Raw genomic sequence first — 71,810 nt, forward strand, 5'->3', positions numbered from 1 at the left:
AATGAAGCTTCTTAAACATTTTTATTTACTTTACATACAACAAGAGTTTAGTTATATATTATAGACTTAGAGAAAGAGACCTTCTAAAAATGTTAAAATGTATTACTGGCATGCGAAACCTTAAATTAGAGTGAATGAATGAAGACTCGGCACACCAGTTCTGAAAGGTTGCCGACCCCTGATCTATACCAACCTGACGCTATATGGGGATTTCCTTACCACAGGGAAATCTACAGCTGCCCTATTAAGGCTGCTTTCTGATGCATTGCCTGAGCAGTGCAAAGCAGCTGGCGGTGGGGAGCCAAGGATCTCACCCACTGGACAACACTGGCCCTAGTGCTTATCCCTGGTTTACCCCACTATTGGTGTCCTCCCATGCAGAGAATTCTCTATTTATTCAGATACCTACTATTTCCTTCCTAAAACTTATCCAGTGTTCAACCCACGGGCTTAACTCCTCATCCTGTGGTTATTAACTTCCCTTTACAGTTTCTTGTGAGAGACTTTATCAAAAGCCTTTTAAAAATGCCTGTGTATTAGAGCTGGTTGGGAAACTTTCATCGAAATGAAACAGCAGGGAAGAAAAGTGACACCCACACCCACACCTCCTTTTGCAACCAGCTCTCTGAGTTCAGTAGACTCTCACTCACTGATTCTTCTGCATAGGCACAGAGCTGAGCAAGGGAGCCAGGCAAGCAAAGTTTAGTCTCTCCACAAAACTTCCAGAATGTGTGTGTTGACCTCTGTGATGTTGGGCTGAGACATTTTATGGCAGTGCACTGTACACACTGCACTGAGTTCCACCCCAGGTGATGTGACAAAGAGCCAGAACTTAGGTGTTGTCTACAGTGGGCTCCCCCTGTCCCCACCCCCCAAGTTTCCTACCATTGCAGTGGTGTAGTTCTACCAGTCATAATAATGGTGAGATCTCTGGTGTAGACTGGGCACCAATGACAGCCAGCCTTTTAATTGTGTAGTCTAGATGAGCTCTGAGCAGGGTTAAAGGACACAATGCTTAAAATGCTAGCAGCCACCAGGAGCCTGACTATGCTAATGCTCCAATGAAGCTGAACAAGAATAGCTTCCCCCTTCCCCCACTGAAAAAAAAAGAGTCTCTTCTAGAATTTGCTATGGTGGTGCCAGACACTCCAGAAATACCTTAGATAAACTAGAAAGAGGAAGAAAGAACTCCTGCAACACCATCAGGAGTGTTATTGTGACAGGTAACCCCCCCTCGCCCCAAAGTGCCACCTGATGTACTGGGGTACCACTGAGCCTGCTGGTTCCACCGGTCTGGGTTCCCTTACACTGCCCTATTGAGCCAGGCTCTCAAGCCTCCTCCAGCACACACACAGGTAGGGCCACACCCAGCTGCAGAAAGACACAGTCACTGAGATCAGCTCTGTGTAGGAAGACTCACCTTGGGAATTGCCCAGCACTCAGGTGCCACCCCCTCTGGAGTGTAAACCCAACATTATATTGTCTTGTGCTGCACAGGAAACTGCACAGCGTAAGCTCATGAAATTCGCCCCCTCCCTCAATATGGAGGAAGATCTACACAGCTTCTTGCCCCCCCACTCCCAGTTATGGATTCCACAAACTGAGTTTCAGAATAAACAAAAACAAGTTTATTAACTACAAAGGATAAATTGTAAATGACAAGGGATAGCAAACAGATCAAAGCAGATTACTGAGCAAATAAAGCAAACACGCAAACTAAGCTTAATACACTAAAGAAACTAGCTACAAGTAGTAATTTCTCACCCTAAATGTTGTTTTAAGCAAGTTGCAGAGTTTCTTGAAGACAAACTGCTCTTGCTTGCAGCTTAGAACTCTAGGTATTCCTTTCACAGGCTAGACACCTTCTAGCCTGGGTCCAGTCCTTTCTTCCCCAGGTCAGTTTTAGGTGTTTTCAGCAGTCATGTTGGATGGGGGTTCAGTGAAGAACTGACCCTGATTAACTCACCTGCCTCAAATAGGATTTACATATGGCTGGAATCCTTTGTTTCCCAGTTTGATCCCCACCCCGTTTGTGGAAAAATACTAGCAGTCCAACATGGAGTCCAGTACCAGGTGACATGATCATATGACACTGCAGTGTCAAAGCAGCCATAAATCTTCAGGAAGACTTCCCAGAAAGGTGGGAGATTAGCATCTTCAAAGTCCTATTGTTCTCCCTATTGGCCCATTGACTAACCAGCCAGACTGATTGCATTTTGTCTGGTGGGCGTTCCCCAGGTGAAAACACTTTAATTGATACATAATCCATATTCCTAATTTTAGATACAAAAATGATACATGCATACAAGTAGGATAATCATAGTCAGTACATCATAACCTTTCCAATGATACCTCATATCTTAGTTATGCCACATTCAGGGCCAGCTCCAGGCACCAGCTTCTCAAGCAGGTGCTTGGGGCGGCCGTTCCGGACAGAGGCAGCAGTTCCAGGTATTCGGCGGCAATTCGGCGGAGGGTCTGTCACTCCGCCTGGGAGTGAAGGACCTCCCGCCGAATTGCCGCCGCAGATCGCGATCGTGGCTTTTTTTAGATCGCGATCACGGCTTTTTTTTTTTTTTTTTGGTTTTGGCTGCTTGGGGCGGCCAAAAACCTGGAGCCAGCCCTGGCCATATTCATATTATAACAATATTTTTATGAAGAATATGGGGCAGAGTGTCACAGTTGCACCTGGGCTAAGTCCACAAGTGACCTAATTTTTCCTACCTGATTTCACTTGGATTGTAAGCTCTCCAGGGCAGGGACAATATCTCCCTTTATGTGCAGTAGAGGGCCCAGTGAGGCCCAGTCCTGACAGGGGTGCTTTGGGTGCTTACTATAATAGAAGTAATAATAATTATGATCATTCAACTCCAACGCACTTGACTCCAGGAAAACAATTAAGTAGTTAAAACTAACTACAGAAGAGATTAAAAGATCTAAATGTTTAGTTTGGCTAAATGACAACCGGAGCAAGAAAGCAATGAGCATGGGATTGAGAGGGACACAGTTAGATTAGATACTAGAGCTGGCTGAAAAAAATTCTAGCAACATTTTTGGTAGGAATTTCCCCCCAAAAACGAACCCATATATGCTTCCCAAAATGTTTTGTGAAGATGGTTCAATGCTGAGGAGTTTCCAGCAGAACCCTGCCTGGCTTCCCACCAGTTCACCTGCCCGGCTCTTTGGCAGACTGCTGGACTGCCTCGGGAACTTCAGGGCTTCCAGGGTCTGCAGCTCCGCAGCAGTCCCCCAGGCAGACTACCCCAGTTCAGGGGCTCCATTCCCTTACCCTGAGAATTCCTACATTTGCGGGGTTTGTTCCATATTGGAATGAACCATGACAATCCTCCAGAAAAGAAAAATTACCTTTCTCCACCCAGCTCTATTAAATAGAATTGTTTGAAGGGTATAAAGACCAAATGGGGTGAGGACTTTCTGAGACTGGGGAAAAGGAACATAACCAGGACCAATGGGAGGAAACAAAGGAAGTGAACATTTCCTACCAGTGAGCTCTGTTAGGCTGTGGATAGTTGGGCAGGGGAAGTAGTGAAAGCCCCATCACTTGGGTCATTTGAAACTAGACAGGACAAAGCACTTGACAAAGACTGCAGGGAAATCTGCATTAGCAAGGGCATGAACACAAAGGACCTAGTAGGTCTTCTCCATCTCAGATGTCTTTCAGATTCTGACACCTGCCCCCTCAGGCTAATTACAAAGCTTGATTAATTATGCTAACAAGCTATGGTTGGCTGGCACACACTACCCCCAATTAGCTGATCCCTCATACACCTCTTCATTCCAGGGAAGCTTCCCACACAGCTTTACCTCACATCATAATGCTAAGGATGAGGGAAGAGAGACACTAATTGGCTCAGAGTGGGAATCCCATCCAGTTTGTTCCAGCCAGAAAGGTGGTGGTAGTGATGTGGGGAACAAGGGATTCTTGCGATTTATTGGGGGATGCAGAGGACACCCTAGGGCAGAGAAGAGGAATGCCTCCACCCACTCACCTATTAGAGACGCTGGTGTGTGCCATGCTTGGAGTTGGACACTGGCATGAGTTAAAAATGAAGAATACAACAAGAAGACAGGAATCAGCAGAGATGTGATACAAACAAATAATGGGCCAGATCCTCAGCTAGTGTAAACTGACAGAGCTCTCCACTGATCGAAGCTGTGCCAGCAAGGGATCTGGCTCAGGGTCTCCTCTCTCCTAATCCCTTTCCCCAACTGCGGGGCTGGGGGACTCACTCCATCCTCTCTGGGAGGGGAGGCAGAACAACTTCTTCTGAGTTAGCCCTTACTCTGGGAACACCCTCCCTCTTTTCATGCATCAGCCACCATTCCTGTTTATCAAATCCCTTCTTCTAGAGTCAAGTCAGTTTTATACTGTAAATCCGTAAGGCAGACGCCAGATCTTCAGGTGTTTATACAAACACTGCACGCTGTTGGTGCCCAGTAGATAACACTATTTAAAACAACTCCCTGTTTTTGTGAAAGGGCAGTAGCAGATCCATGGCAGGAACTAAGAACAAATTTTCTTTCCCCTCTTTATATCTACATATTTGTCTGTTGTTGGAACGTTGGTCCTTCTCCAGTTTTCCATTTCAATAAGTAGCTCCAGTGTTTTGGTGTCTGTGTTCAGAGGGAATATTAAAGAGTGTTTGTTTGGAATATTTTAACATAGGCCCTTGTGGCAAAGTTGCCACCCCCACCATGCACCCTCCTGGGTGGCTATGATATTGCAGCAACTTTTTCCTCAGTTTCTTTCCTCCTCCCCCCAACTATCTTTTGGCCTACTCTGGCCATAGGAGAGTCCTAGCCCATTCAGCCCAACCACTTTGCAGAAATGGGCCTACCCCTTCCAGGGCCAGGGCCAGGGCCACCTTTACCAAAGTCCAAATGAAACATAAATAAAACTGGGATCAGCTGGCAGCCACCTCATTGCAGGCATTCCTCTGTTGCTCTAGACCATCCTCCCATCTAACCACAGGCGTCTGTGCCTTGATCAACCCCAGCACACTCCCCCTCTCGCTCAGAGATTCAGATAAGCTACAGCTCCTCACAGCCCCCACTTCCACCTCACCCCTGAAGGAACCAAGCCATGCTGGTCTGGTACTCACCCCCTTTCAGGTTACTCCTCTCCTCTCCTCTCCTCTCCTCTTTCCACTGACCTCACCCAGCACTTAATGGCCCCAAACCCTGCTCTTCCCCTCTTCCCCCACCGGGGCTTTATTTCATATCAGTCCGGCCCACCCTCCAGGTGTGAACAGGCAGGTTAATTGGCCTCTCAGGCCCATAGTATCTCTTTCCTGGTATGTGTGGGGTGAACACCCTATCCCAGCACCCCCTAAAACTTCCCCTGCTTATAGCCTTATGGACCCCATGTACCAGGAGTACATGTGTTAGTAAGAAAAAAGGATTGGAGAAATCTATTAATTTAAACAAGAAAGCTTCTTCACAGTTGAGCAAGCAGCCAGCACTGCTTGGCAAATACGCATATTGAGTGTCACGTACTGTACATGTTTCTAGTTTGTTCCTGAGCTGTGTAATGGCAGATAGCACAGTGTGACGCTTGAGTAATCTGAAGGAGGTGAAGTGGGGTAAAGAGACATTGTAGAGCTCTGGAATTCAACTTGTTCTTAGCAATTCCCTCCTATTTGATGCCATCTGGTCAATTTCAAAAGGAAAATAATTTGTTCTTAAGATGTACTTCTGTGACATGACACCCACCCTCTCTCAATCTCTTTTCCTCCCCACCCCCAAGCATCAACCAACCGATTTAGCAGCACTCAGAGAGCAGGGAACTCAGAGGCAGGAAAATCATCCCAAATATCCTTGCAAATGTATGGCAGAATTTTGACAAGGGGGCTCCTGGTTTTCCCTTCCAGTGTCTTGCTGACATTAAACTGTGGCCTTTGAACATTTTTGAGCAGAGGGGGGATTTGAATTGACCACATACATGGCCAAATTTAAGGATTTGAAGCTCAGTGCCAGTTCCCTACTCCACTGCAGTCCTGGTGGATGGCCTAAAGTTTGTACCAAAATGAATTTAAAGACAGAAGAAGCCAATGGGGTTGGACAATGTGTAAATTAGGGTAATGTTGGGTCAGCATGATTCTGAGCATTAAAAACATGTTTTGAAGGAAAGAGGTGTTTCTGTGATATCACTGAGGCACATTTTATAAGGTAGCTGAGCAGAAGGAATTATGTACATAATTGATACCCAGCCAATATTGCTGGCCAAAAAAAAAAAAAACAAAGCACATAATCCAGATGCATTCCAGAGGATTGTGTCATCTCTTCCTATACATCGGTTTACTCTCTTGTGTACTTCATTGTTCTCTCCCCAACCAGCCAGAGAGAGACTGTAGAACTCTGATCTTCACTGGGAGCCACAGGCAGTTTTGCTACTGAATTGAATGGGAGCAGGCTCAGATCCATTGTTTCTGACCAATATACCTTTGTACTTCCCAGGCTGCAGAAATATAGCAACTCTCCTACACGCCAGTTACATTTGGCCTGCCAGTGCTTCAGGGCAGGGACCATGCGTAACATTTTCTAAAGCCCCTAAGCATATGTCTACACTACAATGTAAGCCCAGGGTTAAAACTCAAGCTCAAGCCTAACTCTCCTTCCATCTACACACAAATTGAACTAACCCAGGATCCACGGTGGTGGACAGGGGCGGCTCTATGTATTTTGTCGCCCCAAGCACGGCAGTGAGGCATCCTTCGGCGGCATGCCTGCGGGAGGTCCGCCGGTCCCGCGCCATTGGCGTACCCACCGCCGAATTGCAGCCGAAACGGCGGGACCGGCGGACTTCCCGCAGGCATGCTGCCGAAGGCTGCCTCACTGCCGCCCTCACAGTGACTGGCAGGCCACCCTCCGCGGCTTGCCGCCCCAGGCATGCGCTTAGTGCGCTGGTGCCTGGAGCCGCCCCTGGTGGTGGAGGGTCCAAGCATGAGCCAAGCTGGGACTCAGGGTTCAAGCCCTCTCGCTTTGTAGTGTAAATGCAGCCGCACTGTCTTTGTGCTCTGGGAGTCTGCCAAAAGTCCCCCAGACTGACTTTTTTTCTACTCTGGACTGGCAAGTTTGGTGAGCAGTCAAGTTTTCCCACACTGCACCACAAATAAAGGGCTACAGCAGCCACATTTTGCGAGGGTGCTTGGAAACATGGGGCTATGGGTGGTCAGACTCAGGCCTGCATAATGCAGTGTAGATGCTGCAGCTCCAAGCTGGGCCCCAGGGTTCAACAATTCCTAACCTAGGGTTACAAATGAATGTAGATGCTCACGCCCTTGGTTAACAAACCTAGGGTCTGCTAACTCGAGTTCTGCTAATCCTGGTCTTGCATTCTAATGTAGCCCTACCCCCAGAGTCTGTTCCTATGTCTTGGATGGAGAAGTACTTGGGGCAACTGGCTCCTCCCACCCCTACACTTTATTTTTAATGCACTAGTTCAATCACAGCTGGCATAAGTATGTCTCCCGGGATGCCAGAGTAGGGGAGGGGGCCACGTGGCCATAGCCCCATCACTTTTAAAAGTGGGAGGGCTATGCTTCGGAGGAAGGCAAGGGTGAGGCCTCGGAGAAAGAAGAGGCGCAAGGGCAGGGGCTCGGGGAGAAGGGATGGCACAAGGAGGGGATGTCCACAGTTAGGGCGCTGGTGCCCCCCCCCACACACACACTTTTAGGAAGCTTCTGCTGCTCCTGCTCCTCACCCTGGGAATCTTACTTCCAGCTCAAAGTGTAGATGTACCCTTAGGTGCCTACGTCCCATTGAAAGTCAATAGCACATACATTTCTAAATCTCTGAGGTGCTTGTACAAATGTTACCCCACTTTTCACAAGTCTATACAGCACTTGGGGTGCTGAACGATTAATCATAATTTGTGTGGCATCCTGGAAAATGTCATCATTAATCCTTTTTCAAACATAGATGAAACCTGACACTGCACCCTAGTGAGGTTCACTGTCTCTTTTAAATACATGTAATTAACTTTTCACTTATATCAGTCATGCATTATATATTATGTATATACCCAGGGATAGAGACAGGTGAATTTCAGATGGTTCAGAGGGTTGGTTCAGATAGATACAAAACCAAGATCATTTCTCTGAAACACCCTCTTGGGTCTGGAGAGTTGGTGCTGAAATCTTCTTGAGAGAAATCCCCTTTCCTCTCCTGTGATTTTCACTATTGCCTGCTTCTTTCCTAACTCACTAAAACAGGGACCTACAAGGACTGTTTTTAAGAAACTTTAAATCCCTTTTCTTAAGTGTACACTGAAATGAAATTGGGATGGATCAATGTAACTCTCTGATCATCTGGACAGGCGCACACCCCCACACACTATAGAGTTGGCCAGAAGTCAGATGATGAAAATACAAGTGGATTTCATTGGAGTGTCAGAATTTCAGGTAAGGAGCTGCCTCTTAGTGTGTGTCTCTTACTATGTATGGCTGCTAGGGTGCTGAGACCACAGCCTACCATGCTGACCAACATTGTTGCATTGTTTTTTTGTACTCCACTATCTGCCTGGCTGTATCCATCTGTTGGCTCTTGTCTTATACTGATAGAGTGTGAGCTGTTTTGGGACAGGACCATCTTTTTCTTCTGTGTTTGTACAGCTTCTAGGACAATGAGGTCCTGGTCCCTGATGAGGGCTCCTCGATACTAGGAAAATACAAATAATAAATAATAGTAATAAGATCCAGTGCCTCGCATGATGGGGCCTGATCTTGGTTATGGCTTCTAGGTACCTACTGTACTGCAAATAATAACTAATAATAATGGAGACTATTCCCAGGAAGCACCATTCAAGCTAAATAACTCCATAAATAAAATGAAATAATTCTCGCATTCAAATTACCCTGTTGACCTTTAGACAGGCTCCCTGTTACAGGTGTGACGGTTCAGAGCCAGACCCTCCTGTGCCCTGAGTTATAGTTTTTATCAGAGCAATAACTGTGGCAAAGATTCCTGATAGCGCACAAGGCATTGTCACCAAGTCCTCCTTTTATTGGGGCACCAGAGCAGAGTAACGGGAAACTCCTCTTTTCAGGGAATGATTACGGGCTTGTGGGTGCAGTCACAGATTATAGTGAGATGTAGTGACCATAAAGGAATCAGAAGCAAGGGAGGTCTGAGATGTTCTTATCTGTGGACCTAGCTACATGACAGAATTCCCCTCCCTGCCCAGGGAGAGAACAGAAGGGAATTCATCTCGGTTTGGAGTCAGGATCAGAGGGATACAGAGTATAAGGGTCAGAGTACAGTTTGAAGGGTTATTCTCATCACAGGGTTTCTTGTATTTACAACCCTTGCCAGTGATTAGCTCCATGGCAGGGAAGCAGATGTAGGTATGATGGGGTGGGGCTGCACTGTTATGCTTGCCCAGAGGCCTCCCACAGTCTCCTGCCCTGCTGGTGTCAGGGAGGTGCAGTTTATCAGTTGCCTTGATGAATAGTATTTGATTCAGTCCTGGGGCTGGGCCTGCCTAAGGTTCCTTCTCCACCCTGCTGCAGGGTGACTACCCCATTGACATCAGAAGTTTTTACTTCATCTCCTGGCACCAGGACTTTATTTTTATAACAGCACCAGGAGTAGTGGAACTGGAATAGGCGTGTCCCACTCCTCGCCCTCCCCATCCTGGTTACTTTTAAAGCTGCCCTTAGAGAATGAGTGCAGACCTGCTGCTTGCCCGAGATTACAGGAGCTGCCTGGCATTACTCTCCACTGGGTGCGGTAGGAATTTCCTTCCTTCAGCCACTGTTCCTGAGGTCTCAGCTTCAATACAGGATACCGATAAGGTAATTCAGAGCTGCGCGGCCAAGGCTACAGCTATGGGGCTGAGGTTTGCTAACAGCCTCCAAGGGGAGGCAGGGAACTCAGACCTTTCTCAAAGGTGACCAAGTTGAACAGCCTGGTAGTGTGACTAGAGCCTTGCCTAGGGGTTCTGTTCCTGACCCAGCCACTGACCTGCTGTGTACTTTTGGACAAGTTACTTTGCCTTTCTGGGTATGTCTACACAGCCTTTTGGAGCCCATGGCAGCTAGCCTCCGGCTCAGGTCGCCAGACTCAGGATAGCGGGGCTCCTGCTAGCCCTCTAACTGTAGCTGTATAGACAGCACGTTGAAGTTATGGCTCAGGCTGGAACATGGGCTCTGAAGCCCACCCCCATGCTAGGCTCCCTTTGTGACTCAGTTTCCCCACCTGTTACCTTGGGGGTAATGATGCTTTCTTTCCTTGCAAAGTGCTTTGAGATTGACAGATGTAAAGTCCTTATAAGTATTGTATACTACAGTATTAAAATGAGTATGGTGGGGAGGGGGCATAATCCCAAGAGAAAAGATTTAGAGGGGGCATGTCTCATCCCCTTCAGCTCAGAGGTGTCCCTGAATCTCCAGCCTAAGATGTGGGGGACAGAGGCATACATCCTGCAAACTTTCACACACACACACTCTGGAAAGGGTGCCTTCCCATTTTAAAAGCAATGTCAGGTCTCAGGGATGGCTGTGGACAGCTGTACGTATCAATGCTATTTCACAAGTAATCACTGATTATAAAAAATATGTGTGAAAGAGAAATTAGCAGGTGACTTCTGACCCCCATCTCAAAGATTTTAGAACTCTTCCCATCCCATCTGGTCAGAGCTTGGCCAATGCTGGGTGCTGCACTGGTGAATCTCAAATTTTTCTTTAACTACCAGCGTGTGCTGTTCAGCGTATCTCACTGTCTGCGTGTCTCGTACCTGTGTCTGTGTCCCACGCTTGCTCTTTGTGATCTCCAGCTGTCTGTACATTGTGCCCCTGTCTGTGTGTCTGCTAGAGGGGGTCAAAGAGTGAAATAATCTGAGGTGTGAATGTTTATGTGAATACAAGTGTTGGATTTGCTTCCCTAAGATTCATGTTATTCCTTACTCACAAGTGTTTGGACAACTGCCAGGCATTTATACAAATGATCAGACATCCCCAAAGTTTAATGAATGATGATTCATCTGAAAATCTCCAGTGGACAGCATTTCTCACTCAGCGCTTTGACGTTGCCAGTGTAGACTAGCCCTAAGTCATCCGATCACTGTTAACTTTTCTGAAAAGTGAAACAAAAGAGGTATTTAACACTTTGGCCATGACTGCATTTTATGTTATTGTCTCTCCCTCCTCACTGAGTAATGGATCTATCCTGTCCTTGCTCTTCCTCTTGCTTTTAGTGTATTTGTAAAATGTTTTCTTGTTACCCTTTAGGCATGAAAAATAGGAATTCGTTTGTGCCCCTTGGTTACTGGCCTACCTCAAAACCATTTAGGTTGGACAGGAGAACAGTAAAAGGAGCTATGATGGAGGTATACAAAATAATTAAGGGAATGAAGAAAGCTAATCTAGGGCTTCAGGTCACCCATTCCCATCAAACAAGGACAAGAGGGTGCTTTGAATAAGACAACAAAGTGAAAACTAACAAAAAACAAGTCCATTTTCATGCTATGTATAAGTAACCTTAGCAACTCCTTGCTGCAGGCTATGGAGGCAAATACGGTAGCTTAGTGAATTTCAAGAAAGGATTAAGTGTGTCTATGAATAACAATAATGCCTGCAGTTCCATTACCTAGAATCAAAGTTGCAAGGCTTATCAATCTTTATGCTTCCGGGCATTCAGCGAGAGTCCAGAAGAAAACTCTCCCTATTAGAGTAGAGTATTGCATAATCAGAGACATTCTGAGGTGGGGCTAGGGAATGATTCACGTTCCTCTAAGGTCTGTTTGGCACCTGCTACTGTCAGAGACATTATGCCAGACTAGATGGACCATTGGTTAGTTGTGATGCAATAATTCTTACAAATAGCCTGACTTATAGATAGAAATAGGTATTGGATCCTATCCTCCTTCTTTCCCCAGCTGCTGTAAAACTTAACAAGGTTTATGCTACATTGGTGTCTCAACTTCTTCTGCAGATCTTTGGAAGACTATTCATAGAGACATAGAGTTTAAGGCCAGAACAGACCACTATATCATCTAGTTTCACCTCCTGTATATCGTCGGACACCAGCACTACCCAGCACTGCACGCCAAACCCAACTCCCTACTGACGGCTGTTCTGTGAGTCACCATGGCTTCCACACCTCCTCCAGGCTGCAACGAGAACATTGACTCTGACTATTATTTACTCTGTGACACTGAACAAGCCTGGGGCATCGTCCTGGAAACACTGGCTACAGCTGGTGTCATTGTCACAATCATCTTCATGCTCTTGCTACTCATCTTCATTGGTAAGGTCCAAGACTCCACCAAGCGAAGCATGATCCCTATCTATTTCCTCTTCCTCTTAGGCACCCTAGGGATCTTCGGCCTCACCTTTGCTTTCATCATTAAACTTAATGTCCGGACCGGCCCCACCCGCTTCTTCCTCTTTGGTGTCCTCTTCGCCCTCTGCTTTTCCTGCCTCCTGACCCATGCCTTCAACCTTGTCAAACTGGTGAGGGGGAAGGCCCCCTTTTGGTACCCGGTGTTGCTGGTTATTGCCATTAGCCTCACTGTGGTGCAGATTATTATAGCCATAGTGTATGTAGTCGTCATAGTGGCCAGACAAAAGATTCACTTTACTACGATGAGTCCAGAACAACGCAATATGGACTTTGTCATGCTTCTGATCTACGTGCTCCTCTTGCTGGCACTCACCTTCCTGGTCTCCATGTTTACCTTCTGTGGGACATACAAAGGCTGGAAGAGGCATGGAGCACACATCTATGTCACTGGCCTGTTCTCCATAGCCATCTGGGTGGTGTGGATCACCATGCTCATGCGAGGCAACCCAGAATTAAAGAAACAGCCCCTCTGGGATGATCCTGTCATCAGCATTGCTCTGGTGTCCAATGGATGGGTCTTCCTGATGATGTACATGGTGCCTGAATTCTGCTTTCTCACAAACCCACGCAACCCTGAGGACTACCCTCCAGAAAACTATTCTTGCCAGCCTAAACTCGTGAAGAAGAACTTTGGAGTGGAGAACCAAGCCTATATCAAGGAGGAAACCACAACAGGTATAATGAAGTGTGTTGTTACATAGCGTCCTCACTTGCAGTGCCATAGAATGCAGGAGAGAGAGAGAGAGAGAGAGCACCAACCATGAGTTGGAAGGGATAGGGTGGTTTTAAGAAGGGATTTGAAGACAATAAATGACTTAGAGGTAGGAAGGGGGAGAGTTCCAGATGGATGGGGAAACACAGGTGACAGAGAACTTCTCAACCTGGAGAGAGGGAAAGGTTATGGACAAGGAGGAGGCTAAGAATTGGGGAGAGGAGTGAGCAAGCAGGAGATGAGATGAATATCAGGACACAGAGGTGATCTGGGGGGGGACCCTGCTGAAAGTTTGAAAACCAGGAAGGTAAACAATCTGGGCAGTTTTGTTTGTTTGTTTGTTTGTTTACTAGTATCAGCACTGGGGACTTGCAGAGCTATCCAGATCACTCTGGTAAACTGTTTCCCCCAGTTCTGATCTAGTTTCCAAGACCCACTTAGAAAATACAATTATGTGGGGATGGGGGGAATCTTTTCTGTGGGAATCTCTTTTCCAATGGCATAGGGCCAAATCACATGTCAGTTCATGCTTCCCAGGGCCAAGGGTAAGGGAAATGATCACTTGCAAAGTGTGGGTCTGCTGGTCAGAGCACATTCATGCCCGGGATGGCAGATTCCCTTGGCAGTCTCCCAAGAATTTATTAAGGAAAGGACATGCCCCCCCACTGAACACTGCAGTGGGGTCATGCAGTGTGTGTGTGTGAGGAGCTCTGGGGTGAAGGGCTCTGTCGAAGTCTGCATATGGGAGGATCTTTTTGTGTAGGATCTGGGATGTGAGGAGGACAACAGCTATGGAAGAAGAGAGAGAAATTTCAATGCCCTACCACGTCCTTTTACTTAAGATATTTCCCATCAGTCTCTGGTTGATAAGAAAATGGGAAACGGTAAAATGATCTGTGGAATTCACACTCTTCCTGCCTGCTGGTTACATAGAGGACAGTCAGGGGCAGTTCTCCATACAGCATTGGGCCCCCTCTGGCATGGTGTTGCCATGGTAGCACTGTGACACTTACTGACTGCCTTCTTCCCTTTTCCTTCTTTTTTTTAGGCCCAGGAAACAATGGGGACCCATGCTACGTTCCACATTATGCTCACTTTCAGATGGAGGTAAAGACATCCCTTCCTTCATCTATTTAACTAGGGAGATGGGATGAAGCTGCCTTCTGTACACGGGATAGGCAGAGCTGGGTGGGCCCTGAGGCTGAGGAATCTTTGGTGGAATTGGGGTTGATGCCTTCATTTGGAGGGAGGCTGGCCCTGTCTGAGTGAGGCTGTGGTGTATCCCTATTCCTTGTTCATTGGCTATTGGGAGTGGTAGTGTAATCAATCCTGGGCAGGCGAGGGACTGTCCCTAAATTGTGTAACACGTAATTTTGGTGACTGTCAGGACCCACTACTCACCCCCTTGCAACACTGAAACAAACATGCAAAATTAAGGACCCACCCATCCCTAATGCAATGTGTAACTTATGGACAGCTCCCTACCTGCCTCAGTAAAAACTCACTATCCCACCAGGGATGATAGAATCTGTCAGAGCTGGGTAGGGTGACCAGATAGCAAATGTGAAAAATCGGGATGGGGGGTAATAGGAGCCCATATAACTCCCCCCCCACCCCCCCAAATATCAGGACTGTCCCTACAAAATTGGGACATCTGGTCACCCTAGAGCTGGGCTAGGCCTAATCGTTCATGTCTTATCCATACTCCCTGCCCTGCACACACCCTGCCCAGCATAGGATTGTTCTCCACAGTCTATTCTAGAGTGCTTTGTCCAGTCCTTTTCCAAAGGGATCAACAAGCAATGTGGCTTCCGCCATTTCCCTTGGGAGACTGCTCCACAGCCTAACAGCTTGTGCTCTCAGGAAGTGTTTCCTGCTATTCAGTGTACCAGCTCCCCTTTTACTCATTCTCATCCCATTTACTCTTCTCCAGTTTTGAAGTTTGATCACATGATTGTTTCCTTTTCAGAGCCTAAAACCTCAGCAGGAGTTCTCCATCCCCCGGCCTAAAACCCGGGTCAGTCCGTATGAGAATTACACCGGCGGGCAAGACACCAAGTAACAGCTCAGTGATGAGCCAAGAGACAATGCACAGGCAGTCGGGGCTCAGAGAAAGGCCAACGCTTCTATCCTGCTAAACAGAGACAGAACCAGACTGATAGGACTGCGGCTGATGAAAGGGATGGGCCCTTTTTCTTCCCCATCTCCCTTTGGCTTTACACATGCAGCACTTTAATTCCCTTCCATTCATCCAGCAGAGCACTTTGAACATAAATCCCCCTGTCTACCCCTGTTCACTCAGTTCCCTGCCCTCACTCATGTGACTGAGCTCAGCTGTTCTCCTCCAGAGGCAGTGGGTTTCTGATGGCACCAGAGCTTCCTGCGGTAAGGCCCAGGAACCAGGAACCTTGTCAGCAGAGACTTGACCCCAGGCCACTCAGTCCTGATCACCTTAGCATCCTTGTGCACACTGCCAGCTGGTAAACTGAAACAAGCAGGAATGTTCAGGAATCACCTTCCAACTGCCTCCCCACCCAGATACCAAAGTCTCATGTATTGCTGAAAGTACCTGACCCGTACAGCACTGATCCACCCAAGTACTGCAGCCTCTCCTATCTCTAGTTCCATAGCATTGACTCACAGCTAGAGCTGGCTGGCAAAGAGAGATAATTTCTTTCTTTCTTTCTTTCTTTTATCCCAACTTTATGCCCCTATAGAGCTGGTTGGAAAATGGCAGGGGGGGGGGGGGGATTAATTAAAAGTTTTGGGGACATTAGTTTCCATTGAAATTTTGAAACCTTCTATATTTCCTGACCAGCTCTCCTAACAGCTCCCTCCCTAGACATGCTGCTCACTGATTCCCAAACTCCGCCCCCAAGACAACCTTCCCAGCACTGACCACCAGCACCACCACAGAGCTCCTTCCCAGCACTGATTCCTAGTCCCTAGGACTCCCATCTTCCTAACACTGATTTCAGTCCCCCAAACCTCTTTTCTGACATTTCTAACTTCTGGTTCCTTCCAGCCCCTGAGTCTCATGCTTCCTGGCCACCCAAGATCTCCCAAGACAGGAGGGGAGGTAGACTCCCTCTTTCCCAGAAGTGTGTGTGAGCTGCGTCCTGGTGATAAGTCTGCAGAGTTGACTCTTCCTGGAGTCTGCGATGCATTTTGTAAATAATCTTGTTTGCATTTATATATAAATACACAGACATCTCCAAGTGAACGAGCTAGGTACGTTAGTGCTGATGATTCTATATTTATTTAATACTTTGTATGTGGAATATTTAATAAAAGCCTGGCTCACAGGAACTGTCATTCTTCATCAGTGAAATGAACCTTCTAGTGCAGTGGAGGAACAGGGCCAGTATTTGTCATTTGTGACACTCCATGGGTTGTAGTGAGTGAGTTGGCACAAGCCCCCCAGAGGGAGCAGGGCGGGGACAAGCACCGAACCCCTTAGGAGTTGTCATTGTGGATCAGGGTTAACTTTGTAAGGTGATGCACTGTTGGAGAAGAAGATTTAGTAGCTCTGGCTTCTCTGTGCTACTGTTCCAGACAGAAAAGGCAATTCAGATTGCGCGTTGCCCAAGAAATGAAGAACTCTAGAACCAGGCCCTACAAGACGTGTGCAGAAGGCTGCGAGCATTTCAGCTTTGCATGCGCATGTGTGTGGGTCTGGATTATATTATTTGTGTCTTGTTCCACACTGAGCACACTGTAAGAATGTAACTAATAATAAATAAGAAGAAATAATAATGTGTATCTATTTATTTCAGTTTATAAAAATGCACCCGTCTAATTGTACCATATTTATTGAACAATCTACAGACTGCAGCTAGGAGCCAATGTCCTAATATGCAGGGATGTTCTGGATTCCCCCCTGGATTCCTCATCTCCACCTATTTACTCAACCCTAAACGCAATCCCATGTACACTCACATTCTAGAAAACACCTCAGGGAAATGAGTAGGCCTTGCAGTGTCAGCTGAAGTCAACAAATTCAGGCTCTGGAGAACCAACAAGAAGAAGCAAACTTCACAGTAGTGAACTCCTCACTGAAGATTCCTTGCCTCTAATCACCTCACAATTAAACCAGGGAGCTGTTATCCCCCTCAGATAATCTTAATTTCTGTGGTTTTAAAACAAAGGCCTTGTGTGCGTTAGCAAAATTCAGACATGTAATTCACCACCAGCGCAAACTAGCAATAGTGGAAATGTTAATGTAAACCAGTCTCGGGTGTCTAGCCATGGTCAGAGCCCTGTCTGCACTACCATTTCACCCGCTGCTTTCAGCAGTGGAGTTGCACTAGTGAAGAATGACAGGTGCAAATGTTGCTAGTGTTGACACACTTGGATAGACCTGTGGGTTCTCAAGGAAACCAGGACATAGCCCAATTAAGATTTTATTACTTAAAATCAATACCTGAAATTGCACACGGAAACCAAGGGTTGTCAGAACTATATGCGTGTGAAGAGTGAGTAGGTTAATAAAAACAACAAGGAGTCTGGTGGCACCTTAAAGACTAACAGATTTATTTGGGCATAAGCTTTCGTGGGTAAAAACCTCACTTCTTCGGATGCATAGAGTGAAAGTTACAGATGCAGGCATTATATACTGACACATGGAGAGCAGGGAGTTACTTCACAAGTGGAGAACCAGTGTTGACAGAGTCAATTCAATCAGGGTGGATGTAGTCCACTCCCAATAATAGAAGAGGAGGTGTCAATTCCAGGAGAGGAAAAGCTGCTTCTGTAATGAGCCGGCCACTCCCAGTCCCTATTCAAGCCCAGATGAATGGTGTTAAATTTGCAAATGAATTTTAGTTCTGCTGTTTCTCTTTGAAGTCTGTTTCTGAAGTTTTTTTGTTCAATGATAGTGACTTTTAAATCTGTAATAGAATGACCAGGGAGATTGAAGTGTTCATTTACTGGCTTTTGTATGTTACCATTCCTGATGTCCGATTTGCATCTATTTATTCTTTTGCGGAGGGACTGTCCGGTTTGGCCAATGTACATGGCAGAGGAGCATTGCTGGCACATGATGGCATATATAACATTAGTAGATGTGAAGGTGAATGAGCCCTTGATGGTGTGGCTGATGTGGTTGGGTCCTCTGATGGTGTCGCCAGAGTAGATATGGGGACAGAGTAGGCAATGAGGTTTGCTACAGGGATTGGTTCCTGGGTTGGTGTTTCTGTGGTGTGGTGTGTAGTTGCTGGTGAGTATTTGCTTCAGGTTGGGGGGTTGTCTGTAAGCGAGGACTGGCCTGCCTCCCAAGGTCTGTGAGAGTGAGGGATCATTTTCCAGGATAGGTTGTAGATCGTGGATAATGCGCTGGAGAGGTTTTAGCTGGGTGCTGTATGTGATGGCCAGTGGTGTTCTGTTATTGTCCTTGTTGGGCCTGTCCTGTAGTAGGTGATTTCTGGGTACCTGTCTTGCTCTGTCAATCTGTTTCCTCACTTCCCCAGGTGGGTATTGTAGTTTTAAGAATGCTTGATAAAGATCTTGTAGGTGTTTGTCTCTGTCTGAGGGGTTGGAGCAAATTCGGTTAATAAGTGTAGCGAGAGGGAAACCAGTTAGGGATTATAGTGTGCTAGAATACTGTAAATACATACAAATGAGAGGGAATTGCACAGAACCTGCCAGTTTTATAAAGCCAGCCTAGCGTAAAGAGAGAGAATTTAGGACCAAGGACAAGCATGGCAGTCGGCAGAGCTTCATGTCATAGGCCCAGGACATCCCGGAACCAAGAAGAAGAAGGACAGACTGGTATTCCCAGCACTCATGCAAGTGCTGCACACAGTACAATGGGCCTAGGAAGAGGCATGACAGGGCTTCATGCACACATGTAATAGGTGCAATAAAGACTGTATGTTTGTAAGGCCGTGATTTTTGTGACAAACAAAAGACTATGTGACTCATAGACTTTAAGGCTAGAAGGTAAGGCCGTACCATCGTGATCATTGAGTCTGACCTCCTGCACATTGCCAGCCACAGAACCTCACCCAGCCATTCCTTTAATAGATCCCTAACCTCTGGCTGAGTTACTGAAGTCCTGAAATCCTGGTTTAAAGCAGGGGTAGGCAACTTATGGCATGCATGCCGAAGGCGGCACGCGAGCTGATTTTCAGTGGCACTCACACTGCCTGGGTCCTGGCCACCAGTCAGGGGGGGCTCTGCATTTTAATTTAATTTTAAATGAAGCATCTTAAACATTTTAAAAATCTTATTTACTTTACATACAACAATAGTTTAGTTATATATTATAGACTTATAGAAAGAGACCTTCTAAAATCGTTAAAATATATGACTGACACGCGAAACCTTAAATTAGAGTGACTAAACGAAGACTCTGCACACCACATCTGAAAGGTTGCCGACCCCTGGTTTAAAGACTTCAAGTTACAGAGAATTCACCATTTACACTAGTTTAAACCTGCAAGTGACTTTCAGAATTTTGTTGTTTGTTTTTTATTAGCTACTGAGCAAGACTTGTCCATGGATTCTTCCCTTATCCATATCTTAATGATCTCTGAGCTATCTGGGAAAGACCCACAACTCAGCCACTCACTTTCTATGTGAGATAGGCCAGACTGAGCACAATCGACCTGTGCTCTATCTCCATACTGGCAGCCAATCAGCTGCTAAGTGAAATTCAAGATATTGGTAGGTATATGCAAGGACCGAAGTGGATGAGGCCACACTACCTTAAGGTGTAGCCTAGGGTTACCATACGTCCGTTTTTTCCCGGACATGTCCGGCTTTTCGGCACTCAAACCCCCATCTGGGGGGAATTGCCAAAAAGCCAAACATGTCCGGGAAAATGCCGGCCAGGCACTTCCCCCCCAGCGGCTGCTCTGCTCCTCCCCTGACTCTTCGGCTCTGTTTAAGAGCCGAGCTGCCCGAGCGCTATGGGCTTCAGGCAGCCCCCTTGCCTCCGGACGCCAGCCGCCTGCTGGGCACTTCCCCTCCCGGGCTCCGGCGGCGCAGGGTCCGGAGGCATGGGGGCTGCCCGAAGCCGGTAGCGCTGGGGCAGCTCGGCTCTTAAACAGAGCCGAAGAGTCAGGGGAGGAGCAGAGCAGCCGCTGGGGGGGAAGTGCCTGGCCGGCATTTTCCCGGACATGTTTGGCTTTTTGGCAATTCCCCCCAGATGGGGGTTTGAGTGCCGAAAAGCCGGACATGTCCGGGAAAAAACGGACGTATGGTAACCCTAGGCTACACCTTAAGGTAGTGTGGCCTCATCCACTTCGGTCCTTGCATATACCTACCAATATCTTGAATTTCACTTAGCAGCTGATTGGCTGCCAGTATGGAGANACTCTGTAGAGAGCGACCTGGTCACATGATACTGCCACTGGCTCCTCCTTCAGCTGTTAAATTGCATCAAGCCACCCCGGCCCCGCACCGCCGACCCCGGCCGAGCCCTCCCTCCCTCCCGATTTTCCCGGACATGCCCGGCTTTTGGGGATTTCCCCCCGGACGGTGATTTGAGCCCCCAAAAGCCGGACATGTCCGGGAAAATCCGGACATATGGTAACCCTACCTCCCGGGCTCCAGCTGCACTGGGGAAGCGCCGGCCGGGGGTGCAGGGCTGCGGGCCCTCTTCACTAGCCTGCACAGCAGGCTGAGTGTATAAGGGGAGCATGTTGCCCTACCAAAGCATGATGTGCCATGTCTGTATGCTTCCAAAGCATCCTGGGGTGCCCAGGATGAGTCTGTTTCTCCCAAATCCCTCCCTGAGCTCCTCCAGGAGGGCATGGTGCTGCTGTACTTTTCTGGCAAAACATAGGCCTCACTGTTAGTTCCAGAGTTGAACTTCAGTATCTGTCGCTTTACCCTGTGTGGAGGCCTGTAACCTGTATATTCCCAAACTGTACTCTGTAGAGAGCGACCTGGTCACATGATACTGCCACTGGCTCCTCCTTCAGCTGTTAAATTGCATCAAGCCAATTCCAGTGCATTGAATACATTCCTAATGTCACCTTTCCCCTGCAAGCAATTTCTGTATTTGCCAAAGGGGCAGTGGTGTGGCTGCAAACAGGAGAGGAAGCGGCCTGTTCAATCCTGTTGGGAGGGGAGGCATTTCATAAAGCAATCTCTCTAGGGTGTGGCCTGGACGCTGGGGAAGTCTGAGAACCCCGAGCGGTCGTGTTCCCTTAGTAGGAAAACAAAACGCTTGGACCCCACAGGGGCCTTTGTCGGGTGTCACTCAGATGGGATATGGTGAGCGCGGGTTCACTTAGGCCCAGCTGCGCTCATCTGTTTGTGCCCTGTGTAGCGTGATGAGGAAGAGTCCAGTCTCCCCAACTTGAGTGACTTGTCACTGCAGCACTGAGTGACTCAAGCAGACCCAACACACCCTGAGCAACCCTGTGCCTGTACCTGAGGATCCACTGCTGAGGCCAGGTGTTACCTCTCAGGCCTGAGGTCAGACTACATGATTTCTGGCCTTAGTATCTAACATCTCTGTTCTTCACTCCCTTCTCTTTCAGGCCAGGTACAGGCTCTCCCTTGCTTGATTCCTCACTCCCCTCTCTTTCACTGCCTGAGCCCCAGGAGCGCCCATACTTCCCTCCTTTTCCCTCCATGTGACCCACCCCTCCGCCGGAATCACTGCATCTTTATCTAGCCTCTCCTCCCCCACATGACATTCTTAGGTCTGATACTCTCCCACCACTTAAAGTCAACATGCCAGTATGGGGTGAGCCAAACATTTTCAAGGAAGCTGGTGTTTGCTTTCCCTTCACTATGGTGAGCCTACGTCACTGTACATTATGTCATGAGTAGCGCCCTCTTGCACATTTCCAGTATGAACATTACTGCTTAACAATTTGTAAATCTTTCCAAACCAAACCAAAAGCTTATGGCTCTGGTGGGTGATAAACAACAGATGCGGCGGAATCCTGAGCGGGCTGGGTGTCTGTAAATCTGGCTTATTTCATAGGGCGTTTGAAGATGCGCTGTGTCTCTTGGGTTTTAGCCCATGCTCTTTCCAACAGTGGATTGAATCTCATCACTCTATCAGTAATGGGTGTATAGTAGAAAAAAGCGGAGTTTAAAAGAGGGTTTTTTGTTCTCTAGATAATTATTCAGTTGTGAAAATACCATATGTTGCTCTACCACAGATTTAACATGATCCAGAATTTTGTACTGAATCTACTATGGAGATGGTGAGGATACTGGTGTACACTAGTTCTTAAAACAGTTGCAGGAATCCAGGCAAGAGGAGTGCTGGAAAATGTTACTTCTATGCAGAAGATCTACAGTGAAGTGAGGAGAGAGACTGAGTAGCTTTTCTTGTTTTTCATAATGTTCCTTGTTCAGTGTTGGAAGGAAGCAAAGCTTTCTGTGACTGATTTCTTACCATTGTCCCAGGATGTGGCGGAGGATCAAATATGAGACACATGAGGCCTGACCTAGCAAAATTTTCAGCACCCATTGACTGCAGCGCTGAACAACTTGCAGGATTAAGCCCATGAAGTGACCCCTGGGGAAGGGACACTGGGATTTAGTATTGAAATGTTCCCCGAAACATCAACACCCCAAGTGAGTGTCCTAATCTATTGAAGTAGTTTTGATTTTTAACTCTGTCAGTGGAATAATTGCCTGTAGAAATTCATCATTTTAGTCATTTTTGTTTAGTAACAGCCCCGATCTCATCACTAACAAAGTGAATAAACAGGTGGACATATTTACTGTAATGACGGCCTGTAATGAATGCTGGCTCCCATCCATGGAACAGGTGATACAGGAATAAATCCCAGCTGCCTGTGGACGGTGCCATTGTTACCTAGTTCTCATACTTATTGCCACACTGTGAAATGTTGTAACTGGCCACTAGGTGGTAATCTTATATCAAGGAAATGCAGCTGTTTTCCAAAAAATTGAGCACAAAGTGGCTCTGAAATACAGGAGAGAACATTGAGGAAGCTGGGAAGTGAGAAATCTGTTTGACTGGCCACACACACCACCATGAGTCTGTGATGGATCCTTCTCCATTGTCCGTTTTAAAAACTGACCTTTAACATTGCTTTTAATGTATAATTTTCTTCTAATTCTCATGCTCTCTCTGTGAGCCTGAGGTTACCATGCTGAGACTGAGATGTAGCAATGTTGCCAGACCTTACGATTTTATCAAGAATCTCACCATATTTGGCTGGGTTTTGATGGCTTTTTTCCCTGAAAGCGCCAGCTCCTGGAATCCTGTGATAAACAGGAGACTCTCAGCTTCTTCTTCTTCTTCTTCTTCTTTTTTTAATTAAAGATTTTCTTCAGAGCTGGTTGAAATTTGGGTAATTCTGCCATTGGATATTTCCTTTCATCCTGGCTCAGATGAACAGCCAAAACTTCCCACGAAACAAAATTTCCAGATGTTTTAGTTTCTGTAAGGTTGAAGTGCTTCTTTTTGACTTTTCTATATTACATAATTATAAAAGTCAAAATGAAGCACTTTAATACAAATATATGACAAGAATATCAAATTGATGTGTTTCTGCAAAACATTTTGTTTACATCAAATCAGCATTTTCCAATGGGAAATTGTTCCGCTGGAAAATTCTTAACCAGCTCTAGTCTTGTCTACCCAAGAATATTGCACAATTATAATTTTAAATCTGTTCTTAAGCCAGTACAAAAGGCTGTTTGGATACATTTATTTTGATAATAAGAGGGGTTTGTGTCAGTTTAGCTGAGTTGAACTACCTCCTCCCACCACTTGCTCACCACAGCGACACGATTTTTAGTGCACTAGCTTGATCACAGCTAGTGAGGCTATGTCTCCTCGAGCTGGGAGTGACGCCCGCAGCCCAAAGTGTAGACATATGTACCCTAAGGATAGGTCTACATGGCAGCTGGGTAGTGCAATTCCCAGCTCAGGTAAACATACACGTGCAGCTCTGCTCGAGCTAGCACCTACAAATAGCCACGTGGCCATGGCAGCACAGGCAGCAGCTTGGGTTAGCTGCTCAAGTACATGCCCAGAGGCTCAGGTGGGATTGTTCTCCAGATATGCTTACACTGCATTACAAAGCCATGGTTGGCTTGTGCCAGCTGACTTGGGCTCATGGGGCTTTTTCATTGCAGCGTAGACTTCTGGGCTTGGGCAGGAGCCCCGGCTCTAGGACCCTGTGAGGTGGGAGGGTCCCAGAGCTCAGGCTGCAGCCCAAGCCCACAAGTCTACACTGCAATGAAACAGCCCTGCAGCCCAAGCCCCGCGAGCCCAGGTCGGCTGGCATGGACAGCCGCGGGTGTCTAATTGCAGTGTAGACATACCCTCGGGCAGCTAGCTTGAGCCACCACCCATGCTGCTGCAGCCACACCGCTATGGTTAGTGCCTAGCTTGAGCAGAGCCAACATGTGTATGTTTCTTCAAGCTGGGAATTACACCTCCCAGCTGCTGTGTAGTAGACATATCCTGAGTGACTTACTCAAGGTCACATAGTAAGGCTGTGGCAGAGCCAGGAAGTGAACCCAGATTTCCTGAGTCCCAGTCTAGAGCCATAACCACACAGAACAGAGTTTAGTGACATACACAAGAAACCCACTTTATGTGCTGGTTTGAAATTTGTACAAGGAATGGTGAAACTAATAAGGCTGTGAGGCTTCTGTGAAAATGTATGTGGTATAGGAAGGTTTATTTTAGAAATGGCCCTTATGCAACAACTCCTCATCTGCGCACCATGACCTTTGGGAATCATCTGGACTTTGCAACTCTGGCTCGCTGCGAGAAATGAACGGTGTGGAAGGGGATGCTGAATGCTCCGAGGTCAGACCCAGGAAGGTCGAAGCTGTGTAAGCTTCTTGCCCTGGACTCAGTATGCTCAGAGAGAGGAGGCATGCTCCACCAGAGTAGTTCCAGAGCATCGCCCCAAGTCTTGTTTATTTGTAATTATATGCCCAAAATGAAGCACATGACCCAAATAACTGTACAATGAATATGTAAAGCAACCCAGATGTGTAAAGCAAACCAGCTGTATAAAGTGATCCAGATGTGCAAAGCAACAACATTCCAGGTGTTTTTCATCTAGTCCACCAGATCTAACAAATAAGAGAATGAAGAAATTCATTGATGCTCTTTATCTTTTCTGATTGAAGTATCAGTGCCAGAAAGTTAGTCATTGCTCAGCTACACAACCACGCATGCCTGAACTACAGATGAACTCTCCTTTCACTGGCTGAACTTAGCAAATTTATTTCTCAGATGGAATGCAAAACTGAAGTCCTGACTACATGCAGTCCTTAAAAACCCCATTGCCCTTCTTTCAAGAGAGTTTATTATTTGCATTGCAGTAGCACTGCAAGGCCCCAACCGACATTGTGGAGGGAAGAAGGATTGTGCTAGACATTGTACAAACACCTAGTAAGAGAGCACCTGTTCCAGAGAGCTTATAGTCTAAACAGACAAGCCAAAGTGTGTGAGAGGTGAAGTGCTTTGTTCAAGGTTACACAGTGACAGAGATTTTCTCCTTGGTACATGGTCCAGGTTTGATTTGGGGTATATATATTCTGTTTAAACCCTCCCCGCTCCCCCTCCACCCCACAGTTAGTGAGATATAAAACTCCTGCAGATGAAGAGTGCTGCATCAGAGAGATCACAAAGCACTGGGCAAGGAGGGTAAACATAACTATTCCTTTTTACGGATCCTGAGGCATAGGAAGGTGATGTGACTTGTCCAGGGTCACATAGCAAGTAAGTGGCAGAGCTAGGAATAGACCTTAGATCTACTGATTTCCTTTCTGTGCCCTATCCTTGGGACCATGCTGATCTTGAGAGGGAGAGAGGAAGGGATCTGGGAGGGCAGGGGCCTCTGAGGTTGACTTTGAGGAGTTTTCATGCAATCATTCCATTGGAATGTGGGGGCTTGCCCCTGTCCACCCCCTCACTTGTTCCATATGGGGGAAGTCCCACAGATCTCAGGAATCGACTGGAGGCCAGAGCTATCTACATGAAGTGCAGGGCCTCTGATTCAGAAGAAAGTTGGCCTTCCGGTTAAGGCACCAGACTATAATTTGGGAGATCAGGGCTCACTTTCCAGTTCTGCCACAGACTCCTTGTGTGACCTAGGCTATGCCAATCACCCTCTGTGCCTCCATTTCCAATCTGTAAAATGGAGGGCATACTTCCTTTTTCTTCTCTACTTAGCCTAGATGCTCTTTGGGGGCAGGGTCTGTCTGTGTTTTTATATAATACTTATCACATGAGGGCCCTGACCTTTGGTGAGGCTGCTAGGGGTTATGGCAACACTCAGACATATTGAACAGGGTTCCCATCCCGCTACCTCCGGCAACCCGGAGCAGCACAGCTCCAACAGAGCCTCATGGTCGGGTGTTCCCTGGCCTGCTGAAGCTTCCCAAAGGGGAGAGCCACAAGCTGTAGAGCAGGGGTAGGCAACCTATGGCATGTGTGTCGAAGGCGGCACGCGAGCTGATTTTCAGTGGCACTCACACTGCCCGTGTCCTGGCCACCGGTCCGGGGGGCTCTGCATTTTAATTTAATTTTAAATGAAGCTTCTTAAACATTTTAAAAACCTTATTTACTTTACATACAACAATAGTTTAGTTATATATTAGAGACTTATAGAAAGAGACCTTCTCAAAACATTAAAATGTATTACCGGCACGCAAAACCTTAAATTAGAGTGAATAAATGAAGACTTGGCACACCACTTCTGAAAGGTTGCCGACCCCTGCTGTAGATAAATCTTTTTAAATCCTGAGATGTTTTCATCCTCCATGTAAGGCATTGTAAGATTGATTATCTATCTTGCTTGTTTAAGATTGAATTTGTTTTTATGGTTATAATTTTTGAAAATATGAGAAACTGGGTTGTGTGGTTGTATTTTTTTTAAAAAAAAGGAAAGCTGAGGCTGGAAATGACTTCAGGGCATTGAAGGGATGAGATGTTGAAAACAGAAAAATGTTCCTTAAAGGGACAGACCCATCAGTGCTTTCTCTTCTGGTTTCCTCCTTCAGAGCACACTCTTAAAATGCAATTAGACTTGTGGAGCATATTCTGCCTTCACCTGTGCAGCTGATGCTCATATTGAAGTCAGTTGGAGCAGAAAGATATCGTCAGAGTAGGAAAATGGCCTATCCATGGGAGAAAAGTCAAGTCCTTACCAATCAAGTCAATGGCAAAACTCCTTGTGGCTTTAAGCCTTGCATTATATACTTCTAGTGATTTCATAATCCTTATGGACATGTGGATCTTAGCAACAGCCATAGAAATAAAAACATGGGATTTTTTTTTATCACAGAATCATAGAAGTGTAGGACTGGAAGTGACCTTGAGAGGTCATCGAGTCCAGTGCCCTGCATTCAAGGCAGGTAGGGTTGCCCACCCTCCCAGTTTGGCTGGGAGTCTCCCAGAATCAGGCTCTATCTCCCGGAGGCTACTGAAGCCAAACTGGGAAATTTTAGGCCATTAAAAGACTGGCAGCGAAGTGAGGCTAAAGCAGGCTCCCTGGCTCTGCGCCACTCCTGGAAGTGGCCAGCATGTCCCTGAGGACCCTGTGAGGGAAACAGGGGGTCTCCGCGCTCTGCCCCTGCCCCGAGAGCCAAGTCTGCAGCTCCCGTTGGCCGCGTGCCTGCAGGGAGGGGTAGCGTGCAGACACCCCCGTCTGTCCCAGGGGCTGCAGGGATGTGCCGGCTGCTTCCGGGAGTGGTGCAGGGCCAGGACAAGCAGGGAGCCAACCCCCTGCCTCAGCCCAGTAAAAGCAAGTGAGGGTGGGGGAGAGTGAACAATGGAGGGAGGGGAGATGGAGTGAGTACGGCGGGGTCTCAGAGTAGGGGTGGGACCTCGGGGAAGGGGCAGGGCAGGGTGCGTTTGGGTTTGTGTGATTAGACAGTTGGCAACCCTAAAGGCAGGACTGTACAATACACCACTACATTAATTGTAATTAAGAACCGAAAGTGCACTTTCTTTCAGTTTCCAAGAACTCCAGCCTCCCATCCCTAAAATACCAAGAAGGAGATCCAAATGCAAAGGCAGCTTGGACACCAATCCTCTTAGTCTGACTTTACCAAGGTGTACTTGCTGTGTATGTACTTATCCCCAGTGGTCCTGTGGGAGAAGCCGGGGGCAGGGGGGACGTTGTGTGTCATGTAATTAAAGGCCACATCATAATACATATACCCAAGGGGTTGGTACTGGGCATCTTAATTTTGGCACTTATGAACTGTTACTGTTATTTTAAATCCATCTAATAGTAACTATATGTCTCCCATTACCAAGGTAGCTAAACACCTCATCATCTTTGATAGGTTTAGCCTCACAACACCCCTGTGAGACAGAGCACTGCTATTATCTGCATTTCACAGCTGAGGTCCAGAGAGACTAAGGGACTTGCCCAAGGTCACACAGGAAGCCTGTAGCTGAGCAGGGAAGTGATCTCAGGTTTCCAGGCTAGTGCTCTAACTACTGGCCCATCCTTTCTCCCGCCTTAATGGAGGTGATGTACAGATAAAATCCTCCCATGCACTCTTCCTGCCCCTGCTGCCAGTCCTTTATGCCCATAGGTAGCAATAGCTGATCACAAAGCCATGCTGTGCCAGCTTTTGCAAACCCACACTTGCTCACAGGCATACAGGCTTAGGCCATGGCTCATCAGATTTTTGCAGTAACCTGATGGAAACTCTAGCAGAGGGCTAAAGCCATCATGACCTCAAATAGGTAGTGCATCCTGGGAATAAGGGGAAAAGGCTAATCAAGGCATGGAATGGCTGGTTCCTTCTCTACGTCCCCTCAGGAGAGCTACTGTTCATTCGAATTCAGAACTTATTTTGTAAAACAAAAGTTTTGCGATCATGGGCCTGAAACGATCGTACCCTGCTCTCAAACAGTAAGTAGGGCAGCAGTCCGCCTCACTGGCATGGAGCCAGGCATGGGGTGTGAGCGTCCCAGATTGTCTCGCTGCTCCAGAGCACTAAAAGAGAAAATCCAATGTGACTGTAAGGCATCTTCTGCACAGCTGTGCTCCCTGGGTGAACACTGCCTGCTTCCTTACTGCTCCCTGGGCCGGGTGTGTGCATGTGTGGAAATTGCCTGGCCCACGTGGCAAAGGAAGAACACCCATCCTTGTTGCCCTCACAGCTTTATTAAAAATCCCACGTGAGGCAAAGTGAATCACTTCTTACATCACTAGCACTTCCAGCTGTTAATGTGCAATGGGCACCCACAGGGTGTTTGTGTTCTCTCTAGGATCCTGTTGGCAGAGATATTTATAGAGCACATACGAATGGCCCCAGTTCAGGAAGACATCCTTATTCAGGCAGGGTGCTTAACATGAAACCTGGGCTCTTATTGAAGTCAATGAGGCTTAAGCAATGTTTTTGAGCCTAAACTATATAAAACAATTCTTTAGCACCATCAATTTACGTTACACAGTAAATCCTCTCAGGAGGGAAAGGGGAGAGTATCTATCTCCTCATAGACTTTAAGGTCAGAAGGGACCATCGTGATCATTGAGTCTGACCTCCTGCACATTGCAGGCCACAGAACCTCACCTACTCGCTCCTGTAATAGACCCCTCACCTCTGACTGAGCTACTGAAGTCTTCAAATCATGGTTTAAAGACTTCAAGTTACAGAGAATCCACCATTTTCACTAGTTTAAACCTGCAAGTGACCCCTGCCCTATGATGCAGAGGAAGGTGAAAACCCCCCACAGTCTCTGCCAATCTGACCTGTGGGAAAATTCCTTCCCAAACCCAAATCTGGTGATCAGTTAGACCCTGAGCCTGTGGGCAAGACCTACCAGGCAGATACCTGGGAAAAAATTCTCTGTAGTAACTCCTGCTGGAATGGTCTGACTGGGACACTCAGTGCCTGTGCTTGTTGAGAAGGTCCAGATGAGAGAAAGGAGTCGGTGAGTTGGAAACTCAGCCAAGTATCCTCCTGGCTGTCAGCCCTGCCTGCCAGAAGCCCTGGCACCATAAGTAGGATACCATCTGCATAGCCATCCCAGTTGTGAAGAATGGTCACGTGACCAAAAGGAAGCTTGTGATTAGGGAGCCAGTGAGGTTGATGAGTAATATGTTTGAAAGAGGTTTAATAAAGTTGTGACGGGTTTGGTCACAGAGACCCCCTTGGGACTGTCACCTGACGTGCTGAGATTACCTCTGAGCCCATTTTCCCTGCCAGCTTGGGACTCCAGAACCCTGCCTTGTTGAGCCAGACATGCTAGCCTGCTGCAACACAGACCCAGGTCTCGTCCACGCCCCAAAAGCTGCAGACTTTAACCAAAAACTGCTCAGCAGGTTTCCTATCTCCAGCACCCAGACACCCAGCTCCCAATGGGATCCAAACCCCAAATAAATCTGTTTTACTCTGTATAAAGCTTATACAGGGTAAACTCATAAATTGTCCACCCTTTATAACACTGATAGAGAGATATGCACAGGTATTAATCCCTTACTCTGGGTTCAATAATAAACAAAAGTGATTTTATTAAGAATAAAAAGTAGGTCTTAAGTGGTTTCAAGTAATAACAGACAGAACAAAGTAAGTCACCAAGCAAAATAAAGCAAAAACATGCAAGTCTAAGCCTAATACATTAAGAAACTGTTTACAGATAAAATCTCACCCTCAGAGATGTTCCAATAAGCTTCTTTCACAGACTAGACTCCTTTCTAGGCTGGGCCTAATCCTTTCCCCTGGTACAGTCCTTGTTAGTTCCAGCAGGCATCTTAGGTGAAAAGCCGGGGCTTTCTCATGACTGCGACCCCCTTTATTCTGTTCCACCCCCTTTTATAGCTTTGGCACAAGGCAGGAATCTTTTGTCTCTCTGAGTCCCCACCCCTCCTTCTAAATGGAAAAGCATCAGGTTTAAGATGAATTCCAGTTCAGATGACATGATCACATGTCACTCTAAGACCTCCTTCTTCATTACCTAGGAACTGGCTGACAAGTACGCAGGAAGGCTTGCAGGTAAACAAACCCATTCACAGTTCATTGATTCTGAAGCACCCTTAATGGCTTCCACTTAATATGTTTACATTAGTAATACAAGTTTATATCTTATTCTCCTAACTCCAGACATAGAAATAATACATGCAAATGAATAGGATGAACATACTCAGTAGATCATAAGCTTTGTCATGATGCCTTACAAGAGACCTTTTGCATGAAGCATATTCCAGTTACATCATATTTACACTCATAAGCATATTTCCATAAAACATTATGGAGTGCAAGCCAGTGGGGTTGATGAGTGATATGTTTGAAAGAGGTTTAATAAAGTATCTTCTGATGAAGGCTCCCAATGAGCGTAATAGGTTAATGTGCTCCATCTGTGGAGGCAGGGTGGGGAGAGGAACACCACCCCTTCAGTCAGCCCTGGTGACCTCTCCCTGATTCCAGCTCCTGGTGGCAGGATTGTTGAAGCGTTGCTCTATGTGCGCCTCTACCAGCCTCTCCATTTCTCCTAGGCCTCTGAATTTCTCTCACTGCCCCTATTGACTTTGCAGCTGAGTGCTTTAATTTATTCACAATACAGCATCATTACAGCTTTGGTTTTATCTTGCATTCATGACATTAGATTTTGTATTGTGACTTCTTTGGGGCAATGACTGTCTTTTACTATGTGTTTGTACTGCACCTAGCACAGTTAGGCCCTGATCCTAATTGGGGGTCCCTGGACATTTTCACAATGCCAATAATAATAAGCACATCTGCTGGCACTATGCTGGAAAACCTGAATCCCACGAAACGGAAGAGTACCAGGTCAATTGACACCACGAAAGCAGCCTTTTAGTGAATGGTAAAATGGCTAGGCTGGTAGTGGCATTCAAACTAACATACAGCTGGACACACAGAGATGCTGCAGATACTCACACTAGCCCCATTGCACCGTAACATGTGTGTCATTTCGTGGGTGGGCAGGGCTTTACCTATCGTGGTTATGTGCTGGTCAGTGATAGGGGACTGAAAATGACTGACAAGCTGGTCCAAACCCCTCCTGTATTCTCCCCTATAGTTGTGACTTTGGGATCACTAGTGTATGTAAAATGTGCTCTATGAACTGGCCAGAGGTGGTTGTATCTACAGCATCAGCAACAGGCAAGAGGAGAGCTCTCTGCTCTGTACAGCAAAAGCTTGAAGCCCAAGTATGAAACAGGAACAATGGCTTCAATCCCTCATGGTCCTGGCCTGCAGACCCAAAGACTTGGAGCTAATGGGTTCTAAAGCCACCCATCAGGCTCTTCTCCAGGGATTTAGTTCTAACTCAAATGTCCGGATGACATCCCCAACGCTCAGAAAGGTCCAAAGTCCCTGCAGATACACACTGCAGCCACCGCCCCTGTTAGCAGAGAATGTCACATCCTCGGTGTGTTGTCCTGACTTATCTTCTCTGTGTCCTTGCCGGGAGCTGGGGCATCAGGGGAAGTGGCTAACACAGGGGAATTCTTTTTGCTCCCAAGCGAGGATGCGGAAGATAACCTCAGCTACTGGGGACCTTAGCCAGCCTCCGGGGGCACTATGAGTGTTACGTGATTTATGCCTGTAAAATGTGTTGAGGAGAAGAAGCCCTAAATTAGGTGCTAATGTATTATTATTAATAATTGCTCCTTGAGCAACTGGGCAGCAAACACGCACTCCCAGGGCAGCTAAAAAGCACCCTGGACAAAGAAGATGCACCTCTTCCAGTCCCACTATGACTCAGACCACTGAGAAAATAAAGCTCCTGGGCCAACTCCTCCACTGGTGTAAATGAGCCTAATTCCATGGGCTTCAATAGCACTACACTGATTGACACCAGCTGAGGATCTGGCCCCCAGTGCCAGAGGCTGAAGTTGAAGCCTTCCAATAGCAATACTGGGGGCAAACAACTGAACTAGGTTTGGGATGGAGCCTGATAAATGATGGAACTACATGATAGGGTTGCCTCCAATAGCAGGGGACTGGACTTGAAGACCCAGGAAGTCTCTTCTGGTCCTATGGTCCTCTGAAATATTCTGGCATCAGCAGGACATTCACCCAAGAAGCAAGGTGGAGAGTGGACCTTGCCTTTGAAATGAATCAAGTATCTTCCATCCAGGCAACTACTAAGTGCACTTTCTCTTAAGTCAGGTCGCTGGAATGGGGTGTGTTCATGAGACCACTTAAAACAAGAATGACTCCATCCCACCCATCCCCACAAAGTCTCTGTGCTTCCCCATGAGTCTGGCCATCAGTTGATGCAACCAAGCAACTGGAGAATGAGCCTGACCTCCCTCTGTAACATGTATATATACGTATCCTTGAATCTAGTCACTGGAAGGGAGAGGGACTGTAAATCAGAAATCCCAGGGCAAAGACAACTGTAAGCCCTCCGTACCTCTATCTTCTTTCCTTTGAGCTAAGCTGCTGGGAGGGGAAGATGATGTGGCTACAAGACTCCATGGAGGGAAAGACTCTGCACTGCCTCCCACTACCAGGCATGCTTTTCTATCTGGCTGAATGCTAGAAGAGCCGGGTGATGTGCAAGTAGATGAGAGAAAAAAGAGTAGCAAAGTAAAAAGAGAAGACTCACCCTATAGAGAAACTAGGGCTGCTTAATTAAAAGAGACTATTTTTACACCGTGCCAGTTTCTCTTCAGGCTGGATCTTTTCTTCTTTGGCTTGAAGCCATCACAACAGCCATGATCAGTGCTAGCTGACATTTTTCTGGATACTTTTTTTTTTTTCAATTAAAAGAAAGAAATAGCCTTTTCTGACATCCACATTTTTCATGTAACATTGTTGATGTTACAACCAACTGTAGGGCAGGGGTAGTCAATTATTTTTTGTCAAGGTCCAAATTTCTTGGTCAAGATATAGTCAAGGTTCAGACTCCAGAAAAAAAATTATAATAAATAAATAGATTTTGGAGTCCATTCAAAAGTGTCTGGCAGTGCGGATTTGGCTCACGGTCCACCTATTGACTCTTTAAGCAAAACTTTTATTAAAATGATTATTGAAATGCTTTGTTTACTGAAAACTACATTTCCCATAAATTAAACATTTTGATAACACTTAAATAATATCGTGAGAGTCGTCCTGACAAAATGGGTCCATTTTGAGCCAAGCAAAATGAAAACACCTTCCAAATGTCAAGTAATTCCAAAGGGATAAAGATCAGCTTTGTAAAGAAAATCAAGTTCTTAATCTATTTATTTTCGTGGAACTAGGTATTATGTTTGTTGAAGTGCACTGCACTGACAGAAGCCCTGAGTACACACACCGGGTCTATTTTGGGTATGCTCATAATATTGTATGAGTTCCACTATGTTTTGTCATACCAATGGGCCACGCAGTGGTTCTTTATGATAGGTGGGTTACAGAACTGAAAATGCTGGAAAAGTATTTTGCTTATTTTTGCTTTAGAGTAGTTTGGAACACACTGTCAATATCCACAGTGCTTTGCCAGAGTGTGGGTATCACAATGCTATAATGCTCAAACTCACTACTGGTTAGTACAGTATAAACACCTAGATAGATCAGAGGCATTTCCCTTTAGAAAGACGTGAGAAGAAACACATTCTTCTCCCCGCTACACCTTGCTGCTTTAAAATAAGGTTTTTTTTCTGAATTCTGCCTGTTTGTAGTGACATTCAGACTTCACCCCCACAATTTTTATTTTTAGACTCTTCCCTCCAGGGCCAGTGAGACATACGCAGAGCAAACCCCTCCCAAACATCACTTGCCTCAGCGCCAGGAACAGGAGAAAATCCTGGATGTGAAAAAACTGCAGATTTGTCTCTCTCTCCAGTTTTTGTTGCATTTCGAAAATTCTAGACTTTCATTAAAAAAACTGCAAAAAACATCCTAAGTTTTTTCTCTCTTTCTGTTGCCAAGATAGCGTCATCAAAATGTAAACTGATGGGCTGCTGCCCTGTGTTATTAACCCAGCTTGGGAGAAAACTGCCTCCAGCCAAACACTTGGGAAAGGATAGTTTTGTAGTTAAGGTGCTACACTTACCTGCAGACCTGGGTTCAATTTCTGGATTTGCTACAGGCTTCCTGTGTGACTTTGGGCAAGTCAGTTAATCTCTGTGTCTTAGTTCCCCACCTATAAAAGGAGGGTAATGGCCCTTTCTCTGTGTATAAGTCTTTTAGGGTAGGGGCCATCTCTCACTCTGTGGATCTATCACAGTGCTGCCCCATGCTCAGCTGGTACCTCTAGCATGCTGCTATAAGGCAAATAACAAGCAACACTGGCAAAGACCTGCCCCTCCTCCACTCCATTCACTTCAAGGGGAGGTAGAATAGCTCCCTTCTGCAGCTGAGCCTACCACAATAAGGTGTGATCTTCAAAATGTAACTGGGACTGCACAAATGCTACATTATTCAGGGCAAGCAGTTTATGTTTTGTTTTTCTTCTAAATTAAAAAAAGATAAAAGCTCTTTGTGCAGTGTTAAGGTTGCATGGTTAACATTTACAAAAAGGCAAGGCAAGAGTTAATGGAACATTAACTCCCGCACATTGCACAACCGACCCCTGGAGTGGGGCTGCCAATTGGCCTGGAGTCTCCAGGAATTAAAGATTAATCTTGAATTAAAGATTATGTCATGTGATGAAACCTCCAGGAATACGTCCAACCAAAACTGGCAACCCTAACGAGGGCTTGCTTCTCCACTGCCTTGTGCAGTCACTTACACCCAGGCAACACTAGTGTAAACTTGCTATCACACTGATTTGGATTATACTCACTTTGCACAGATGTAAAATCACTACTCAAAGGCATAAAGTAGGGGGAAATCAGGCCTTTGCTTTGACTATGGCTTTAACAACCTAAAATAATGAACATAAGCAAAAGAAACAGGGTGCGTACTACATATATGCCACATGGCCAAGTAATATTGCTCTAACCTAGGAGCCTTCATTTGTATGTTTCTCGTGACTTTAAATTCTAACTCTGCAACCTTAATGTTGCATTAACCTAGTTTTTTCCCTTACATTTAATTATACCTTGGTTAAATAACATTAGTTTGGGAAAGGGATTTTAACTGTCTCTTAAATGTTGATCCAAGATCTTTCCTTACTGAGCTTGGTCATAAAGAGGATTTAGAAACTCTTCAATCTTTGATTAAAGAGCTTGGGTTAGTAGAGATCTGACTGTAGGAAAACAACCCCCATCAGGAATCATAACATTCAAAAACCAGTAGAACACTTCAATCTCTCTGGTCACTCAATAACAGACCTCACAGTGGCAATTCTTCAACAAAAAAACTGCAAAAACAGACTCCAATGTGAAGCTGCAGAACTGGAATTAATTTGCAAACTGGATACTATCAGATTAGGCCTGAATAAAGACTGGGAGTGGTTGGGTCATTACAAAACCTAAACTTAATTTCCCCAATACTAATTTCTCCCTACTGTTACTCACACCTTTTCATTACCACTACAAACAGTTCTTTTTCTTTCCTGCTGATAAAAGCTCACCTTAACTGATCACGCTCCTTATAGTGTGTATGGTAACACCCATTGTTTCATGTTCTCTGTGTATATATATTTCTTCCTACTGTATTTTCCACTACACGCATCCGATGAAGTGGGCTGTAGCCCATGAAAGCTTATGCTCAAATAAATTTGTTAGTCTCTAAGGTGCCACAAGTACTCCTGTTCTTTTTGCGGATACAGACTAACACGGCTGCTACTCTGAAACATCTCACACCTTTTTGTCAACTGTCTGTAATGGGCCACTCTGTTACCACTTCAAAAGTTCTTTTTCCTCCCTTGGTATCCTGCTGTTAATTGATTTATCTTGTTAGACTGACCTAACACTTGGTAAAGCAACCCCCATCCTTTCATGTATTTATACATGCTCCTGTATTTTTTATTTCATACATCTGATGAAGTGGGTTCTAGCCCACGAAAGCTTATGCCCAAATAAATTTGTTAGTCTCTAAGGTGCCACAAGGACTCCTTGTTTTTTTTTGCTGATACAGACTAACACAGCTACCGCTGAAATCCCAGAATTGTCATGTTGCATGCTACCCTCCATCTTAATACACTGTCTTGGGTAACATTTTTTTGCTTACTTGTTGCCTTATAATTTTCTTTAGAGTTTTAGATGCAGTTTGGTTTTGGTCCTCTCTCCTCTTTTACTAATTACAGGATTTAATTATGCTGACTCTGTTTCCTCAAGATTGGAAAAGGTGATCTAGCTATCTCCTTACATCGAGGATGTTTCTATTACTTGCTCATGCTCAAATAAGGGAATGTATTCACATGAATACAAGGGATATTACAAGTCCTGGAATGGAACACAAAGCTTTTCAAAAGCTAGTTAGGGGACAACCAGTTGTTTGTTTGTTTGTTGTTTCCGCAATAGGTATTAAAAAAGAAACACGAAATGGAGAGATTTCCAAAAGCTACAAACGGCGGCAGTTAGGCACAAACAGCCATTCAATTTTTTCTAGAAATTGGGTGTCTAACTCCTATTTGTGTCTTTGAAAATCTCCCAAGCTTCTAGTTCCCAAGCACTCTGTCTTAGAAATCAAACCGTATTTACACAGATTGATCTCCTAAAACATCCGAGCACTAGGAAACAAGAATTTGGCCTGACCAATACCCATTCTGTACAACGTATTTTATTTAGAGCTAAGCAGAAAGATTATGAATGGGCTGACAAAAATAGTAAGCTGCTGGCTTGGATACGCAGGAGCGATGGAGTAGATAGATTCCTACTGCTCCATCTATCATTGTCGAGGATGGTACTATTACCAGTGATCCCACTCCAATAAATCAGGTTTGGGAACAGTTTTATAGTAGGCATCATACATCTATGGCTACTTACAGTCCAGTTAGAAGTGATGTGTTTTTAGATAAATGAACTCAAAATACTTAGTGAAGAGCAAGCAGTTGCACTTGATAACCCTATTACAAAAGGGGAATTACTGTAACTATAGCTAGTCAGGTGCCAGTCTAGGAACACCCAAGGCAGCCTTGCAAAACTCATGAAAATTTGCCACTTCCAACCATAAAATCTACTCTCCTGCCCTTTATCACGACGACTGATGAGAATGAAAAAAAACCCCGAATGATATGTTGTTCACCCATCCAAAATCACCTGTCCCCTCAATGGGAGTAGAATGTTGTAAGACAACCCAGAGTTAAATGGTCTATCCATCGGATTAGCTCGCTTATCTTCACCATTCTCTTATTAACTCAATATTAGATATATTTATGTGTTGTCAAAACAGGTCTTTCCTTCATACATCAACAAATCTCTGATTCTTGCAAACTTAGGGCCAGAGCCTAGAAACACACACAAGTAGGAAAACTCATGAGTTAAGTTACTGGTATATGTGTTAGAGAGCCAAGGTGGGTGAGGTAATATCTTCTATCGGACCAACTTCTGGTGGTGAGAGAGACAAGGTTTCGAGCTGTCTCTTTTCAAGCCAGTTAGCTGCATAAGCTTGAAAGCTTGTCTCTCTCACCACCAGAAGTTGGTCCGATAAAAGATATTTCCTCATCCACCTTGGCTCTCTGGGACCAACATGGCTATAACACTGCATGCAATGATGTATGTGTTTTCAGGATTAGAATAATGAGTTACCTAGTTTGCTCAAGCCACTGTGGTCAGGCCTGAGTGACTGGTCCTGTAGATGCTTCCTATCTATATTGTGTTTTTGAATGTGGCCCTTCGTATTTTGTCTCTATTACATTACACTACAAGCTGTTGTCCCAATACACGAGAATCAATCTGCTCAGCCTTCTGGCTGGTCAACCGCACAGAACGAGAGATTCGGCTAAAATATCTGCAGATTCCTTTCTCTCTAGTCATCAAGAAAAAGTATTTGCTTCTGCAGAGTGGGATTTTGGTGGTGATGCTGAAGAGAATAAATGTTGGAAATATTTTTAATTAGACCAAATTGCTTCATGCAGCAACTTCACATTTCATAGGGAGATCGTTTCAGGTTTCTAAATGTTTTTGGCTGCACAGCAAGATCCATGAAGCAATAAAGTTAGCTTCCAATTAATTCTTTGCAGTTGAGTCTGGGAGAGAGAGCTGAGAACTGTAACACCGGAAGTACACAAAAGGAGATATAAACAATAAAAAAAATGTTGTCATTCAGACATGAGGCACTAGAAGAAATTAACAAAGTAAATCCAAATGGGGCTGGTTTTGTATCATCCAATAGAAACAATCTCCTTTTACATTTTATTTTCAGTTAACATTTGTAAATGCATACTCAGTTTTGAACAATATCACTCAGTTTTGAAGATCAAAGGTGCATAAAATGTGTCATTTTCAGTGTTCATGTGAAGCACAGATAAGGGCACCTCACAGGCACAAAAGAGGTTACATGAAATTTTTTGATGCGATTAATTGTATTATTCTCCTACAAGGAATGTGTTTGAAAGGTACAGAGAACATAAAAGAAAAGAGGGAGGATTGTGCAGTTTTTAAGTCAATTAAGGAGTTGATCAGTGTATGCAATGAAGTGGGTTTTGTGGCTCTAATCCTGTAAATAAAAGCAGTATGTAATTTTATTCAGGTGAGTAGCCCCATATAATTCAATGGCAATACTCACATAAGTAAAGTTACACAGGAGTTTAAGAGTTTATGGGGCGTATGATATAAGATGTTATCATAGAATCATATCAACCTTCATTATCCACACATACACTTAGATAATTGAGGCCAAACAGTTCTTTATTTAGAGAGGGATCAGTGGCTAAGTATAAGTACTATGACATGATCTGTATCCCAAACACACACACAGGCCAAGATTTTCAACCTAAAATCAGGCTCTTCAATCAGTGACAAAGTTTTTCAAAAGGGCTGAACAATCAAAAGCTCCCACTGCCCTCTCAGATCCTTTGATCAAGTCAGGAAATTCCAAGTTGCAATTTAAAAAGTCATGATTTTTTAAATGTGCAAAGAATGGAAAAACAGAATTTAGATACTTTTGCTTGTGAAGGAAGGTGCTATTCAATTGGAGTAATCTCACTGAAATCAATGGGATTACTCACAGGATAATGTTCTGTTTAGTTTGCATAAAGGCATAAAAATCTGACCCCTAGGAAGTCTATGGGAGGCAAAGCCTGTGGACTTCATAACTCTCAGCCTTTAGTTACAACCTCACTTCACTGCTTGATGTTGGGAAGGTGCTTATACATTTTGCGAACTCCTCAGTCTTCTACAGTGTGTTGCTCCAGTCTGGAGCGTGATCACATCAGGTTTATTATTACCCGCTACACATTCTAGAATTCATCAACTGCGGGTTCACATCACTGTAGCACACCTGTTGCCTTGAGCCAGAGAGGACAGTTCTTACACTGCATGCAATTCATATGCAAGAATCCCAAAATAAACCCTAGAATTTAGAAACAAGATGAACCCAACCCCTCCATTCCCCACGTGGTTAGATAAGAATAACTGTGTGCATAGAGAGGTTCCTTTTGTTGTGGAGAACCTTTTAAAGGTAGTACCTGCTCTTTAACAGTTCTTCATATTCATTCCTACCTATTGTTTTACTGTCTTAAAAGCAAAACCTCAACTTTACAAATATATCTTTGTCTACCTATTTCTTTTTGGTCCATTTCCTCTTCAGGAATTATGCTCCAATGTCTTACTCTAGCCAACAGTTACTTTATTTCTAGCTTTTCCTCTCTTCTGCAACAATAAGCTACCCACCTATTCTTTTTCCTAAACCAGCCAACTGTTCTGACAGTAAAGGGCCTGATCAACTTTCACTGAAGTCCAAAGCTCTTATTTAACTTCAGTGGAAGAAAGATCAGGACGTTAAACTTCCCCTCCCCCTGAAAAACTTTCATCTCAAGAGGATCACCTTAACATAAAACATCTTGACTGGCCAGACCCCTGAACAGCTTCTCCTCTGGCTTTCAGGATGAAGCTGATCCTTTTAGTAAGCACCCTTGAGCATTCATGCACAGAGACGTTGTAAGAATATTGCTCTCAGTTTGAGTTAGCTGAAATTATAGACACACCTGTGTAAGTGTAGTATGTGTGTCCGTCCACCTGTCTGATACTTTCCGACATCTGTTTGGCAGGACTATGGACAGCTAAAGTGTTAGTTTGTTATGTACCGGTTAAAGAAATTACAGTGTTCATAGAACTAGTTACACCCTTACACACATGAATGCCAAGATTTGCAAAAGTGTCTACATAAAATTAGACACCCAAATCCATATTTTCAAGAAAGCTGAGCCAAGAATCTCATGCTCACTTCAGTGGGAGCTGTTGTGTGCACAGCTCTTCTTAAAGTCAGACACCTAAATAAGAGGTACCAACTGTTGAGACTCTTTACCCCTCTGTATACATTTAGGCCAATACAGATTTCATTGTCATGTCCAATTGTGACCCCTTCATAGGCTAATTTCAGAGAAAACATATTATAAACACTTAATAGACACAAAGAAAGAGTCACAAGATTATATCATACATTATCCAGTGATTAATGGAAACAGGTCAGTAGTTTACATTGAAGAGTTCCATCTCCTAGTCAGGAAGCTGTACAAATAATCATGGCTCTTCCTCTCGAGCAGGTTTCTGAATCAGATTGTTGGCATGCTGTTCCCTTGTGCACTACTAGGAAATGGAGATGATGCTATCTTCACCGCACAGCGTCTCAGCAGCAGCAATCTAGCCCCTTTATACTCTTTCAGAAAGGACCAGATAAAGCATCAGTGTAGCATGGAATTAAGCTATCGTAACACCCCATCAGAGTGGAAAAGCCACTTGTTATAAAGACTTTAGTTGACAATAGGCATCTCTCTCCAGTTTCAGAGGAACATAACAGGCTGCCACTGAATGCAAGCAACACCCAGCTGTTAGCGAGTGTGATTTTGCAAACTCCTTGGTGCAGCTGGCTCATTTCCCCACCTGAGAATAAGGGAGTCTAGGAAACAGGAAGAGCACTAGTACCTGAGAGAGTCAGATCCTAAAGCCAGGGGATCCAGGGAGGAGATAAGCCTGGGCAGACGGCTTTGCTGGGGAGGGTTCACGTATTATTTTTAATTATATTTTTGTTAATAACTGAGACCCCGGGAAGGTCTTTTTTGACTCTGCGAGCCTGTGGTTTTGTTTGGAACAGGGCAAGGACTCCACCTACATACAAGCTGGAGAAGACATCAACCTCAGCCTACACCTTTGCAAGCCAGTGGCTCACTCCTTCACAAACCAGACTTCGTTGCGTCGCCAGTACGGTTTCATGGGGGGGTCGTAGCCATTACACAAGTAGAAGTCCTTGCGGTAGGCTGCCTCGCTCCCCAGGGCAGAGCGCAGCTTGGCGGCATAATTCACATAATCCTCTTCCTTGGCATAACCACCAAACTGCCTGCAAAGGAGCCAAACATGGAGACACTGAGTGAGACAACCCTGAAATATGGTGACAAAAGGGGAAAGAGGGAACAAGATGCTAAAAATACATAGTGATGTAGATCTGTGCTGTGGCTTTTCCCTGAGCTATCCGGTCTGAATCTAGTGCAGGCAAAAAGTGTTGGCTTGAGAGACCCCGAGACTAGACAGCTTTAGTCATCCACAGATATATAAAGCATGGGCATCACCTGTATTAGCCCTCCACGTCCTGCCCTACATCTCAACCCCAAGCTGAAGGGACAGCTTCTTGTAGTGAAGGGGTAGGTCTCTCCAAGCCCATTCAATTCTTGGCCTTTGTGCTGAGCCTGTCAACACAGATGTTAATTGTGGGGTGAACACTTGCCTGCTGGAACCTGAACTATGAGAGGAAGCCAAACTCTAGCTAGTTCAAGTAAGAGAGGGATAAAAAAACAACAAAGGGCTGCTACTGATTCCTGCAGGAACAACCAACAGCATGCAGCTCATCTTTGTTGACAATACAACCTGTCCCCATGGAGGCAACTAAACACAAAAGCTGGATTGTGGCAGCATTCAGACACACCGCAGGAGCTTGCAGACTGCAAAGGGAAAGGCCAGGCCAGATAGAAACATCTCACCAAGGGGGAATGGATTTGAATCCAGCATAAGTGTGTATAGCAACCAAACAAAATACCCAATGGCTGTTCAATCCTGAATGACAATTGATGGTTTGATTCTAGTTTCTAGAGGACACGTGTCCACATTACCACTAACTGACCCCTGAGTTAGCCAGCTGGTGGGCCGTGACCACTATTTGTCTGTCTGTTCCTAACTCTCTCATTGTTACTGGCATACCCTCTTATGGTCTATGGCCAACAACTGTATCATCAATAATTTCAACAGAAATCTGCTGAGGGACCTCCAGACTGATATGAGAGACAGAGGAGTATTCTGCTCATTGAAAACTAACAACCACAAAGGAAACGTTAGAGGAGAAAACCCGAATGTATTTATTTTTACATCATATTTTATTCCTTTGTGCCTATTTCCAGCCCCTTCCTCCCTAAAAGAGTGGCAGCCGGATCACGGCAGCTGAACAAAACAGTGGTTTTCCTTGGCACAACAGTGACCAGGGCCGGCTCCAGGCACCAGCTAAGGAAGCAGGTGCTTGGGGCGGCCAATACAAAGGGGCGGTATGTCCGGGTCTTTGGCGGGAATTCGGTGGCGTGTCCCTCAGTCCCTCTCTTCCTCTCTGAGCTGTCGCCGAAGGACCGCTGAAGAGGAAGGGAGGGAGTGAAGGACCCATCGCCAAACTGCTGCTGAAGAATGGAGAGGCTCGATTGAGCTGCCGGCAATCGGTGCTTTTTTTTTTTTTTGCCGCTTCGGGCGGCAGAAAACCTGGAGCTGGCCCTGACAGTGACACCCCAGTGGCCAGTTAGACCGACAGAGTGTTATTTCCTAGGGAGTTCACAACCCAGTTTCTTAGCTGAAAGTGGCAGTTGGAATTTATTCAGGTTCTCTCTCTTCAGTTTGCAGGAGCTGCCTTACAGGAAGTAACGAGGAACCTATTCTCAAAACATTTGCTTTTGTTAGCAACAGGTTTAGGACCCTGGCACAACTGAGGTAGTGCCTGAAAGTTGTTCTTATCTGAAAGCAATTTACTGACTTAGGTTAAATAAGTTGCTGATCTCAGTCCAGTTCCTAATAGGCAGGTATTCACTCCTCCCATATTCACACAAATTATCACCACTATTGCACTAATATGCCACTTTAAGAGCATAAGAGCTGCCAGACTGGATCAGACCAGTGACCCATCTAGCCCGGTATCCTGTTTCCAACAGTGTCAGTACACAGCTTCAGGTGGGGTGTACAGAACAGGGCAATTTGGGAGAAATCCACCCCCCCAGCTTCCTCTCCTGGCTTTTGGCAGTCAGAAGTATAGGGTTGCCCTGAGCATGGAGTTTATAGACTCAGACTTTAAGGTAAGACGGGACCATCGTGATCTCTAGTCTTGCATCCCTGACCTTCTTGGCTAATAGGTTAATCAGTGGCTATCCTCCAAGTACTGATCTAATTCTTTTTTGAACCCAGTTACGCTTTTGGCCATTACGACATCCCCTGGCAATAAGTTCCACAGGTTAATTGTGCATCACGTGAAAAAGTACTTCCTCTTGTTTGTATTGAGCCTGCTGCTGCCCATTAAGTTCATCTGGTGGCTTCTGGTTTTTGTATTGTGGGCAAGGGCAAATAACTTTGCTATTCACTTTTTCCACACCATTCATGATTTTATAGACCTCTATCATGCTCTCCCTAATCATCTCTTTGCTAAGCTGAACATCCCCACTCTTTTTGGTCTCTCCTTGTATGGAAACTATTCCATACCCTTGATCATCTTTATTGCCTTTCTCTACATCTTTTCCAGTGCCACAATATCCTCTTTGAGATGGGGCAACCAGAACTGCACATAGTATTCAAGGTGTGGGCTCACCATGGATTTAGTGGCATCGTGATATTTTCTGTCTAATTTTCTATCCCTTTCCTAACATTGTTAGCCTTTTTGACTGATGATGCGCATTGAACTAAAGTTTTCACTATCCATGACGACTCCAAAATCTCTTTCTTGAGTAGTAACAGCTAATTTAGACCCCATTATATATGTGTAGTTGGAATTATTTTTTCTAATGTACGTTACTTTGCACTCATCTATGTTGCATTTCATCTGCCATTCTGTGGCCCTGTCACTTAGTTTTGTGAAATCGCATTGTAACTTTTCACAGTCAACTTTGGACTTAACTATCTTGATTGATTTCGTATCACCTCCAAACTTTGCCACTTGACTGTTCACTCCCTTTGTTGTCAGTCTCATCCCCCCTTCAATGGTGTGAAAAAGAAATCTGCACTGCTAGTGTCCACGTTACGTACAGAGACCACTCTCATCTCCAGGATTGCAAGCTGCCGTCTTTCACAGACACTACATTTGCTTCCAAAGTTAAAAGAATTCTGTTTCCTTTGTGCTGAAACATGAACAACATTAAGGGGGAAGCATTTTTGTTCAGTGGAGTAGGCTCCCTCAATCTTCCACTATTTGCACACACATCTATAACCAGTGATGAGTCAGCTGGCAAACATAACTGTATTCTTTAGAGCACCCTGTGCTTTAGGGCATCCAAACCGCAACACTTTCCAGCTGCCTGGGAATACTGAGATCTGCCCCTTACGTGGAGTAAATGGTCATTCCTTCTCGCTCTTCAATCTGAATGCTCTCATCACCAGGACGGGGAGGGTTGTCCTGATATTGGCTTGGAATCCGCAGTGAGACTTTCACTTTCTGCTGTAAGGAGCCGTCCTCATCAGGAAAGGCAGTGATGGAAACTGGCGCAGTCATGCCCATCCCAACCGCTAAGACAGATACAGACAGAGGTATTACAAGCGGAGTCCAGGCCCTTGAGAAACTAAGCATTAGGGGACAGATTTTCAGAGGTGCTGAACATTCACAACCCGGAGTGAAATCAGTGGGAGGTGCCAGGGCTCAACACCTCTGAAAATCAAACCCTAGCACACAGGAGTTTCAATAAAGAGACAGACCAACGACCAATCTGGGCCAGGATCCTGTGTCCTTCAGTAGCCAGTGCCAGATGCTTTATGGATAGTTTAATCAGTGTAGGCCCTGAAGCATAAGGCCTCAGCTGGGGCAGAACAAAACACTCCCTGCGGGAGCCAATGACTCAGAACTCTGAGCTGTTCTAGCTCCAGCCAGGACTGTGTGTGATCCCACCCCAACATGGTAAGCTATTAATTTGTTGTTCTTGGAAGGTATATCCAGCAAGTTATGACTATAACTCGCACTGGAGATGATTGTTTTTCCTTCTCTCCAGGCTGTCACCGGTTGTGAAACTTCAATCACTCAAAGAGAAGTAGCAGAATAACAACAACGATCTAGCTGTCATATAGCGCTTTTCCTCAGTAGATCTCCAAAGTCAGGGTCATTATCCCCATTCTACAGACAGGGACGCTAGGGCACAGAGAGGTCACAGAGAAGTGACTTACCCAAGGTCATGCAGCAGGCCGGTGGCCAAGCTAGGGCTAGAACCCAGCTCTCCTGAGTCCCAGTCCAGGGCTCTGTCCTGAAAGTGCTCTCTTACCTATTCATACACTTAGGTGCAGTACTTCTCATCTCAGTGCTATGGATTATGGCTAGAGGTACCTTCCCCCATCACCACATTTACTGACTAACTGTGCTGCTGCAATTGCTGTTCTTTCCAGAACTGCAACCTGCTCCCTCTTCCATTCATTCCCCCTCTTCCTGCCACGTGCTACTGGAGTCTGTATACCTGCCTTCCTCAGACATCTGGGAAAGATGCAAAAGCAGTTGTAGGTGACTTATAATTATGCTGTGACCGTCCCCCCACACCCTTGTTGTGGGATATTATTGAAGCACCTTGCTTAGTAAGATGAGAATTGGAAATTCATGTAAGTACTTATGTAAAGCAAGTTTATTATTTACTACACTTTATTATTAATTAGACTAGCCTGTGCAATTACACTAGCTAAGATAAAAGCTACAAAGGTAATCTCTGCCATCACCACATAAAAGGGTGGGTCCCCTGCACATACAGCGAGTTAAGACACAAAAACCACACACCATATGCATACATGTTGGGAGTTCCCCTAAGAAGCCACTTAGAATGTCCTTTAGAAAATACAACTACAAATCCTTCTCAGAGGCAGACAAGATGAAACTAGCAGTTGAACAAAGGAGGTCTGCAAAGTTTCTGACCCTTATCATTGGTTCCTCCCACGTATTTCAGAAGCTTCAGCACCGCTTCCTTGGAGGCCTCATCAAATTGTTTCCCAGCTACCTCCACTGTAGCAAATTTCCCACCTTCACATGTCCTTTCTTCATAGGTTACTTCTTCCTGGAAAAAGAACACAGGCAGATAACACATCCACCTGAGAGATTCAATGCTCCTCATGCCAAGGAAATTGCCTCCCTGGGGGAAATTAGATCCTAGGAACATACACTGCCCCCCTACCTCTCTCCACATAACCCTCCCATGTAAAGACCAATTTCAATGTTAAGTGGAGAGACTGACCATGGAGTTGTCAGTCTCTCTCCTGAGTGGAAGCACTTCCTGCCTCTCCCCTGATGGCCTACGTTAGCAGCATGCAACAAACAGCTCTGATGTCATCATACCTTTGCAGCAGAACAGATCTCAATATGGGGTTAACCACCGTTTGTGGTACCAATGATGACCGGGGCAGAGGGAAAAAAATGGGAGATAAACAGGACAACTGTAACCTAGACTTGAAAGGCCTGGGTGAACTAAACACTCTAGGTCACCTTGCTCCCTTTGGAGCTGCCCTGCAGGTGAAGGCTCCCCTATCTACCCTGCATCCCTGGGAAGCACCATCATCATAGAAAAATGCAGATCAAACCAGTTACACACAGCAGCAAGCCCTAGCAGATCACATCAGAGTTCTTTTGCAACAAGCAGCAAGTTGGATTCTGAACGAGGAAAGACCTGAGCAGACCAGTTACTTTCACGTTACTATCCACTGAGGACTCAACGCCCTGCTGATTCTCTGGTGTGCATAGATAGTAAGGGAGGAGTGGTAGAACTTGATAGGCACAGTGTGTGTATGCATGAGTGCACGCATGTGTTTTGGGGGTGGGGAGAACAGGTAAAACCAGAACATTCTCTCTCCGCATGGACAGAATTCACAGCAATGGATATCGGCCAGAAAGAGGGCCACAATGCAAGGCCATAGTTTCTCAGCGTTTGCTGCATTAGCTCAATTTTCTGAAGCCCTCTGTTTGACAAGAGTGCTGTGTGCACCCCGTGCGGAGATAAGGCAGGCAGACAGGCCACCGCGCCCAAAACACTGGATGCAGGCGCTGTCTGCAACTTGGCCAGTTGTGCAATGGCAGTGACATAATTCCTTTAAAACGGAAGGAGAAATAAGTCACCGCCTGGAAGTCTGTGCAGGGTGATTGGTGCTCAGGCTGCATACCCAGGGGGAAAGGCCCCGTATTGACACCGACAAGCGGGAGTTCTGGAGGCGTGAGCAAACGTCGGGTTAAAGGAAAGGATCCCGACTCATTGCACACAGCTTCGTTGTGTGTGTGTCAGCCCCCGGGAACTGGATGGTTAGGGGACGGAGGGGCACACGCTTCCCTTCTAGGCAGTTTACACGGGGTCGGCAGAGGCGCCGGGGGGGGGGGGGGGGGGGGGGGGGGGGGGGGGGGGGGGGGGGGGGGGGGGGTTGGGGGGGGGGGGAGGGGGGGGGGGGGGGGGGGGGGGGGGGGGGGGGGGGCGAGGGGGGGATTTGGGGAGNGGGGGGGGGGGGGGGGGGGGGGAGAGGAGAGAGGGCGCATCCCAGTGTAACACCCCGCCCCCAAACTCCGGGGCAGATCTCGGGGAGAGAGAGGGGGTGATTCCTCCCTAGCTCGCTGCCCTCCAGCTCCCGGGCAGCCCGCTCCTACCTTCTCCCCTCTGCTCAGCACCTGGCAGGGCCACCCCTCCACCGACCCGAACAGGGAGTTCCTGATCATCCCAAACATGCCGCCGGTGCTGTCCCCTCCGCGCCGCAGCTGCAGCTACTCCTGCCCCCTGGGAGGCCCCGCCCCGGCAGCAGTCACTTGCCTCCCCCCTCCTTTGCTGGTGTGGGTGGGGACTGGGGAGGCTGGTGCGCGCGGGGCGGGGGGCACCTGACGAATCAGAGCAGAGGTGCCCTTCAGGGGCGAGTTGTCGCCCCCAGCTTCCACCCTTGGGCTTTCGCGGGGGCGACCCTCAGAGGGGAGCGGGCTGATCATGGGCACGTGCACACGTGTGCAGAGATGCTTGACTCACGTGCCTTGGATTTTTGGCAGACCCTTTGGCACCGAAAAGGACATATCCGGACATGTAGGCACGTGCATGCGGCTTCTGAGCCTAGGGTCTCTCTCTCCTGCACTTTCAGCCAGTGTGTGCCCGCCATCCGGAGGCACATCATCCTTCTCCCATCACCACCTCGGTGGCGTAGTCTGGTGGCTAACTTGTAGGACAGGCAATCAGAAGAGCTATTGCTAGCTCTGCCACAGACTTTCCATTGTGGCCTCGGGCAAGTCACTTAAGCCCAGATCCTTCAAGGTGTTTAGGTGCCTAACTCTTATTGACTTCAATGACAGGTGCTTACACATCTTTGAAGATCTGGGCCGTCAACTCTTTGTACCACCTTCCCCCGTATCAGTAGCACTGGACTACAGGGTAATATCTGCTCCACAATTATTTCTGTTTGTGTTTTGAGATCCTCAGGGGCTCGATGTATATAAAGAAGTGGCTTGTACAAGGATGCAAATAGTTGAGCTATAGATTTTATTAATAAATTATAGGAAGGATTATAATGAGTGGAATCAGAGTTTGGAACTGGGAAAAACTGATGCCTCTGAGGATGAAGCAATGGAACAAATTGAGAAACTCTGGCATAATAAAGCACAAGATCAGATGGTATTCGTCCAGGGATGTGGAGGAGGATCTGAAGGAAATAGCAGGTGAAATACCGGAAATACTGACAAGGATATGTAATATACAGTATATGCTGAAGAAAGGTAAGTGGTCCTTAAGACTGGAAAATCATGAAGACAATGCTCATTTTAGAATGAAAGAAGCCAAGGGGATGCTGGGAATTACAGTTTCTTTCTTTCAACGTTAATAAATGTTAGCTAAAGCCCTATCATTTATTTGGGTTTTCCAAAATCTTTCAATAATGCAATAGATTTTTAAGGGTGCACATGGAAGTCAGGGTGGTTAAACACTGGAATAAACTGCCTACGGAGTTTGTGGAATCTCCATCTCTGGAGATATTTAAGAGTAGGTTAGATAAATGTCTATCAGGGATGGTCTAGACAGTATTTGGTCCTGCCATGAGGGCAGGGAACTGGACTCGATGATCTCTCGAGGTCCCTTCCAGTCCTTGAATCTATGAAGTTAGGTGCCCATCTCCCAATGACATTAAGGGCATTTGAGTGCCTAACAATCTTAACTCCTTTCAAAATGCCAAACTGTCTTTCTAGATACTTATATGGTCCCCCTCATCTTGTTATCTGAGTGTCTCATGGTCATTAATGAAATGTATCCTTCCAACACACTTGTAAAGAAGTATAGCCCATTTTACAGGTGAGGAACTGAGGCACAGTGTAGATTAAGTGATTTACCTGAGATCACTTAGAAAGTTAGGGTGGACATGGAATCCACAGAAGGGACTTAGGAACTGTGACATTGAGCATCACAACACCTAACTTAGATGCCTAGTAACTAGGGCTGTCAAGCGATTAAAAAAATTAATCGTGATTAATCACACGGTTAACCAATAATAGAATACCATTTACTTAAATGTTTTTGGATATTTTCTACATTTTCAAATGTATTGATTTCAATTACAACACAGAATACAAAGCATACAGTGATCACTTTATATTTATTTTTTATTACAAATATTTGCACTGTAAAAAACAAAAGAAATAGTATATTTCAATTCACCTAATATAAGTACTATAGTACAATCTCTTTATAATGAAAGTTGAATTTACAAATGTAGAATTATGTACAAAAAATAACTGCATTCAGAAATAAAACAACATAAAACGTTAAAAACTACAAGTCCATTCAGTCCTACTTCAGCCAATTGATCAGACAAACAAGTTTGGTTAAAATTTGCAGGAGATAATGCTGCCCACGTCTTGTTTACAATGTCACCTGAAAGTGAGAGATGCACTAAAGATTTATATGTCCCTTCATGCTTCAACCACTATTCCAGAATACATGCGTCCATGCTGATGACGGGTTCTGCTCGATAACGATCCAAAGCAGAGCAGATAGATGCATGTTCATTTTCATCATCTGAGTCAGATGCCACCAGCAGATGGTTGATTTGTTTTTTGTGTGGTTCGGATTGTGTAGTTTCTGTATCAGAGTATTGCTCTTTTAGGACATCTGAAAGCATCCCCCACACCTCATCCCTCTCAAATTTTGGAAGGCACTTCAGATTCTTAAACCTTGAGTCGAGTACTATATCTATCCTTAGAAATCTCACATTGGTACCTTCTTTGCGTTTTGTCAAATCTGCTGTGAAAGTGTTCTTAAAACAAGCATGTGCTGGGTTATCATCTGAGATTGTTATAACATAAAATATATGGCAGAATGCGGGTAAAACAGAATAGAAGACATACAATTCTCCCCCAAGGAGTTCAGTCACAAATTTAATTAACGCTTTATTTTTTCAGTGAGCATCAGCATGGAAGCATGTCCTCTGGAGTGGTGGTCAAAGCATGAAGGGGCGTATGAATGTTTAGCATATCTGGCACGTAAATACCTTGCAATGCCAACTACAAAAGTGCCATGCAAACACTTGTTCTCACTTTCAAGTGACATTGTAAATAAGAATCAGTCAGCAGTATCTCCCGTAAATGTAAACAGACTTGTTTGTCTTAGCAATTGACTGAACAAGAAGTAGGACTGAGTAGACTCGTAAGCTCTAAAGTTTTACATTGTTTTGTTTTTGAGTGCAGCTATGTAACAAAAAAAAATCTACATTTGTAAGTTAAACTTTCACGATAAAGAGATTGCACTACGTACATATATGAGGTGAATTGAAAAATACTATTTCTTTTGTTTATCATTTTTCCAGTGCAAATATTTGTAATAAAATAATAATATAAAGTGAGCACTGTACACTTTGTATTCTGTGTTGTAATAGAAATCAATATATTTGAAAATGTAGAAAAATATCCAAAAATATTTAATAAATTTCAATTGGTATTCTATTGTTTAACTGTGTGATTAATTGCGATTAATTTTTTTAATTGAAGTAACATTTTTTGAGTTAATCACATGAGTTACCTGCGATTAATCAACAGCCCTACTAGAAACTCATAGGAGCAAGACTATAATCAACAAAGCCAGAGCTAGACACTTAGGCTTCTATACACTGAATAGGGAGAGAGGTGCCTTAGAAGGCTATCCACAAAGCCAGCACCTAAGCTATCCAATGGGAGACGCCAATGAGAGGAGTATATGCTAAGCCCCACCCCCTCACAGAATTAGGGCCTAAATCCATGCTGCAGGGAGGCAACTAGTGATTCATAAACCAGGGGAAGATGGCTGCTCAGCTGCCTAAGTCATGGGTGGAGCCTGATCTGATAGGCATACTCAGAGGCTGTTTACCAGATTGGGCCCCTCAAGTGAGTTCACACAAAACAGCTGAGATGCCGAATTTTCCTTATAACCCAGTGGTTAGGGCACTCATCCAGGATATGGGAGATCACTGGTTCAGGTCTCCCCTTTGCCTGATGAGAAGGGATTTGAACAGGGAACTGCTATCTCTTGGGGAAGTGCCCTGGCAGCTAGGCTATAAAGTCATTCTAACTCTTTCTCTGGACCAATCAATATTTAATTAAAGTGGAACAATTTAAACAGGAGGGATTGAGGGAAACTCACATCAGACTTTTCTTGGACAGCAGGAGTGAAAGAAACTGTCAATAATGACAAAGCCATAGCTGTACGTGATTTTAGTTCATTCACCATTTTATTTTCTAAGCTAGCTAATAATGTTATGAATTACCAAAAAAACAAAAACAAAGCAAAAAAACCAACCACACCTTGCAACTCCACATTAAAAATTATTTTATTCTTTAACAAAATATTATGAGTGGGTTCTGTGAGCTGAATAGTTTCACATCTGACCAATATTTTCCATCTGTACAGATTCAGGAAACCTGGCAATGGGATCTCCATACCTGAAAGATGAACAAATAATGAAAACTGACGTTTTCAATGTCTCTTATCCAGAGATCCCCAAGCAGTCAACAGACTTTAAAACCATAACCCCAGTCCTGCAAGCAACATGTGCAAGACACTACCACTAAGCAGAGTGGGAGTTCTGTGCAATACAATGTGAGAATTGATAATATGTAATAACAGAGCAAATGCTGAGATAGTCTTTATTTCCTGTTATTCTATTCAGTCATTTACTTAAAAAAATTATGAAATGTATTACTGTGCAGTTCTTAACAAAAGATGAGGACACATTCGTTCAGAGGTACAGTAGCATGTTCCTATCAGCCTTTTCTGCCCCTTAAAATATTTGCAAACAATTGTCATGTTGCCCTCCTACTAGCCATTTAGCTAATCTAGATACAATGCTCTTTCTTTTTTCATGTTATTCCATTCAGCCCTTTAATAGGGGCAGGGGGTCTTTCCTCTCTGAATTTTCTGCCAGTTTACTAACATTTCAGGTGTGAACTCAACCAGAACAGAGTTCAATATTGTAGGTGAATTTCACTAGTTCTGTACAGGGCAGGACAATTACCTTTGGACTTATTTGGTCCATGGCATCACTTTTGGTAGCAATAGAAATGAAAGTGTCACTTTGTCAACTCCCTTTACCTTTTCATAAGAAGAGTACTTTTACCCAGGGTCTTGAGAGAAAAACTGTTATTTCCTGTCTTTTGTTTAGTCTTCTCCTATGTCAGACAGCAAGAGATCAGCCACTTCATCACCACTTTGCGTAATTTTCATCTAATTTTCGTTGGGTGAAATTCTCCCCTATGCAGAAGGTCCACACAAGGGCTGTCTACCACTTATGTCCCACCTAAACCATGTTGTGAGGCCTTAACTAGAACTTAAGTGATGCATAGGACCTGTGTGGCTCCTCTGCACAGGGGCAAATTTCTCCCATTGTGAGCCTATATTTTGGTCAGTGAGGAGAGGTAAGACACAGGAGTTTCATTGGCTCAGAAATCCAAATCATGATTTGTTTGTGTGCTCAATAGTCTCTCACTTTCTTCCCAAGGCTAGCAAGAGCAGAAACACTGCAGGGAGGGTGACTAAGGAAGGAGAGAGTGCATCATTTTCCAACAACTTCCTACTGCTATTCAAATGGAGTTTCACTGATGAACTTAAAGAGGGAAGTCCTGTGAGCTGTAAGGCCTTAGGAGGAGAAGTACTTCGCAGAAGTTTATTGGAAAGAAAATCTTCCATTTTCTCCTAAATCAAACCCAGGTCTCTCTCATTACAGCTAGAGTGCTAACCATCTGACTGGTCCAGAAATCCACATTAAAGTCAAACAAAACTAAATATAGTGGTTACAAGGGTAGGTATCATATGCTCACAGGGTGATAGATCTGTGCTATAACAGGAAAACTCCTCTCAGAATTCCTTGGTTAATCATCTGGGGACAGACTGTAACCAGGTGAGTTCAGCACCTAACCTACAGAGGCACTTTTGAGAATCCAACTTGGCACCTATCTGCATCTTTAGGAGCCTAAATACCTTTGAAAATCTGGCCCCTGGTCTCCAAGACCCAGATCCTCAACTGTATTAAGGAGCCTAACTCCCACTGAAATCAGTGTGAGTGAGGTGCCTATATACATTTGAGGATCTGGGCCCAAGTGGCTTGGTTGGCCGTGTAGTGTTTTAAAGACTGCTGTCAAGATCAGGGCCTACATTGCAAAAGTGATTAGTGATTTTTGGCACCCCTAAATAGATGCTTAAAAGGGACCTGATTTTCAGCAGGTGGGTGCTTGGCACTTTATAAAAACCAAGCCCCATACAGTGTCTAAAAGTGGGCCCCCCAAAACTGAGGCACCCTGAACCACTAGCAATGTTTGAAAATGTAGGCACTGTTCCCTGTTATCCAATGCCTTGTGAAGTTCCTCCTCCCTCACACTCTAAAAAATCTGCTTATCAACAGAACATGCTTTATATGTACAGTTTATAGATTGAGACCAAAATTTTCAAATGTAGCTGCTTAACGTTACGCATCTAAATAAAAGTGGTCTGGTTTGTTTTCAGAGGAGCTAAGCAAGCACAATTCTCCCTGAAGTCAAATGCTCAGCACACTGAAAATCAAGTCACTTTTATTTTGGTACCTAAATGTGAAGTTAGGTGCCTAACATTTGAAAATTTTGGCCTAAGTGTCCATAGGTATACATGATCCCCCAACCCCTGAGTCCATAGTTCTCTGTGAAGTAGGACAGAGAGAAAAAGGCATCTGATCTGCATAGAAGGAATATAGTTGGCAATCCAAAGGAAATGTGGGGACGACTTTATAGGAGAAATATACAAACACTTAACTGGATTGAGATCAACAACTCATCACACATGGGTCACAACACAGCCATCATCACAGAGCTAGACTGGGTTTGACACAATGACCTACATTTGAAAGGCATCTCCATAACCCATAATTGTCAATCTCCTGAGGCATCCAGACTCTCACTCATACTTTATTCAGTCTAATAGTCTCTCATTGATAAAGGCTTGCAGAAGAGAGAAAGACAGAAATGTTTCTTTTTTGTTCTCTGTAAGAGAGCTAATTCCGCTGAACTCTCCTGCGGATGTACATCCTCCTCCTCTGGAAAGGGAGTCTTCTCAGCTGCACACTGCTGAGCCTCCGTCCCCTCAGGGCATTGAATCGGATAGGAGAGAAGGCCCTGCTCATTACACTGAGTCGTTCGTTCAGCTCTTCCAGCCTCTTCTTCATTGAACGTACTTCCTTCAGAAGGTCATCAAGTGCCTCGGAGACGGGATGGAGGCTGTAGATAGAGGGGGCAGCACAGGTAGAATGACCACAGACCTGGAACCACTACTTAAGACAGAAAGTAAAACAACTAATATCTTACACTTTGATAATGTCTTTCATCCTGGCAGATTCCCAAGTGAGCTATAAAATGGGCTCTAAATTTTCGGAAGGGACCTGGTGTTCTAGAGTCCTTCAGTTTTTGGATGCCCAACTTGTGACACTTTCTGAAAATCAGGCTCCTTTATGGTGTCACAAGTTAGGCTTCCAAAATCACTAGTTACTGTTGAAAATTTAGACTATATATACACCTCTACCCCTATATAACGCTGTCCTCGGGAGCCAAAAAATCGTACTGCGTTATAGGTGAAACCGCGTTATATCAAACTTGCTTTGATCCACTGCAGTGCGCAGCCTTCCCTCCCCCCCGAGCACTGCTTTACCACATTATATCCAAATTCGTGTTATATCATGTCATGTTATATTGGGGTAGAGGTATATATATATGTAGATAGATAGATATAGATATAATGTATTTCAGTGGTGAGCAAAGGGATATATATCTCCAAATACTGGTCTTTGTAGACCACTTCACAGCCTTTTAGGGCAGGAAGTGAAGAATAGTATTTTCTACTGAAAAAAGAACAGGAGTACTTGTGACCTTAGAGACTAACAAATTTATTTGAGCATAAGCTTTCGTGGGCTACAGCCCACTTCTTCAGATGCATAGAATGGAACATATATTGAGGAGATATATATACACATACAGAGAGCATGAAAAGGTGGGAGTTGTCTTACTAAGGCTACATCCTCACTATTGGGGGGGGGTCGATTTAAGATACGCAAATTCAGCTATGCAAATAGCATAGCTGAATTCGACGTATCCGAGCCGACTCACCCCGCTGTGAGGATGGCAGCAAATCGACCTCCGCAGCTCCCCCGTCGATGGCACTTACTCCTACCTGCGCTGGTGGAGTACAAGCATCGATTTGGGGATCGATTGTCACGTCCCGATGAGACGCAATAATTTGATCCCCGAGAGATCGATTTCTACCTGCCGATTCAGGTGGGTAGTGAAGACGTAGCCTAACTCTAAGAGGCCAATTAAGAGAAAAAACTTTTGAAGTGATAATCAAGATAGCCTAATACAGACAGTTTGATAAGAAGTGTGAGAATACTTACATGGGGAGATAGATTCAATGTTTGTAATGGCTCAGCCATTCCCAGTCTCTATTCAAGCCTAAATTGATTGTATCTAGTTTGCATATCAATTCAAGTTCAGCAGTTTCTCGTTGGAGTCTGTTTTTGAAGCTTTTCTGTTGCAAAATTGCCACCCTTAGGTCTATTATTGAATGACCAGACAGGTTAAAGTGTTCTCCTACTGGTTTTTGAATGTTATGATTCCTGATGTCCGATTTGTGTCCATTTATTCTTTTGCGTAGAGACTGTTTGGTTTGGCCAATGTACATGGCAGAGGGGCATTGCTGGCACATGATGCAATTCAAAAACCAGTAGGAGAACACTTTAACCTGTCTGGCCATTCAATAACAGACCTGAGGGTGGCAATTTTGCAACAGAATAGCTTCAAAAACAGACTCCAACGAGAAACTGCTGAACTTGAATTGATATGCAAACTAGATACAATCAATTTAGGCTTGAATAGAGACTGGGAATGGCTGAGCCATTACAAACATTGAATCTATTTCATCATGTTAAGTATTCTCACACCTCTTGTCCAACTGCCTGTAATGGGCTATCTTGATTATCACTACAAAAGTTTTTCTCTTACTTAATTAGCCTCTTAGAGTTGGTAGGACAACTCCCACATTTTCATGCTCTCTGTATGTGTATATATATTTCTTCAATATATGTTCCATTCTATGCATCCGAAGAAGTGGGCTGTAGTCCATGAAAGCTTATGCTCAAATAAATTTGTTAGTCTCTAAGGTGCCACAAGTATTCCTGTTCTTTTTGCGGATACAGACTAACACGGCTGCTACTCTGAAACCTGTCATTTTCTGAAACTGCCAGAGTAATTTGAGTGGGCAGAATGGAATTATCCAAGCTGAAACTTGCCAAGATAACCAGGCTAGCACCCCTAGTCTTGTGAAAGTGTCCAGGGATCTTTAATGGGCTCAAATGTCCCGGACCGAAGTTTTACATCCTGTCTGAAAGACAGCACACCCTTTAGCACCATGTTGGACCATCTGGCTCAGTACAGAGTTAGAGGGAAGAGAGCTGCCCTGAATCACTAACATTGCTAGCTATACCAGCTTTTAGTTTTGTTTGGAGATCTTCCATCCAAGTCTCAACCCTGCTTAACTGGATAGATCTGATAACTTTAGAGTCTCAACTGTTATTTGTTATTATTGTTGTTATTAATCCAGTAGCAGCCACCATGTGTTAGATTTCCCCTAAAGATATTTAAGTCACAGTCCCTGCCCTGAAGAATTCACAATCTAAGAATGGTAATACTATGCTACGACATTGGATGGGGAACAAACTATACTGATACCAGTATTTAGAGGGAAATTCATGCCCCTTTTGAAGAGCCCACACATGATCTAACTACCAACTAAATCCCACTTGGACTTTAATTTGAATAGACATTGTACAGGCCTTCTGCACAAGTGAACTTCACCCTGATGCCTAGAGCTGGGTTGAAAGTCAGAAAATAAACTGGAAATATATTGATGATATTTTTGCAACAATACTTCCTTCCTTTTTTTTTTTTTTTTTGACCAACTATAGAGCTTGTCAATTTTTTTTTTTTTACTTGAAATTTTGGAAACAAAACAAAGCAGGGAGAAACCTTTTTGCAAATCCCTGCACCCCACCCCTCCATTTTCAACCAGCTCTGATTCTAGCATTTCCTAGACAGCTGTTTCTCGTTAGAGAAAAGTCTGCATTATGAATGAGAACCACTTGTTCTTCAATGGCAGCATTCAGTAGCATTGCTCTGAGTGAGATTTGACTTGTTATACATTGTCTATTTCCTTTCCTCTTTCTCTCTTCCCTATGGTTAGATTCATGCTTCACTATCTTTCAGTAGCCTGGGGCTACAGCAACATACGAAGACTGTGTTAAACTCATAGTGATTAGTAATTTCTGAAATACAAACTGGGAAAATGTGAGTTGATGGACTAGAGAGCAGTTTTGTGTAACTAGAGAAGTTACATAGACTAAAATCATAGAGATTCCAGGTCTCCCCTTCACTGCCCTCTGGCCAATTCTAGATTTTCCATGCAACATAGTCCCAACTCGACTACTTTGTCCAGCCCAGTTTTCTATGTCTCACATGATGGGGCTTCCTGCTCTTCCTTTGAGATAATTTTTCCACAGTCTAATACTGGTAATTAGGAAATATTTAGCAATATTTAACCTACAGGATATTCAGCTATTCAAAAATTGTTCAGGGAGAGTTTCGTAGTACGTGCCATTTCCTCCTGCTTTGGGATGAGTAGGAGGATGAGGACAGTGGAATGATGCAACATACACAGAGAGAGGACACTGATCTGAACACTGAATCCTGCCGTTAGCTGATGGGAGTTACCTGGAGAACTCAGGCAGCAGAGTGTTAGGGTGACTCAACAAGGAGTGTTTCATTTGCCAGAAGATGCTGTTCCCCCATTTCTCCAGCATACGAGTGACACTGTTAATGCCGTGGATGTTGACTTTGTCTGCTGCATTAGCAGAATGCCATGGGAGAGAAGAGAGGAGATTTGAGGGAACAAAGAAACTCATTAGCCATTTATCTCATTTGGTAGGAAGGTCCTTCACATTTTCCCCCTTAACTCTGAGGGCACCCTGGATGAGAATCATATGCTCATTCTCAGTAAATTACATTGATGTACGGAATACTCCTCTTGAGAGACTAAGTATGACAGCTTACCTTTCCCCAACAAATACCTTCCACCACCACACACTGCTTTACCCTCCTACTGTCACCAGACACCCCTCTTCCCCAGCCCCACTGCCCTGACTAATCACCTTACAATCCCTTCTCTCCAAAACATCCCAACCCAACCTCCCCTTCTCAGATAAGCACCTCTCAGCCTGCTTCCCAGCTGCCAGGGTCTTCCTCCTACTTCTGGACAAAAATCCTTCACCAATCTCACTGGGTTCCTATCTCCTAAACATGTACTCTACCCAGCCCTACTCCTAGATGCAGGAACTCTCTTGTTTTCCTCATACATGGAGAACAATAGACCTTATTCTCAGCTGTAGGTTACTCTGTTTTATCTGTCTGAAAATACGGTAGTGTACTCAGGGCTACTTCCTCTCTCAAAACCCCTGCGTTAAACTGATCCATCCTCCCAGACAAAGAGGCCCCAATTCATCCTTGCCTCACAGACCTCTCGCTCTGACAATGTAAAAGATTTGTAAAGCATCAGACCCCTGGAGATTTCACTTTATATAAGGGGAATACCAGACAGGTTTGGAGTCAGTGGAGCCTAGAGTATTTTCTGTGGATGTTCCCAGGATGATATAGATGATGTAGATTCTTATGCCCTAGCTATTCCCAGCTGCCAGATCAGCCAGAACCAGGAAATGCTGAGAAAACCATACAATGGTTGTGCTGGGCATGGAGTGAAGGGGTGTTGGTTGTGTTTTGAGTGAAGAATTATATCAGTTAATATTTTTATCCTGACCACATCTCTCCTGTTCCTAAACGATGGACGGTAACCCCACTCCCATTCCATACCTTCTTCTGTCAGTAGGACCCTAAAAAGAGCAGTCCACATTGAGGATCGCAGGTTTTACTAGGGATAAAATAAGAACTAACCTAAACCTTCATCAGCCACTTGAAGATAATCTTCTCCATACTCTTGCTCTGATTCCCCCTATCTGTGTCTCTTACCTCCTTCTCTGTAGTTCCACCTCTGAAGCTGATTCAGAAAGTCCTTCTGACAACTACAGTTGAGTAGGAGGAGGAAGAAGAGGAGAACTGGGAGAACACCCATGATGGAGGCTAGCTGGGCCTTCAGCTCCTTACTTCTGCAGTGAGACAGATAATATCATTCATTCCTTTAATCCTTCCTTCTCTCTTCTCTTTCTATCCCTGTGATGGTAAATCCATTTAAGAGAATGCTGAGGTCAATTCAACTTCTATATAAGCAATGGGGCCTATCCTGCAATTCCCTGTAATGTCTTTCTCAAATAATTGAGGGGTACAGGGATCCCAAAAATATGCAGTAACTAATACAATATTTTTTCTTAATAATTCTTTGCAGTTTGATAACACCTTCCACCCAAGTACCTCAAGGCACTTTACAAATACTAGCAGAGTATGTCTTACTAGACCACCATGAGGTAAGGAAACATATGCCCATTTTACAGTTAGGAAGATTAAGATATGAATTGGTGAAGTGATTTGTCAAGCTTTAGAAGAAGATTATGATAGAGGCAAGAATGCAATTCACATATTTTAGGGACTAATTCAGTGTCCAGTGAAGTCAATGGGAGCTTTTCCATTAATGTCATTGGATGCTGGATCAAGCCCTGCATTCCGACACTTGTGTCTTACCTTCTATATTGTCCTTCCGCCAGACAGTCTGAACTATAAAGAGTTAATTTTCTAAGCATAATTTGGTGTTGGGTAAAAGGTATTAAGATAACTACCCCTGGAAACCAAAGTCCTCAATTTATCACCAGGATATATGTAACACAGGGGGCAGAGGGAAAAGCTCCTCAAATTCCTTCTACTCCAGGATCTTTCCCAGTCTAATTTAATTCATACTTAGCCTATAGGCCTTCCTGTGTAGAGATTATGTATAAATGTAAGAGGACAAATCAGTGTCTGTGACCTTTTCATTCTGTCCCTTTGTTAAGACTGCCAACACAGGGGTCAGGTAATCCCAGCTGTGGTGATGCAGGTAGTTTTTATAACATGGACAGCTGTCCATCTAGGAAGTGGCTAGAAACACCAATTCTGCACATACTGTGTATAAATAGAAATCTGCTCCATTGATGCAATAGTACATTGCCAAATTCATGTTACCATTCAGGATTATTAGCAATGATTTACGTGATCTATATTCTAGTTATTAATCATAGTCATGGAGGTGCCCATTTGAGAAATGGGCACATTTAGAAAACCCAAATTATTGTGACATTCCATTCATACGTCAAATCGAAGACCTTACTGCAGACCTTGAAGAAATTAAATTACCTTTTCAGTGACATATGACCTTCGTCTCCTAATAGCCTGGGAGATGTTTCAGTCTAACCGTTTAGCATTCTCAATGTATATCAGAAATTGAGCCAAATAAGGAGGAATCTAAGTGCACCATTTTATTTCATTATATTAAAAACTAATTATTTTTTAATTTTACATTGTGCTTATTTTTATGCATATAGTCATATAAGGAATATAAATACAGTGATATTAATATTAAAATGACACACTATTTAAAAAGTAATACATTGCACATGTCGAGGATATATTTTGAGACCAAAATTCATCCTCTTAATCATTTTTGAAATGGAAAAAAGGGAATTGTCCTTCCCGTAACACACAACACACATGCATGCACAGAGCTATTCTCGCCACAGGGTGCCAAAATGCAGAACTCTTTTTAAAAAGTTTGATTTGTACCAGAAATGCATCACTGTGGCCTGTGGTAAAAATACCTTCACTGACCTTCTCTGTACTGTTAAGTGTTGAAACCATGGCTCCCCCTTCTCTTCTCCTTTCTGAATAAATGAGCCCTAGCCTATTGGGCTCATTTTGTTTATTGTCTATATAAGAAAATCTCTTTTTAAGCTTTCCCAATAGGAAAGGGTTTACTAAACTCTGGGGCTTCTAATCTCAAACCGTCCTACAATTCAGCCCAGATCAGGGAGGCTGGGTTGCTTTTCAACTCATTTAAAAATATCCCAAACAAAATCTTCCACCACAATCCTTATCCCCAGCCTCCACCTATTTCAGTACTGGGTTACTTTGATCATTCTATATGTATGAAATAAAAGGTGATGATAAACTCTCCCCACATCTGGTGTTGAAAACCCAACCTATTTGATCTCAAGTTCTTTGAAACATCAAATGGTCAAATAAAATAAAAGACCCAGATGTTGTACTTCCAGGGCCCCTTAGACCAGTTCCCCTTCTACCCAATTCCTTGAATTCTTGAGAGTCAACTGTTATTTATTAGCATTTAAGTATTATTTCATAATAATAATTGATTTAAGGTCCCATGTCTCGGACCCTTACCCATGTAAGTAATTTTTACTCCCTTAGGTGTCCCATGGAAATCAATTCACTAGTAAGGACTACTCACACGAGTGAGAGCTTGCAGGATCATATTCTTTATAGGCCTGAACCAAAGACCTTTGAAGACATAGGCTTTGGAACAGGCATTATATTCCAAAGGTGGCGTTAACAACACTATTAATGGTGTTTAAAACAATGTTAATAGACTGTTATATTTGTAATAATCAAAAAAATCCTAAATGCTAGAAATTCAGAAAACTTGCTGTAAGATTCCAACTCCATCCTTAGCTTTCATCCTCCCCACTTTCCATTTATAGGCTGGAGACCCGGACCAGTTGCCAAGCCTACCCTGTATAGCTTGGTGTGTGAGGTCCCCAGTACTTTTTCTCTGTGTGTGATGATATAACCCTTCAGCCTACACCAGGTCTGGGACCTCGTCTGCAATGTTTCACAAGGGAGTCAGAGTGAATTAAGGACAGACCCTTGCAGCCTGGAAATTTGAACTCTGTGCTGGAAAGGCCCCCTTGATTTCTTAGCAAGTACCTTAGTACAAAACGGATTGCTGATGGCCTGCTCCCTGCTGCCAGTGCCACTTGGAGGGCATAGATTGAAAGGCAAAAGAAAGGGGTTGTGTCTCAATCGCACTCAGATTACTTTGTTTGATATGGTGATTGACTGAGAGAATGGAGGTAGGGTAGATGGACATTTTCAGTCATATGCTGCCTGAGATGCAAGGAGGCTGCCAAGCAGCTTTAGGACACACTCGCCAGCTCCACTCTCCCCTCCAGAGAAGTGGCAGAAGTAAAGCCCCCATTTGAGTGCATGGGATACTTTGAGGTCTGCAGCCCGTATATGTAAAATGGATAGGTCAAAGAGAGCTCTCTGTATCTGAAGGACAGGCTCCCCAACCTCTGTCCGGAGAGTGACCAGAGGCAGGTACTGTGGGTTTTCCTGCCTGTGTAGAAAGGGAGAGTGTGGAAGATAGACTGAGCTCTCTGGCCCACAATGAGATAGCAGATGAAGAAGGGGGAGGGTTGATGGACTGTATATGAAGGGCAAGATGTTAGATGTTGCAGTCTCCGGTGTGTGCCAGCTGACTCGAGCTTGCAGAGATTGGGCTGTGGGGCTGTAAAATTGCCTTGGAGGTGTTTGGGCTGGAGCCCAAATGTCTACACATCTACACCACAGTTTTACAGCCTTGCAGCCTGAGCCCATGAGCCTGAGTCAGCTGACACAGGCCAGCTGTGGGTGTTTAGGTGCAGTGTAGACGTACCCTGACGTGATCAGTGTCTGAAGCTTAGACAATTTTGTCTAAATATTAGACCTGTCAATTAATCACAGTTAACTCACGCGATTAACTAAAAAAAAATAATCGCGATTAATCGCAGTTTTAATCACACTGTATACAAGAGAATACCAATTGAAATTTATTAAATATTTTTGGATATTTTTCTATATTTTCAAATATATTGATTTCAATTACAACATAGAGTATGAAGTGTACATTGCTCACTTTATATTATTTTTATTGCAAATATTTGCACTGTAAAAATGATAAACAAAAGAAATAGTATCATTCAGTTCAGCTCATACAAGTACTGAAATGCAATCTCTTTATCGTGTAAGTGCAATGTACAAATATAGATTTTTTTTGTTACATAACTGCACTCAAAAACAAAACAATGTAAAACTTTAGAGCCTTCAAGTCCACTCAGTCCCACTTCTTGTTCAGCCAATCGCTAAGACAAACAAGTTTGTTTACATTTACAGGAGATAATGTTGCCCACTTCTTATTTACAATGTCACCTGAAAGTGAGAACAGGCGTTCGCATGGGACTTTTGTAGCCGGCATTGCAAGGTATTTATGTGCCAGATATGCTAAACATTCGTATGCCCCTTCATGCTTCGGCCGCCATTCCAGAGGACATGCTTCCATGCTGATGACGCTCATTAAAAAAATAATGTGTTAATTACATTTTTGACTGAACTACTTGGGGGAAAATTGTATGTCTCCTGTTCCGTTTTACCCGCATTCTACCATATATTTCATGTTATAACAATCTCGGATGGTGACCCAGCATATGTTCGTTTTAAGAACACTTTCACAGCAGATTTGACAAAACGTAAAGAAGGTACCAATGTGAGATTTCTAAAGATAGCTACAGCACTCGACTCAAGGTTTAAGAATCTGAAGTGCCTGCTGAAATATGAGAGGCACGAGGTGTGGAGCATGATTTCAGAAGTCTTAAAAGAGCAACACTCCAATGTGGAAACTACAGAACCTGAACCACCAAAAAAGAAAATCAGCCTTCTGCTGGTAGCATCTGACTCAGATGATGAAAATGAACATGTTGGTCTGTTCTGCTTTGAACCATTATTGAGCAGAACCTGTCATCAGCATGGATGCATGTCCTCTGGAATGGTGGTTGAAGCATGAAGGGACATATGAATCTTTAGTGCATCTGGCATGTAAATATCTTGTTATGCCAGCTACAACAGTACTATGCAAATGTCTGTTTTCACTTTCAGGTGACATTGTAAACAAGAAGCGGGCAGCATTATCTCTTGCAACTGTAAACAAACTTGATTATCTGAGTGACTGGCTGAACAAGTAGTAGGACTGAGTGGTCTTGTAGGCTGTAAAGTTTTACATTGTTTTATTTTTGAATCCAGTTATTTGTTGTACGATTCCCCATTTGTAAATTCAACTTTCATGATAAAGAGATTGCACTACAGTACTTGTATGAGGTGAACTGAAAAATACTATATATTTTTTGTTTTTTACAGCACAAATATTTGTAATAAAAAATAAAGAGAACACTGTACATTTTGTGTTCTGTGTTGTAATTGAAATCAATATATTTGAAAATGGTATTTTGTTATTGTTTACCAGTATGATTAATCGCACAATTAATTGCAATTATTTTTTTTAATTGCACGGTTAATCATGATTAATTTTTTTAATCGCTTGACAGCCCTACTAAATATTAAACTGTAACTGTCTCCCCACTTTGGCCTACTAATTCTGCACTCCCACGTGACAAGAGAGCTGTGTGAACTCACTAACTCAAGAGCAGCGCTTCCAGGATCAACACTTGTGCTTTCCAAGTCTCCTTTAATCCAGGCTCTACAATAAATTAATATTGCCAGGATTTCAGTTTCCAGCCCCATCTTCCCTGCCAATTCACCCTGTCTTGTTTGTGTTAAACATTTGTTCCCAAGATACTGTATTTTGGGTTTTTATTTTGTTTAAAATTTTCCAGGAATTTATCGGTGTTTATTATAAAATAATAAAAATCAGATGAAAATTGGTGCAAAAACTTAACATTCATTTTCTGGGTAAATATTGAGGCTAATACTGGGGCATGAGAGGATAAAAAAAAAGAAACAAATAGAGAAAAGTGAGGATGTTTCTGACCCCGCTCCCCACCCTAGAAGGAAAAATGGCAACTCAGTAAACTGGGTAGGTTTCCGAGCCACCATCTCTCCTTCCAGAGCAGGTCCAGAAGTGGAAGAGGTTGAGGAGGTGAGGGTGCCATGCCTTCATGCTGCCTTCTCCACCTCTTCCATTTCTGGGCCCATTCTGGAAGGAGAGACAGGAGCTCGGTTACCTGGGCTGCCCAAGTTACAAAGCCACCCTCTCTCCTTCCTGAGTAAGGAGTCAGGTCCAGGGAGTTCTGCTACTTCATTTTTTAGGAGTTGAGCACTGATGTACACGTGGGTGTGTGTCTTCCACTTCATTGCCTTGCTTTGACAGACAGCCTCGCATTTACACTTAGACTAATTCATTACTAACATGAACACATGCACCTAATGGAATATGGATTGGATTTTCTTAACATAATCGGTATATTCATGTACCTGAGTGGTCCAAAATTTGTGTGAAAATGGGTGAAAAACAAAAAAGAACTTTTGAAAATTTTTGGTTAAAAACTGAAAACAAAGGGCCTTGCCGATGTGTTCTAATCCCTATAAATATCAGGTAAACAGAGACAAAGATATCACAGGGAGATTTCCCTTGTGTCTGCCCTGAATCCCACAGAGAGAAAACATTCAACCACTCAGTTCAGTACTGTACACAACTAATGTTTTCTGCTAGTGCAGATGGGAATTTTCTAGGTTATCCAGTCCCAGTGCCAAATAGCCTCCATTTCAAAGAGGCCAACGCCTTCGGAAGCCTGATGAGTACATATTGTACTCATTACATTGGATCAGGACTCTGAGATTGCCTTAGAACAAGATAGGCTGAAATTGTTAACTCTACTTTCCACCTGCTCCTATATGCATATTGTCTTCTGATTCTACTTCTGAGCATACTGGGGTGATTGATGCTGGCTCGACCCTCGATTCAGTTTGAGATCAGGATTTCAGTGACTAGGGATAGCAATCATTATAGTTATGTCTAAAATGTGGGACCTATGCCCCCATTGTCATTCACATCAATATAAAGTGAATGCAAAGTGTGTGGAAAATATTCCCATTTTGATTTCACTGCAGAAAATGAAGGGCAACAGTGAATTAGGCTTGTGCCTTCTATGTGAAACTCCTTTCCCTTTGTTTTCAGTTGCTCGTGACTTTCTCAAATTTCTTTTTAGGCTGAAATTTTCCCTGTTTATTTTCAGCCCAAAGTTCAATTTTCTTGAAAAATGTCAACAGTAGTGAATGAATATTTTGATTTATTTGCATAGGAATAAAATACACATAGTCTTATCAGAAATGTTGTGCTTGAGTAAATCAAAAACACCTGAAGTTAGAAAAATCAAACTAGGCTCATTTTGTAGATTTAATGGACTCTGATGCAGCAAGACAAATTTGCTTTAAAAAAATAATTTAAAATGTTCAATATATAATTTCTGCACATTCTGCTAGCACTTTTCTATTTTTTGTTTTTTAATGTGCAATATTTTGAGGATGCATTTCTTATTGAACACCCAGCTAATGATGTCTTATTCCACACGTAAAGGCAAAAGAACTTTTAAAGTCCTCCAGCCAAATAGCTCCATATCTGGGAACATACAAGGTCATTAAAGTACACCTGAGTTAATGACCGTTCCATTAGAACTGTGAGAACCAGGATGTTGAAAATACTGACAGTTCCACAGGAGAAAAATCTGCCAGGCTGGGAAATCTTTAACATAAGCCCACAATCAAAGAGTTTACAAGCTTCGCTTAAGAAATGATTCTGTTTGTAAGCTCCCCAAGTAAAAAGCAGGGAAATATAAATATAAATGTAATTGTTTATAGTTGAAATACCACAGAAATGTCAGAAAAAATCCCACAATATTAACTTAGCACATTGTACCTCTGCTGTGTTTTCTCTGTCTAATCCTTGTTAAATGTTAATTGTAATTGGTATCATTTGTTATTTTATATATATACGTAGAGAGAGAGAATGGAATACCTTATTGAGTTTAGGTGGGAGTAACATTAACTTTCAGAATATCCTGACTTTTAAGGGCTTGCCATTTCTGCATTAATGCCCCATTAACACTAGTGGTTTTTTGCATGTAATTATAAACAAATGTGTTCATTTTGCATATGGTCATTTGAAAGCAGACCTGTCTGATCTTGCAAATAGACTGACCATCCTGATAACCAGACAGATCCCCTGACCTTATGGAAGACCTGCAGGCTGGCAGCTAGAGAAACTGATGCTTCAGACAGACAGGCATACTGACTGAAAGGAGTGAGCCATCCTGGTACCAGGCTGGTACCAATAAAGGTATTGCTGCAAAGCAGAGCAGCAGTGAAAATATTGTTGGTCCTTCCTGTCCTGAGGATGTGTACACAGTTCCTGCCCCTTCTTCAAAATGTGCACACTTTTTCAGAGTGCATATTCTCTCTCTCCTTCAGAACACATTCCCCTCTCTCTTTTAGGTCTCAGAACACACACACACACACACACACACACACACACACACACACACTCTCTCTCTCCTTCAGAACTTGCACTCTATTTCTCCCTGTCTTTGGGACTTGCACATTCTTTCTTTTCTTCCTCCTTTCATTCTGCACACTAACACCCTCTCCCCTCCAATGCAATCCGGTAGCACTCATATAGCCTTAAGGTCTAAGCCAGTCCAACAAAGGACACAGGTGTTGAGACAGATTTTCTCTCTTCTTCCTGCATCTTCTTGCAGGTTCATTCACTCCCTTCTACTGACCAGGCTTTTTAGAAGCTTGGCTATGTCTCCTCATGAAGAAGGTACAACTTCTTCCTGGTAAGGAGGGCAGAGAATTGTAAATAAACTTTACCTGGACTCCAGAGGACAATCCTGTGATGAGGTTTCAAATTCTCTCTCTCTCTTTTTCTTCTCTCCTCACCGCCCACTTTGGATTTCAGCTTGTTGTGTGTGACGTGTCCCTCTTCATATCTCTGCTTTACACATTTCTCCAAGCTTTCTTTGGAACCTCTTCTAGCTGCTCTTTCTTGCCCTCCCCTCCCACCCATTCAAGCTGAACATCTCCTCAGACACATGGGAGCCTTACGGAAGTGAAAACATCCATCAGTGGCAGTGGAGTTCCTTTTTAAAGTGGACCCTCTCTTGAGGGGCCTCCTCTCCTCCGTGCCCCTGGTTCCCCATTGCACAGCACACAACTCTTTGGCATCCAGCATGGCTGTGCAACCGCTCTTACCATTCATAGTTTCCACTATGCCGTGTTCCTTTCTGGCAGCTTGAGCCCCCTGGAACCATCCAGCCTGGGATTTGTTCCTCGAGTTGTTTCTGCCTTTGAACAAACATGCCAATTAATTCTCTGCCGATTAGTTCATTCCTGAGCCATTGTGCCAGATCTATTTTGGTCAGAGTAAACAAGGAGGATATATTGTCGGCAGTGTTTTTCTCAGCTCCCAAGTTACTTGGCTGCCAAGCCAAACAGAGTCAGGCTTGGACAATACTTAACTTAGAGACCTCCAAAGAAATATCAGGTGTCACAATAAGTGATGCTGGTGACTTGGTAGAGGGTGATCTTGTCTCTTCCTGTGAGTAAGTATTGAACAAATATCGTCTTAGGATGTGCTGCACTACTACAGGTACTATCCTTTGGATAAAACTTTAACACCATGTTCTGGCTTCCTGTGATCATTACCATATCCATGGCATGAATTGCTAGTCCCCTGGCCAAATTTGAATTCTGCCTAATATTACTCCTATAGTGTCAATTGGCTGCAGTGCTAATTTCACTTCCTGTTCTAAACTGTTTGATGATTTTGCTGTGTGCTCTTAGATAACTGCACGTTCCACCCCTGCTGCCGCTGCATTTCAGGTCTGGTCTACATTAAGAGTTTAGTTCGAATTTAGCAGCATTAAATCGAATTAACCCTGCACCCGTCCACACAACGAAGCCATTTACTTCGACATAAAGGGCTCTTAAAATCGATTTCTGTATTCCTCCCTGACGAGGGGAGTAGCGCCGAAATCGACATTGCCATTTCGAATTAGGGTTAGTGTGGCCGCAATTCGACGGTAGTGACCGCCCTGGACAGCAATCTGAACTCGGATGCACTGGCCAGGAAAAGCCCCGCGAACTTTTGAATTTCATTTCCTGTTTGCCCAGCGTGGAGAGCACAGGTGACCACGCAGAGCTCATCAGCACAGGTAACCATGCAGTCCGAGAATCAAAAAAGAGCACCAGCATGGACCGTACGTGAGGTACTGGATCTGATCGTTATATGGGGAGAGGATCCCGTGCTAGCAGAACTATGTTCCAAAAGACAAAATGCCAAAATATTTGAAAAAATCTCCAAGGGCATGATGAAGAGAGGCCACAATAGGGACTCACTACAGTGCCGCGTGAAAGTTAAGGAACTCAGACAAGCCTACCAGAAAACCAAAGAAGCAAACAGAAGGTCTGGGTCAGAGCTGCAGACATGCTGCTTGTTCGCTGAGCTGCATGCAATTCTAGAGGGGGCCGCCACCACTCCCCCACACCTGACCGTGGATTCCGAGGAGGGGGTAATCTCAGCCATGCCGGAGGAGTCTGCGGACGGAAAAGATGATGAGGAGGAGGACGACGAGCTTGCGGAGAGCACACAGCACTCTGTTCTCCCCAACAGCCAGGATCTTTTTCTAAGACTGACTGAAGTACCCTCCCAACTCTCCCAAGGCATTATCCCAGACCATGAAGCCATGGAAGGGACCTCTGGTCAGTGGACCTTTGTAAATATAAAACATGGTTTAAAAGCAAGCTTTTTTTAATGATTAATTTGCCCTGAGGACTTGGGATGCATTCACAGCCAGTACAGCTACTGGAAAAGTCTGTTAACGTGTCTGGGGATGGAGCAGAAATCCCGCAGGGACATCTCCATGAAGCTCTCCTGGAGGTACTCCAAAAGCCTTTCCACAAGGTTTCTGGGCAGTGCAGCCTTATTCCGTCCTCCATGGTAGGACACTTGACCATTCCATGCTAGTAGCAAGTAATCTGGTATCATTGCCTGACAAAGCCTGGCAGCATATGGTCCCAGTGTTTGCTGGCATTCAAACAACATCCATTCTTTATCTCGCTGTGTTATCCTTAGGAGAGTGATATCATTCATGGTAACCTGGTTGAAATACGGGAATTTAATTAAGGGGACAAAGGTAGCTATTCCTACTGGGCTGTTTGCCTGTGGCTGAAAAGAAATCCTTCCCTGCAGTTAGCCACGCCAGGGGTGGGGTGGGGGTGGGGGTGGGGGATCATTGGCGCTAAGCTTTTTGCG

The 71,810-nt window shown here is 44.4% G+C and overlaps 2 protein-coding genes across 4 annotated transcripts; one reads left to right on the top strand and one right to left on the bottom strand.

Annotated features, from left to right (window-relative positions):
• The first annotated feature begins 8,192 nt into the window (after nt 1–8,192).
• GPRC5A (G protein-coupled receptor class C group 5 member A) lies at nt 8,193–16,817 on the top strand. Of its 3 annotated transcripts, XM_034774528.1 has the most exons (5): nt 9,474–9,815; nt 10,933–11,115; nt 11,953–13,038; nt 14,124–14,182; nt 15,045–16,817. In XM_034774528.1, exons 3-5 carry the CDS (start codon nt 12,108–12,110, stop codon nt 15,135–15,137), a joined length of 1,083 nt encoding a protein of 360 aa, XP_034630419.1. In that variant the 5' UTR covers nt 9,474–9,815; nt 10,933–11,115; nt 11,953–12,107; the 3' UTR covers nt 15,138–16,817. The 3 variants fall into 3 exon arrangements, with proteins under 3 accessions (XP_034630427.1, XP_034630419.1, XP_034630412.1); XM_034774536.1 differs by lacking the exons at nt 9,474–9,815; nt 10,933–11,115 and adding an exon at nt 8,193–8,423; XM_034774521.1 differs by lacking the exon at nt 10,933–11,115.
• Nucleotides 16,818–38,885: 22,068 nt separating this feature from the next.
• HEBP1 (heme binding protein 1) lies at nt 38,886–48,977 on the bottom strand. The gene is made up of 4 exons (XM_034774550.1): nt 48,827–48,977; nt 47,120–47,258; nt 45,561–45,741; nt 38,886–42,343 (listed from the first exon to the last, which is right to left on the bottom strand). Exons 1-4 carry the CDS (start codon nt 48,902–48,904, stop codon nt 42,172–42,174), a joined length of 570 nt encoding a protein of 189 aa, XP_034630441.1. The 5' UTR covers nt 48,905–48,977; the 3' UTR covers nt 38,886–42,171.
• Between the last annotated feature and the right edge of the window lie 22,833 nt (nt 48,978–71,810).

The sequence above is a fragment of the Trachemys scripta genome, chromosome 1 (genome assembly GCF_013100865.1).
Source record: "Trachemys scripta elegans isolate TJP31775 chromosome 1, CAS_Tse_1.0, whole genome shotgun sequence".
NCBI classification, from domain to species: domain Eukaryota; kingdom Metazoa; phylum Chordata; order Testudines; family Emydidae; genus Trachemys; species Trachemys scripta.

What these genes read in the sequence shown, in the direction of transcription:
- GPRC5A (XM_034774536.1), top strand. Translation starts at nt 12,108, where the DNA reads ATGGCTTCCACACCTCCTCCAGGCTGCAACGAGAACATTGACTCTGAC. An exon ending in CAAGGAGGAAACCACAACAG is followed by an intron (nt 13,039 to 14,123) that starts GTATAATGAAGT and finishes TCTTTTTTTTAG; the next exon opens with GCCCAGGAAACAATGGGGAC. An exon ending in ATGCTCACTTTCAGATGGAG is followed by an intron (nt 14,183 to 15,044) that starts GTAAAGACATCC and finishes TTTCCTTTTCAG; the next exon opens with AGCCTAAAACCTCAGCAGGA.
- HEBP1 (XM_034774550.1), bottom strand. Translation starts at nt 48,904, where the DNA reads ATGTTTGGGATGATCAGGAACTCCCTGTTCGGGTCGGTGGAGGGGTGG. An exon ending in TGCTGAGCAGAGGGGAGAAG is followed by an intron (nt 47,259 to 48,826) that starts GTAGGAGCGGGC and finishes TTCTTTTTCCAG; the next exon opens with GAAGAAGTAACCTATGAAGA. An exon ending in GGGAGGAACCAATGATAAGG is followed by an intron (nt 45,742 to 47,119) that starts GTCAGAAACTTT and finishes TATCTGTCTTAG; the next exon opens with CGGTTGGGATGGGCATGACT.